The sequence below is a fragment of the Scyliorhinus torazame genome, chromosome 12 (genome assembly GCF_047496885.1).
Source record: "Scyliorhinus torazame isolate Kashiwa2021f chromosome 12, sScyTor2.1, whole genome shotgun sequence".
In the NCBI taxonomy this organism is placed as follows: domain Eukaryota; kingdom Metazoa; phylum Chordata; class Chondrichthyes; order Carcharhiniformes; family Scyliorhinidae; genus Scyliorhinus; species Scyliorhinus torazame.
The window spans coordinates 28,367,428-28,439,516 of NC_092718.1; the positions used below are offsets into that span (position 1 = coordinate 28,367,428).

General features: G+C 47.3%; 1 protein-coding gene across 2 annotated transcripts; it reads left to right on the forward strand.

The window, feature by feature from the left end:
* The first annotated feature begins 4,573 nt into the window (after positions 1 to 4,573).
* On the forward strand, positions 4,574 to 23,046 carry LOC140387464 (gonadotropin-releasing hormone II receptor-like). Of its 2 annotated transcripts, XM_072470582.1 has the most exons (6): positions 4,574 to 4,862; positions 6,572 to 6,760; positions 6,945 to 7,466; positions 7,649 to 7,850; positions 9,748 to 9,901; positions 22,184 to 23,046. In XM_072470582.1, the coding sequence occupies exons 3-6, from the start codon at positions 6,948 to 6,950 to the stop codon at positions 22,263 to 22,265; spliced, it is 957 nt and encodes a 318-aa protein (XP_072326683.1). In that variant the 5' UTR covers positions 4,574 to 4,862; positions 6,572 to 6,760; positions 6,945 to 6,947; the 3' UTR covers positions 22,266 to 23,046. The 2 variants fall into 2 exon arrangements, with proteins under 2 accessions (XP_072326683.1, XP_072326682.1); XM_072470581.1 differs by lacking the exon at positions 22,184 to 23,046 and having other exon boundaries at positions 4,575 to 4,862; positions 9,748 to 10,565.
* The last annotated feature ends 49,043 nt before the right edge of the window (positions 23,047 to 72,089 follow it).

Genomic DNA, 72,089 nt, shown 5'->3' on the forward strand with positions numbered 1-72,089 from the left:
ATTTCTGTTGTACCTCCCAAATAACTCCCAAAAAATCCTGCAATTGCTGTTCCACTGTCTTCCCCCTGCTAGGCTCCTTTTCGAATAAACTCTGGCCAGCTCCTCCCTCATATCTTTGTAGTTACCCTTATTTAATTGTAATACCGTTGCATTTGATTCCAGCTTCTCCCTCTCAAACTGCAGGGTAAATTCTAATATATTGTGGTCACTGCTCCCTAAGGGTTCCTTCAATTTAAGTTCCCTAATCAAGTCTGCCTTATTACACATCACCAAATCCAGAATTGCCTGTTTCCTAGTAGGCTCTGTCACAAGCTGCTCCAAAAAAAAATCTTAGACATTCCACAAATTCAATTTCTTGGGATCCACGACCAACCTGATTTTCCCAGTCCACCTGCATATTGAATACCCCCCATGATTATTGTAATATTGCCTGTTTTCCATGCTTTCTCAATCTCCTGATTTATTTTCTGCCCCACATCCTGCCTACTGCTAGGGGGCCTGTACATAACTCCCATCAGGGTCTTTTTACCTTTGCGATTCCTCAACTCTAACCACAGAGATTCTATGCCTTCTGATCCTATATTGCTCCTTTCTATTGAATGTCATGGGGCAATGGCTCAATTCTCTCTTTTAAAAAAATATTTTTATTCTCCTTTTCACGTTTTCTCCCAAATTTGCACCCACCAACAATAAACAATAAGCAGTAACAAATATAATGTCAATCCCTGTATCAACAACAATCCCACCTCCCACCAACCCCCAAACTATTGGCCACATGTTAACATAAACAAATAACAAAAAGGAATCAGGAATCACCCATAGTCACCATTAACACATACAGTCCCCTCCCCCAATCCTCCCAACCCCCCACCTCACTAATGTTCGATGTTATCCAATTCTTGAACGTGCATAATGAATAACACCCATGAATTGTAGAACCCCTCCATCCTTCCCCTCAGTTCAAACTTAACCTTCTTAAGAGTCAAGAATTCCAACAGGTCTCCCTGCCTCGCCAGGGCACAGGGTGGAGAGGTTGCTCTCCATCCCAACACAATCCACCTTCGGGCGATCAACGAGGTGAAGGCTAGAATATCTGCCTCCCCACCCGTTTCCAACCCCGTCTGGTCCAACACCCCAAATATGGGACGGGATTCTCCGACAGGTCGGAGAACCACCGGGGGGTGGCATGAATCCCACCCCAGCCGGCTGCCGAATTCTCCGGTGCCGGGGATTTGGCGGAGGCGGGATTTGCGCCGCGCCAGTCGGGGGCCGTTGGCAGCACCCCCCCAGCAATTCTCCGGCCCGCGATGGGCCGAGTGGCCACCCGTTTTCAGCCGGTCCCGCCGGCAAATGTTACGACAGGTACTTACCGGCGGGTCCGGGCTCCGCGGGCGGCCTCTAGGGCTGCCCCCATGGTGGCCTGGCCCACGATCGGAGCCCAGCGATCCGCGGGCGGGCCTGTGTCATGGGAGCACTCTATTCCTCCGTGTCGGCCGCTGTAACGGCCGGCGCGGAGATGAACCCCCCTGCGCATGCACTGGGATGACACCCTTCGGCGCCGGTTGGCATGGCGCCAAGCCCCTTCTGCGCCGGCCGGCGTGGCGCAAACCACTCCTGCGCCGGCCTAGCCCTTGAAGGTGCGGGTTTGATTCTCTCTTATTGGAAATGGCCATTGCCTGGCACTTGTGTGGCACAAATGCAACTTGCCACTTGTCAGCCGAAGCCTGGATATTGTCCAGCTCTTGCTGCATTTACATGTGGACTGCTTCAGTGTCTGAGGAGTCACGAATGGTGCTAAGCATTATGCAGTCATCAACAAACATGCCCACATCTGACCTTATGTTGGAAGGAAGTCATTGATGAAGCAGCTGAAGATGGTTGGGACTCGGACACTACCCTAAGGAACTCCTGCAGTGATGTCCCAGGACTGAGATAACTGAGCTCCAACCACCACAACCATCATCTTTTGTGCCAGATATGACTCCAACTAGTCGAGAGTTTTCTCTCAATTCCCATTGACTCCAATTTTGCTAGGGCTCCTTGCTGTCATACTCGGTCAAACGCTGCCTTGATGCCAAGGGCAGTCACTCTCACCTCATCTCCAAAGTTCTGCTCTCTTGTCCATGTTTGAACCAAGGCTGTAATGAATCAGGATCTTTGACCCTGATGGAACCCAAAATGAGCAACATTGAGCACGTTATTGCTGAGTAAGTGCCACTTGATAGCACTGCTATATCAAGTGAGGGCAACGGTTTTCCTTTCCGATGTCTGATTGATGGAGTTTTACTGAATGACAATCCAACAGGGCCATGGTCAGTGTCACTGATGCCAGAGGCTGAATAATACTGCACATTTTGATGGGCAGGACATGGACCCGGAATGAGGTGGACTGATGAATCCCGCCCACAACATCACTGGACGCTGTAATCAACATCATTTTCAAGAACGGTGACAAGCACGACTACAGTAACTACAGAGGAATTTTCCTGCTGTCGCCCACAAGGAAGATCTTCACATGAATCCTCCTTAATCACCTTCTCCTTGTGGCTGAAGAGCTCCTTCCAGAGTCGCAATGCACATTCCGCCCACTAAGGGGCACAATGATCTTCACCGTGCAGCAACTACAAGAGAAATGCAGTGAACAGCACCAACCCTTGTACATGGCCTTCTTTAACCTCACAAAGGCCTTTGACATTGTCAACCGTGAGAGATTATGGAATGTCCTCCGCCCTTTCGGCTGCTCCCAAAGTTTGTCACCACCTTTCCCTTGCTCCACGATATCAGTCAAGCCGAGATCCTGACCAATGGATCTACCACAGACACAAGGCTGTGTCATCGCACTGGTGCTCTTCTCGATTGTGCTTTCTGCAATTCTCCATCTCACCCTCAGCAAGCTCCCTGCTGGAGTGGAGCTAAACGACAGAACAAACGGGAATCTGTTCAACCTACAGGCCAGACCCAAGGCCGTCCTAGCCTCTGTCACTGAACTACAGGATGCAGACGATGCTTGCGTCTGCACACATTTGGAGGCCGAGCTACAAGTCATTTCATTATCTTCACCGAGGCATATGAGAGCATGGGACTAACACTAAACATCCGTAAAACAAAGGTCCTATACAAACCTGCCCCCACAGCACAACACTGCCCCCCCCTCCCCGCCCACCCCCCCCCCCCCCCCCCCCCCCCCCAATGTGGACCAAGTTCCATAATTTGGGAGTCGACTGTGAACAAGGGCAGTCCTGAATGACGAGGTTCAACATTACGTGGTTTCCTCCGGGTGCTCCGGTTTCCTCCCACAAGTCCCGAAAGATGTGCTTGTTAGGTGAATTGGACATTCTGAATTCTCCCTCTGTGTACCCGAACGGGCGCCGGAATGTGGCGACTGGAGGATTTTCACAGTGACTTCATTGCAGTGTTAATGTAAGCCTACTTGTGACAATAAAGATTATTAATTTGCCCTCAGTGTGCCAGCACAGTCTTCAGTCCCCTGAGGAAGACCAGGACCTTGGACCCAGAACCAAACTCATTGTCTACAGAACCTGCCCTCCTATATAGCTCAGGAATGTGAACATTGTACAGCAGGCCCCTCAAAATCCCAGAAAAGTATGATCAGTGCTGCCTCCACAAGGTCCTGCAGGACAGGCGCACCGGTGTCCATGTACTCGCTCAGGGCAACATCCCCAGCACCGAAGGATTGACGACAGTGGACCAGCTCTTCTGGGCAGGCCACAGCGTCCACATGCCTGACACGAGACTCCTGAAACAAGTGCTCTACTCGGTGTTTCGATTAGGCTAGTGAGCCCCAGGAGGACAGAGGAAATGCTTTGAGTACTCTCAAAGCCTCCTTGAAAAAGTACAACATCTCCACCGACATCTGGGAATCCCTGGCCCAGGATCACTCAAAGTGGAAAAGTATCCGGAAAGGAGCTGAACACCTTGGGTTTCTCGGGCAAGCTGAAGTAGAGCATCGACAGCGAAAGGAGCCGCGTAGCAACCCGGGCACCCCACCCACCCACCGGGCACCCCACCCAGCCACCCGGGCACCTCACCCACCCACTTCCCCAACCACCGTCTGCCCCACCTGTGACAGGGACCGTAGCTCACACATTGGACTCCTCAGTCAACTGACAACTCAGTTTCGCTGTGGAAGCAAAGTCACGATCGACTCCGAGGCACTGCCCATGAAGAAGGTGATACAGGTCAGCTTTCGCTGCATATTATTCAACCCCAAATTTTGTCCCAGATTTTTTGCTCTTGACCTTGGGTTCGGTACCACTGTGGCTGGGCCTCTAGTGGCTCTTAACCGTTTTTGTCATTCCTGCGTGCACACGTGTCCTTCTATCCTCTCTCCTGGAGAGTATGCTGTTGTTTTAGATTTCACTTGTTTGCATGCTTTACTCAGTCCTGCGCAGTGTTACAAGGCAAGATAAGCAAAAGAATAGGCACTCTGGGATTAAAACACCTTCGGACTTAATTTTCATAATAACGAGCATCCAACAAGCACATGAGTTCAAAAAAAAAACAGAACATTACTGTCAAACATCAGAAATGTCTTCCCAGCTTTTCATGTGTTAATTTATCCATAACAACAGCTTGTTCGTGGGAGAGGGAGGAGCGAGGCTGAACAGACAGCACACTGGCACGGAGAGACTTTTAGAGTTGATGTTTTCACTGATAAAAATAACTTTTCTTCGAATCTCCAGCCTGTAGACTTGTGCGATTGGCCCACAGGGCAGAGATGCTCAGCCACCTGAGTTCTGAGTTGTATGGTTTTGCAATGGCAATTAAATCAGGGCAGTGATGGGAAAACAGGGAAAAGATTCGATGCCTGAAATCTACCAGAAAGGATTCGTTCTTTCATTGTAAGTAATTGTGTTGACATTGCAATTTGTATTGTGATCTAGCATAGCATGTGTATAGTGACGGTCTATTGCTATATCTATGCATTGTGATAATCTTCCAACAATGTAATTATCAACTGTGATAATCTGATGGACCTATTCATTGCTACAATTATCAGTAGTGTAACTGGCAACGGGGCATAATTGTGACTATTCAATCCAACTAAATTGTATCCATTGTTGATCATTCTAACATTAACTTATCTAAATCTTAACAATTCCCTGTAGAAATCATCTAGTCATTTACTTTGTGGCTGCAATAATTTAATAATGTAATTTATTTGATTTGTGATTCAAGTTTGACAATTGTTTGATGTTGACTAATATCACAACTGATCATTGCAACAATCTAATAACTTAACTTGATTTTGCAAGTTTGCCAAATCATCCGGGAAAGGTATGATACCAGAAAGAAATTACTAGATAGATGTAAGTTAGTTGGAATCTTTGCCTTAATAAAGACCAGCTGATTGTTTTTCGCCATTCTGTCTAATTTAGTGTAGTGACAGTTAACAAGATAGTCAGATTGGGAGGGGTTATAGCTGCAATGAAATGATTTCGAGTCTGATTATCATGCCGCAGTTAATTTACTTCAGTTATTTCCCATTTGTCACTGGATGCGTACAATGAATGAAAAGGACAGCTTTCTCTCAGAGATCTGTTACTTTTCTCCACCAAAATAGTGCTCAATAAAAAGTTACTTGTTGCGGTGACTCACCCTAAAATTGTGTGTTTGGATTAGCAAGTGAAGAGCAATTAAACAGATGGTGTGGTTTAAGGTTTGCCAGACTGCATTCCATTGATAGTTACTTATTTCTAATTCGACTGAACGAGCCTATCTATAACCTTGCAGCCACTTTTTCTAATTTGTACAAAAGCCAGTTCGAAGACAGTTCATGAAACAAATAAAATAATAAGCAGTGGTGATGGTAAAAGAGATCTCAACACAGCTGAACCATATTTTACTTGTAGTTTACAATATATACATTTTTCAGTGCCCTTGATGGATGCAACATTGAAAAGTTGGCAACGGGCAAAGCGCCCACAGCGACGAGTAATGGCCACCAGGAAGCAAAGAGTGAGATATTCAGCATCCCTTTAAGATACTGATTGATTAAAGCTAACTATCACACTGTGGCATAGCTCCCAGTTCAATGTCAAACACTGGAGCTTGCAGACATGGCTAATGCTACAAGAGATCTAAAATTAGTTACACAAGTCGCGCATTGTCAAAGGAATCACAGGGCAGATTTCAATGGTTATATTGGATGAGATAAAAAGTAGTTACTCAGTTTTGTGAAGAATTTTCAGTCCCTCTATCATTGTGTACGTGCTAATAGTGCTAATTTCAATACAATTTTATGGAGGCAATATGAAATAAGTGAGATCTATTATATAACGATAATATCTGGTGCCACGTCTTTAAGTCAGCTGTCTTATATGGCCAGTAGGAAAGTGCTAACGTTCAACAGTCGAAGAGGGAGGACTATTTCAGTCTGACTCGAATGCCAGTGAGGTTGATATTTGACTCTGCAACCTGAGAAAAGGTTATTTTTCTCAATCTCTAAGAACAACATCCAAACAATTTGAAGGTACCATAGTCTATCTCAGGAATCACTAAAAAAATTTCAATAAACAAACGGCACTAACTTCTGTAATGCTATTGACAGGGAATAACAGGTTTTGTGAGTTAAAACCCTGAACAGCAAGGGTGCCTCGTGAGGCTGCAGATTCGGAGATGAGTTGACCTGTACTCCCAAAGACCTGACAGGCGGTCCTACTACACGTAGCTCTGGGTCAAAAGTACTAATTCATTAAATCAACCCCAACATACCTGAAGAAAGCAAAGGATCAATGAGGTTAGTTTGGAACAAAAGTAAAATATCGCGGATGCTGGAAATCGGAAATAAAGACAGATAATGCAAGCTATTTTTAACACAGGACAAATGTTTCTCTTTCGTCACCGTGTTGGAAAGCTTTTTGATCGAGGGGCCTATTGAAGAGAAATAGAAACATTACTTCTGGTGTCTTTTGCCCCCACAGGCAATGATGGAATCATTGGCACCTGCTAATCAACTGGAAGCAATTCATACTTTAGAATATGAATTCTTCGATGTAAGGCCCACTCCCCCGGAGCCTTGGATCGCTCCAGCCTTCACTGTGGCGGCCAGAGCCCGTGTAACAGTCACATTCTGTTTCTTTGCCGTGTCCATGTTCAGCAACACAGCCGTTCTGCTCAGCGTGATCAAGAAAAGGAGAAACTCACACATCAGGATTCTCATCTTGAGCCTCACCATTGCTGACCTAATGGTGACTACTCTGGTGATGCCACTGGACGCGGTCTGGAATATTACTGTCCAGTGGTACGCGGGTGACATGGCATGCAAAGCCCTGAACTTCCTGAAGCTGTTTGCCATGTATGCATCCGCACTCGTGCTGGTGGTGATCAGCCTGGATCGTCGTTCGGCTATCTTGAACCCGTTCAGCTTTATCAGTGCCAGTCACAGGAACAAGTTGATGCTTTCCGTGGCATGGGTTGCAAGCGTGCTCCTGGCAGCTCCTCAGGTATGCTATCTATCTTAGGGCATGCACGGCAGCGTAGCTTTTTAACCTTGCCACAGCCATATTCAAGCTGCATGCCCTTCCTCTGACATAAACACGTACCCACGTTATCGCTTGCGCCCACTCTGCACAGACCATACGTTCTTGTCAAGAGCAAAGATTAACGACCCCCTCCCATTTCTCAGCTCTTCATTTTTCAGGTGCGGCAAGTCCGTGGCGTGAACTTCACTCAGTGTGTAACGTACGGGAGCTTCAGTGAACATTGGCACGAAACCTTCTACAATATGTTCACCTTCATCACTCTGTATGTCACGCCTCTTACAGTCATGGTCATCTGTTACAGCAGGATTCTGTGGGAAATAAGTAAACAGATGAAAGGAAACAGAGGTGAGGCCTGATTATGTGCTCCACCGTTCTACAGCTATCTGCCTTCTTCACAAGTGTGATTTTGTAACTTTAGTGATGCAGAGTTGCATTCCAAGGGTGGGGAGCTGTCTTTCAGATGAGGCATTAAACCAAGCCCCCCCCCCTCCTCCCCCAGCGAATATAAAATAACCCACGGCGCTTATTTCCAAGAAGAGCTGTTATCCCTGTTGTCCTGGCCAACATTCGTCCCTCAATCAGTGTCACAAAAAAATGCTCATGATCCTGTTAGTATTTGTGGGAGCTTGTTGAGCACAAAATTATTATTTTTTCTTTATTCATTCATGGGATACGGTTGTTTCCGGCATAGCCAGCATTTGTTGCCCATCCCTAATTACCCCTTGAACTGAACATTTCAGAGGACAGTTAAGAATCGACCACAAGGCTATGGGTCTGGAGTCTCATGGAGGCCAGACCAGGAAAGGACACCAAATGGCCTTCCCTAAAGGACATGAATGAACCAAATGGGGTTTTTACGACAATCAGTGACAGTTTCATGGTGAACATTACTGACACTAGCTTTTATATTCCAGATTCGCTATTTAAATTTAAATTCCACCCGATACCTTGCGTATTATCCTGGGCCTCTGAAATACTAGTCCAGTGACATTACCACCGTGTCACCATCTCCATGACAACACCAATAAAAGTATTTTTGTTGAAATCCTGAGGTTGTGAAAAGTGCTATATAAATGCAAGGCTTTCTGTTTATATTATATGCTGTTTATCTTCTTGTCTGAAGCTGTTTTGCCTATAAAATGTGTCGGTGAATGCGGTCCTGGTCAAGAACCTTTAGCCCCACTGCTCCTCAGGTCTGTGCGTGCCCACACAAACCTGAAGAGCAGTGGGGCTAAAGGTGGCGGCACAGTGGCACAGTGTTAGCACTGTCGCTTCACAGCTCCAGGGTCCCAGGTTCGATTCCCGGCTTGGGTCACTGTGCAGAGTCGGCACGTTCTCCCCGTGCCTGCGCGGGTTTCCTTCGGGAGCTCCAGTTTCTTACCTCAGTCCAAAGACGTGCAGTTTAGGTGGATTGCCATGCTAAATTGCTTCAGTGTCCAAAGGGGTTGGGTGGGGTTGCTGGGTTACGGGTGTGGGGCGGAGGTGTGGGGTGAAGTGGGGTGCTCTTTCCACGGGCCGGTGCAGACTCGATGGGCTGAATGGCCTCCTTCTGCACTGCAAATTCTATGGCTAACACCCAAATGAGCTCATCTCATAGTAAGCTCATTTAAATATCTCCGTGGTGCTTCCAGCACATAGCAAGCTGGGAGCACCATAGGAGTCAGAGGCCTGTGGATTGTGTTCTCGAGACAGTGAAGCTGAATACTCTTGAAATGCCACTACTTTATTTTTAAAATTTTGACTACCCAATTCATTATTTCCAATTAAGGGGCAATTTAGCGTGGCCAATCTATCGAGCCTGCACATCTTTGGGTTGTGCGGGCGAAACCCACGCAAACACGGGGAGAATGTGCAAGCTCCACACGGACAGTAGTGACCCAGAGCCGGGATCGAACCTGGAACCTCGGCGCCGTGAGGCCACAGTGCTAACTCATACTGCGCCACTGTGCTGCCCGTGAAATGCCACTACTATCAGTTATTCTGATTCAATGAGAACACCCAGCACCCTTTCAGGAATTGGCTGTCTTGGGGACCAACTAGAAGAAGGGTCAGTGGGGAAAGGAGGGCCCTTTAACAACCAACTATAAAACTGTTCATACAGATTGGATGAAAGGCCAGTATTTAATGCACTGTAATCGCTCGGGAAATCAGTAGGTTAACATTGTAATTTTTGCGTCTGATCTCATTGCAACCTGTATCATTTTGTGTGACTCAGGCACTGATTGTGAGATTTATTTTGCAGCAAGAGCACAAAATGATTATATAATGAAGGCACGAATGAAAACTCTTCAAATGACCATCGTCATTGTTGTGTCATTCATCGTCTGCTGGACCCCATATTACCTCCTGGGACTGTGGTACTGGTTCAAGCCGGGCATACTGAAGGACGTGCCAGAGTACGTCAATCACATACTGTTTTTATTTGCCCTGCTGCACACCTGCTCAGATCCGATCATATATGGGTTCTACACCCCTTCCTTCAGAAAGGATGTCATGACATGTTGGAGGGCAGGGGCAGAGGTCACGAGGCGTGAAGCGAAGCGCGTTGGAAAGCCAGCCACTGTCACGTCTCTGCGCGGTGATGGAAATGGAAAGGTCCTTAATCACATCCAGATGGTGACTGTTGTCCCCAATAGAATGGCTCAGTCTGCCTTTTGAATGACGTTTCAACTAAGTTACATTATTCGGTTGTTGATTCAAGTTCCTCTCTGTGGGATTTGGGGCACGTCATTTGGGCCAACATCGTCCTGGTGCATTGTCGGAAACATTGCCCTTCAGATGCGGCTCCCTCCGCCTGTGCCAGTCATTCAGCGGGCACTGCGGATCCCTTGACACAATTCAAAAAAGAGAAAGGAGCTTTCTTGGTGCCCTCCCTCAGCCAACAGTACAAAACAAAGAGGCTGGTGATCTGTATGCTTGCTGTTTGTGGAATGGCTGCCATGTTTGTTTCCATAACAACAGTCGATGCACCCCTTCGTTTGTGAAACATTTTGGATTTTGAGAGAGAGCTGTGATTAAACACTGTATAAATGCAAGATTTTCATTAAACGATGACATGGCTACTGTTGAAGGCTTTGATTGCTTCCAGTACACAAACTCCACTAAGTCTGTGAAATCCACCCTTTTGGACACATTTATGCCTCGGCCTGTTGATATGAGACAGGCGGGGGTACTCTGGCAAAGTGCAGTCTGCCAAGTTGTGCTGTCAGAGCCAGATGGAGTGGGCTGAGATCGTGAGACTGGCTGAGTGTTCGGTCACAATTGTGCCTCCTTGAGGCCGGTGAGGGTTGTGCCTCCTTGTGGCCGGTGAGTGGATGGTGGGGGGTTGTGTGAATTTGGTTGTCTATGATGACAATGTTGGCAGAACATCAGTTCAGACAGCTCCCTGTGGACAAGCGAGTGGACATAGAATCTCTACAGAGCAGATGGGGGCAATTCGGCCCATCGAGTCTCCTCCGGAAGAGCACCATACCTAGGCCCACACGGCCACCCTTTACCCATAACCCCACCTAACCTTTTGGACACTGAGGGGCAATTTAGCATGGCTAATCCACCTAACCTGCACACCTTTGGACGGTGGGAGGAAACTGGAGCATCCGGAGGAAACCCCGCAGACACGGGGAGAATGCTGGGCCTCTTACCTCCATGTGCAAAGATGATGAGGCCCATTTCAAACAACAGCCCTGGAAGCATTTTTCTTGTGGATATTCAGCTCGTAATGAGCTTCTTCCCACCATGTTAGAGGGTCAGGCATTGATTTAGCATCAACAAAACAGCCTTCAAATCTTTATGCCAAAGTGCCTCTAATCTTCACTTCAGCCAAATATAGTTCAGTTGGTTTTATCCTTGTCGGTAAATATCTCAAATGAACAATGTCTTTGTTACTGACAGTATATTTAATTTATTCCTCACTGTAAGATGAAAAGATTAAACACATCAATGTAACAAAATGGTTATCGCACTGAGTGAGCAATTGGTGAAAATCTGTGTGATCATCGATAAACTCAAAGATATAAAACAAAAAAGAGTGGCTAAGGTAAATATTGGTCCTTTAGAGGATGAGACGGGAGATTTAATAATGGGAGATGAGGAAATGGCTGAGGAACTGAACAGTTTTTTGGGTCGGTCTTCAGAGTGGAAGACACAAATAACATGCCAGTGACTGATGGAAATGAGGCTATGACAGATGAGGACCTTGAGAGGATTGTTATCACCAAGGAGGTAGTGATGGGCAAACTAATGGGGCTAAAGGTAGACAAGTCTCCTGGCCCTGATGGAATGCATTCCAGAGTGCTAAAAGAGATGGCTAGGGAAATTGCAAATGCACTAGTGATAATTTACCAAAATTCACTCGACTCTGGGGTGGTCCCGGTGGATTGGAAATTAGAAAACATGACACCACTGTTTAAAAAAGGAGGTCGGCAGAAAGCGAGTAATTATAGGCCAGTTAGCTTAACTTTGGTAGTAGGGAAGGTGCTGGAATCTATCATCAAGGAAGAAATAGTGAGGCATCTGGTTGGAAATTGTCCCATTGGGCAGATGCAGCTTGGGTTCATAAAGGGCAGGTCGTGCCTAACTAATTTGGTGGAATTTTTTGAGGACATTACTAGCGCAGTAGATAACGGGGAGCCAATGGATGTGGTATATCTGGATTTCCAGAAAGTTTTTGACAAGGTGCCACACAAAAGGTTGCTGCATAAGATAAAGATGCATGGCATTAAGGGGAAAGTAGTAGCATGAATAGAGGATTGGTTAATTAATAGAAAGCAAAAAGTGGGGATTAATGGGTGTTTCTCTGGTTAGCAATCAGTAGCTAGTGGTGTCCCTCAGGGATCAGTGTTGGGCCCACAATTGTTCACAATTTACATAGATGATTTGGAGTTGGGGACCAAGTGCAATGTGTCCAAGTTTGCAGACGACACTAAGATGAGTGATAAAGCAAAAAGTGCAGAGGATACCGGATGTCTGCAGAGGGATTTAGATAGGTTACGTGAATGGGCTAGGGTCTGGCAGATGGAATACAATGTTGAAAAATGTGAGGTTACCCATTTTGGTAGGAATAACAGCAAAAGGGATTATTATTTCAATGATAAAATATTAAAACATGCTGCTGTGCAGAGAGACCTGGGTGTGCTAGTGCATGAGTCGCAAAACGTTGGTTTACAGGTGCAACAGGTGATTAAGAAGGAGAATGGAATTTTGTCCTTCATTGCTAGAGGGATGGAGTTTAAGACTAGGGAGGTTATGCTGCAATTGTATAAGGTGTTAGTGAGGCCACACTTGGAGTATTGTGTTCAGTTTTGGTCTCTTTACCTGAGAAAGGACGTGCTGGCACTGGAAGATGTGCAGAGGATATTCACTAGGTTAATCCCAGAGCTGAAGGGTTTGGATTACGAGGAGAGGTTGAGTAGACTGGGACTGTACTCATTGGAATTTAGAAGGATGCGGGGGGGGCTCTTATAGAAACATATAAAATTATGAAGGGAATAGATAGGATAGATGAGGGCAGGTTGTTTCCACTGGTGGGTGAAAGCAGAACTAGGGGGCATAGCCTCAAAATAAGGGGAAGTAGATTTAGGACTGAGTTTAGGAGGAACTTCTTCACCCAAAGGGTTGTGAATCTATGGAATTCCTTGCCCAGTGAAGCAGTAGAGGCTCCTTCATTAAATGTTTTTAAGATAAAGATAGATAGTTTTTTGAAGAATAAAGGGATTAAGGGTTATGGCGTTCAGGCCGGAAAGTGGAGCTGAGTCCACAAAAGATCAGCCATGATCTCATTGAATGGCGGAGCAGGCTCGAGGGGCCAGAAGGCCTCCTCCTGCTCCTAGTTCTTATCTTCTTATAACACTGAGATCCGCAGGATTGAATTATGGTGAAAGGCAGGTAGATGTGACACCATTTTAGCACTAATTTTTGATACTGACCTGTGCTTGAACCTCCCTCCTATTAGAAAACCAGCAGGTGTTAACCCCCTTAATACACAAACGGCTTTTGCAGTGATATGAATGCTGACTTGTCTATGCCAGATTTTACAGCCCTCTTCATGTTACTGCCGAAGGGTGCAACTCTGCATATCCTGCAGTGCCCTCATTATTGCTCTCCACGTCTGTATTGAGACTGCAAAACAAGGGTGGGATGTAACTGGCATCTGTGGTTGCTGCTCCCTCAGTGCAGAAGTAGGAAGTGAATTGTGTGGAGGCAAAAGGGATGATATGGGAAAGTATGATGGAACATGCAATGGGTGCATAGGAACACACTGCATACAAGAGTTAAGCATCAGAACGTCCTGGGAATTTCCAGGCCCGGTAATACACATACTGCCCCATTTCAATCACTGCAACTGGATGCTTCTATGCAGTATCAGCCCAGTCTGAAATCTTTAGCTGAAAGCATGAAATGAAAACAAGAAGTTGTTAGAGATTAGTGGCATCATAACTATCAGTATTGCAAGGGTTAATGTAGTGTCGAGAGTAGCCACTGGAGGGAGCTACAGTTCAACTATATAAGGCAGTGATGCTAGAACTTAGGGGAGGAGTGTGTGCAGGAGTTAGCTAGTGAAGGTCAGAAGAGCAGATAGTGTAAGTGAGTGCAGATCATAGTTTCAACCAATAGTGAGATTAGCTGTAGATGAGTGTAGTTTAGATGTTATTAATCAACTGTGTATTCGTAAGGACTACAAGTTGGTAGTGTTGAATCCAAGTTAGTAGTGTAAATAAATTTATAGTTTTGTTTAAGTTAAAGCTATTTTGTGGTCTTTGTGAACACTATGCCAACCATCCTGAAATAAGCAACACAAAGAACACCACAAGATACAAGAGGTGGACTATGACTGGAAAGAAAGACGATGGTTTAACATTTCACGTGTTGATGTTTCATCAGAACTTCTCTGACAAAGGTCTGGATTTTCCAGCTCTGCCGGGGCGGGGCTTGCTGCAGAGGATGTAGCGAGCCAGCCAAAAGCCCATTGACTTGGGTGGCACCAGTAAATCCTGCCAGTAGGTGGGAGCATAAGGTCCTGCAAGAAGAGTTTACACTTTGGTATTACCATGTGAGAAGGGGTAAAATTTGACTCCCTTAATTTACCACTCCAGGTCTGGCTGTAACGGATTTGATGTGAATTTAACGAGGATGTTCTTTGCCAATATTGTAGGAGTCCCACTACATACAATTTCAGATGATAAAGAATTAATACAGACAGGCTTTCTGAGTGTAAGTAAAAGAGTGAGATAAGCCACTGTCCGTGTGGAGTTTGCACATTATCCCCGTGTCTGCGTGGGTTTCACCCTCACAACCCAAAGATGTGCAGGGTAGGTGGATTGGCCATGCTGAATTGTCCCTTAATTGGAAAAAAATAATTGGATACTCTAAATTTATTTTAAGTTAAATAACGAGATTAGTTGACTGAATGTACACTCCAAATTTTTTTTAAAACTAGGTAAGTCATGGCTACCATTCCTAAACACACATTCCCTGCCCCCCCCCCCCCCCCCCCCCCACACACACACACACACACACACTCATACAGATGGTGGAATAAGAGAATAAACTTAAAGATATTTTAAAGTTTGTGAATAAAATAAACAATCAAAGGAATGCACGGTTAACTTTTCTTTGGCTAGCCTCCATGCGGTGACTTCACATTGTGGCCATTTTATTCAGTAGTTATATGGAGCAGATTTCCAAGTGTTATTCCCAATTCTTGGTTTGTCATAGATTTCGCTGCTCAGGATAGTTCTTTGCAAAACGGTGCAGCACTTTTGAGAGAGAGTGAGAGCGCAAGAGAGAAAGTGATGGAGAGCCATGCACTTGCAGCTTTTCTGTCGCTCCTTCTGATCTCTCCTCTGACTTGGTAAAAACAAAATTCTTAAAAAGCCTTGTCGGTTGTATATTTCAGAGGAATTTGATCACCATGTCTGCTGTAGTCATTGTGCTACAGAACAGGTAACTATAGATAGAGTCATAGAGTCATAGATGTTTACAGCATGGAAACAGGCTCTTCGGCTTAGCTTGTCTGTGCCGCCCAGTTTCTATCACTAAGCTAGACCCACCTGCCCGCATTTAGAACATAGAACATAGAAAAATACAGCACAGAACAGGCCCTTCGGCCCACGATATTGTGCCGAACTTTTGTCCTAGATTAATCATAGATTATCATAGCATTTACAGTGCAGAAGGAGGCCATTTGGCCCATTGAGTCTGCACCGGCTCTTGGAAAGAGCACCCTACCCAAGGTCAACACCTCCACCCAACACTAAGGGCAATTTTAGACACTGAGGGCAATTTATCATGGCCAATCCACCTAACCTGCACATCTTTGGACTGTGGGAGAAAACCGGAGCACCCGGAGGAAACCCACGCACACACGGGGAGGATGTGCAGACTCCGCACAGACAGTGGCCCAAGCCGGAATCGAAACTGGGACCCTGGAGCTGTGAAGCAATTGTGCTATCCACAATGCTACCGTGCTGCCCTCCCTCTATACCCACCCTGCCCATGTAACTGTCTAACTGTTTTTTAAAGGAAAAAATTGTACCCGTCTCTACTACTGTCTCTGGCAGCCCGTTCCAGATGGTCACCACCCTCTGTGTGAAAAAACGTCCCCCCTGGTCTCTTTTGTATCTCTCCCCTCTCACCTTAAATCTATGCCCTCTAGTTCTAGACTCCTCTACCTTTGGTAAAAGATGTTGACTATCTACATTATCTATGTTCCTCATTATTTTATAGACCTCTATAAGATCAGCCCTAAGCCTTAAATGCTCCAGGGAAAAAAGTCCTAGCCTATCCAACCTCTCCTTATAACTCAGACTATCAAGTCCTGGTAGCATCCTCGTCAATCTCTTCTGCACTCTTTCTAGTTTAACAATATCCTTCCTATAATAGGGTGACCAGAACTGAACACAATATTCCATGTGTGGTTTTACCAATGTCTTGTACAACTTCAACAAGGTGTCCCAACTCCTGTATTCAATATTCTGACCAATAAAACCTAGCATGCTGAATGCTTTCTTCACCACCCTGTCCACCTGCGACTCCACCTTCAAGAAGTTATGAACCTGTATTCCTAGATCTCTTTGTTCTGCAACTCTCCCCAACTCCCTACCATTAACTGAGTAGGTCCTGCCCTGATTTGATCTACCAAAATGTATCACCTCACATTTATCCAAATTAAACTCCATCTGCCATTCACTGGACCAATTGGTCAAGATCCTGTTGCAACCTTATGTAATTTTCTTCACTAACCACTATACCACCAATCTTGGTGTCATCTGCAAACTTACTCACCGTGCTTCCTACATTCTCATCCAAATCATTAATATATAAAACAAATAATAGTGGACCTAACAACAACCCCTGAGGCACACCGCTGGTCACAGGCTTCCAGTTAGAAAAACAACCCTCCATATTCACTTTTTGGCTTCGGTCGCCAAGCCAGTTTTGTATCCAATTGGCTACCTCACCCTGGATTCCGTGAAATTTAACCTTTTGCAACAACCTACCATGCGGTACCTTGTCAAAAGCCTTGCTAAAGTCCATGTAGACAATGTCGACTGCACTACCCTCATCTCCCTTCTTGGTTACCCCTTCAAAAAACTATGTTTTTGATGCCTCAGTTAAGAATGCATTGAAAAGTAATAGTGTGAATTTCAAAAGGACTTGGGGTCTTTAATGTTCCAAGTTGGGGAGGCGGGGGGGGGGGGGAGAGTCAGTTTGTTTAAATCCCACTTGGGGGTGGAATCAAATTTTTATATTTGGCTGACTCGCAGTCTTTCCATTGTCTTAATAGGATTACAGATCATTAACAATCCAACCAGAAAAAAGTTGCATTCAAAATTGTTTTGTTTTCTTTTTTTAAAAAGCACTCTCGTGACAACCTGAATTATTAAATTCATAATCATAGGTGTTCTGGGTCCGGGTTTACAGAACCCCAAAGTGTTTCATGGAGTTCAACCGACCCACAACGTTTAATAGATTGTGGTGTGGGAAGCACACGGCGTACTCCCCAGGTGTGATACAGCAGAAATGGACAAGCGGTTTATAAAACAAAACAATGTTTATTCTATGAACTCAAGTTAACCCTTTTAAAACAAACATTGAATATCTTAACACCCATTACTTCAAAGATAACCCCAAAAGACTACAACACTAAATAATCCTTCAAACTGTTCCTTTAAACATCCAAAAGACTTCAAACCTTCAAAAATAGGAGTACATTAGGTTACATTTAATATATTTATAGTCTTTGGATTGCAGAAATCAACAGACCAGCTCTGTGTTTCTTCCTGCAGCTCACAGCGAAACACACCGACACTCCCAGCTGCCTTCTCAAACTGAAACTCAAAAAGCAGAAGTGAGCTCAGCTCCCCCCACCCTCTGACATCACTTCAGTAATATGATCCGCTCCATTTCTTAAAGGTACATTGCTTAAACATCCATTTCTTAAAGGTACTCTCACATGACATAGGGTACTAATGGAGGAGGCCATTCAGCCCATCAGCTCCATGCCAGTTGTCTGTAGAGCCAATGCCCTGTTTTATCTCTGTAGTCCTACAAATGTATTTCCCTCAAATGCCCATCCAATTTCCTTTTGAAATCATTAATCATCTCTACTCCCAGTACCCTCATAGGCAGAGTGGTCATTGCCATCACTGCAACAATAACTTCTTCTTCGCTTAGATAACACACAGTGCAATTGTTTTCTGATTCAATTCTAAAATTCCCCAAATTTGCAGTTTTTGCAAAATGATTGCTGTGCAACTTTTGCATCCAAGTGTACTGACTTCAACTTCGATTTTTATTTGAACTGTAAGAAAAATAAGTCACAAGGGTTGCTAAATGTATTTGGTTATGGAATTGTTTTATGGCAGTACAATATCATACTGGGGCAATCCTCAGTAAAAACAGGATAGAACTCCCTTGCAAGGCTTCTAAAGCTCAGTAGTAAGTCGAACATCTGTAAATGTGTAATGCATTGGCACTTGAAGCAAAATTAACATCATTCTTTTATGCACTTGCTGTGAATTCCAGGATGGCATAAATGAAATAGTGCAATATAATTTCTCCATGTCACCCCTATTAGCTATTGAAAAATGGTACCACATTATTGGATTTCCCACTATCACACGCTCCAGTCAAATGTTCAGGGAAATGTAGTAAATAAGAGCAATTCATTAAGCCAATAAGTGTAAAAAGGTGCATGCTTCCGTTTACTCATCATGTCAGTTCTTCACTTTCGGATTTTATGAAGGACAAATTTACACCGACACAGGCTTTCAGGTCAACCACAAGCATTTTTATTAACAGAAGAATTCCTAATACAAGGGACGCGATTCTCCGCTCCCACACCGGTTGGGAGAATCGCCTGGGTCGCCAAATTTTCCCGCAATGCCGGTCCGATGCCCTCCCGCGATTCTCCCAAGCGGCGGGAACGGCCCCGTTGAGTTCCGCATGGCGCAGGCCGGAGAATCGCCCGAGACACCCAAAATGGCAATTCTCCGGCACCCCTGCTATTCTCAGGCCCGGATGGGCTGAGCGGCCAGCCCAAAATGGCGGGTTCCCACCAGCGCCGTCCACACCTGGTCGCTGCCGGTGGGAACAGCGCGGGAATGCTGGGGAGGGCGGCCTGCAAGTGGGGATCCTGCAACGGGGGGGGCCTCAAATGGGGTCTGGCCCGCGATCGGCGCCCACCGATCGTCGGGCCAGCCTCTCTGAAGGAGGACCTCCTTTCTTCCGCAGCCCCGCAAGATCCGTCTGACATCTTCTTGCGGGGCGGACTCGGAGAGGACGGCAACCACGCATGCGCGGGGACGCCAGTTATGCGGCGCAGGCCGCGTCATGTATGCGGCGCCGCCTTTACGTGGCGTCAAGGCCTGGCGCGTGTAAATGACGCGGCGCTGCTCCTAGCCCATTATCGGGCCCTGAATCGGTCGGGATAGGGGCCATTTCGCGCCGTCGTGAACCTCAACGGTGTTCACGACGGCGCGAACACTCTGCCTCCATTTCGGAGAATCCCGCCCAAGAGCTTTGAACTAGTGCAATGATGCCTCACAACACACAAAACAAAGACTTATTAATAAAAAGCCTCCAAGAAAACCCATGTTTCTGCCCAAACATCAATTCAAACCAATCCACCTACCCTGCACATCTTTTTGGGTTGTGGGGGTGAGACCCACGCAGACACGGGGAGAATGTGCAAGCTCCACAAGGAGAGGGACCTGGGGCCAGGATCGAACCCAGGTCCTCGGAGCAATGAGGCAGCAGTGCTAATCAATGCGCCACCGTGCTGCCCTCATCTCCCAGTTTCTTTAATTGGATTGTCGGCTGGCCGCTGTTTTGTCTTTGAGATGGTAATATCCAAATATCGGCCGCAACCGGCTTTCAAGAATGTCGGCCATCCCACGCCTGTGTGCCCCCTCAGCCGGATGTAGCAGTGTGCAGGCCCGGAGCCCAGCGGGACAGGCCGCCTCCTCCGTACATCAGCACGCTGTTCCAGGAGCACATTATTTTTTTAATCAATGGAGTCTTCCTGCCAGAAACGGCAGCAGTGAGCAGGTCACGCGCACTGTACACTGACGTCACATACTCTGGGCGTAAAATTATTGAGGAGAGCTTCCTCCGTTTTGTAGCTGCCAGCAAGCAAGCAACAGGCCTGCGTGAAGAACTGAAGGTTGATCTTTTTGGAATAAGGAAGAGAGGGCCAGAGACACAAACAGGCCAGGATCTCACATCAGAATCTGCTGGAAGGAGCTTCCCAGGAGAATCCGTGGTAGGACAAAGCGGTGCTGGCGTGAGCTCCTGGACCTCTGATGAACAACCCATATAGAAATGTAACATTGAATGACAAAGCTAGTGAGATCGTGAGGACCAAGCAGGCTCACCTGACGCATTAAAGGTAAGCGAAAATGATGGCTCGCGAAGTTCGGGCGGCGTGGGTTGCGATGTTCGGATGCCGTGGGTCGTGAAGATCAGCCAGCGTGGGTCCCGAAGATCAACCAGTTGGAAAAAATGGGTCCCCTGGATTTCTAGTTTGTACCAGAAGGGTAAACTTCAATCAAAGCTTCAAAGCTTACAGAAGCCTGGACCTCTGACCACTTTGTAAAGCTTGGAAATATTTCTGACCTGGCTTCGTGTTACATTCCAATCAGGGCGAAGGCTCAAGCTGGGCCTTTTGTTCTTGGTGCGTATCTTCCTCTGACACTGTGTTCATTGCAGTTTACTGAAGGTTTACGTCAGTTTTACAGGATGGCAAGAAGGGGATACATTATCCACGTTATTCCAGTGGTTGATTAGAAAGGTGACAAAGATGTCAGTGTTTGAGAGAGCTAAGAAGGATGTCTCAAAGCTGCAAGACATGCTACTGGTTAATTCTGATTTATAAGTGAACACACAGCGCAGAATTTGCTTAGAGCCTCACAACTTCACTGAAATTATCTTTAAATTGAAATGGGCCAATTATATAAAGTGCACTTACATTGAGTTATCAAAGGTGTAATGATATTGCTTGTTGTCATGGAAGTGCAAAAGGAGACAGCATCTGGTAGACTGTGAGAATGACCTTGTTAGACAGAGAAATAGGCAGTACTGCAGTGAAATATAGGAAGCAGCTAACAAATGCTGAACAGCAGCTAAAGAAGTAAAAACAGAAAATGGTCGGGCGGCACGGTGGCACAGTGGTTAGCACTGCTGCCTCACAGCACCGAGGATCTAGGATCAATCCCAACCCTGGTCACTGTCTGTGTGGAGCTTGCACATTCTCCCTGTATTTACATGGGTCTCATCCCCACAACTCAACAGGGTGTGCAGGGTAGGTGATTTGGCCATGCTAAATTACCCCTTAATTGGAAAAAAAGATTTGGGTACTCAAAATTAAATTAAAAATACAGAAAATGCTGGATAAACTCAACAGGTTTAACCGCTTCTGTGGAGAGAGAAACAGTTAATGTTTTGAGTCCATATGGTCTGTTTTTATTTTAAAATTTCCAGCATCTCAGTATTTTGCTTTTAGCTAAAACCCCTCCGCTAATCCTGCTCCTCTTCCCATCTACTTTTACAACAGTGCTTCCAGCCATCCAGGTGCAAAAGAGACGCACGCACACACACAATTCAACCTCCCAAAGAGGCTGACTATCACAGTCAGCCCCCGCGTCAATAAGGCTGAAATGTCTCTCTTGATTCTTGAAAGCAGTCAAGCTCAATTTAATAGGTTGTTTTTTGTGTAAACCGCAGGCAAAGGAATATCTCGTGAATGTTACCAATTACTAGTATAGCACAATATGATTTTTAATCCAGTCTTGGAATCTACACTGCTCAAGTCTAAAAAAATGCTTGACGCAAGATCCATTAACAGTCAAGCAGCGCAGGAATATTTTCCCTGAAGGAGTTGACAATCAATACCTTTTCTTGTAAACTCCAGATGCACTTCTGCCCAGCTCTTGTTTAAAGGAGGTAATTGACATACCACTAACCTTTGGAACAAATGGTACATCACTATTAATAGAAAATGTTCCCTTTCAAAGAATGAAAACTTGCTGTACTATCCAGTGGTAGATCAATGGAGAATTTCTTTTGAGAAGAGAGCTGCAGTTTTTATTTTAAGCCTGCCAATTCCCTTACCAACCTTGATTACATTTACACCTCACCCCATGTTCTTGAAGGGCTCTATTCTATTCTCCTATTTGCAGATGTACTGCAGGAACACACCAAGGCTCCTTACACAACACCTTCCAAATCCATGACGTCTACCTACTGGAAGGACAAGGGTAGCAGATGCTTAAGAACACTACCACCTGCAAGTTCTTCTCCAAGTCACTCACCAACCTGACTGGGAAATATGTCGCCGTTCTTTTACTGTCACTGGGTCAAAATTGTGGAACTCCCTCCCTGCGCCACATGGACTGCAGCGGTTCAAGAAGGTAACTCACTACCACCATCTCAAGGACAATTAGTTATGAGCACCAAATGCTGGCCTAGCCAGTAAAGGCCCCATACCTTGAATGAATAAAACTTTCTCCGTCACATTTGTTCAGCTGATGCCACTTTCCACTTCAGTGTTCCTGGTATGTCTTCAATTTTTTTCAACCAAGTTCTCCACCACATCATGATTGACAGGGCCCTCAGCCACATCATGGTGGCACAGTGGTTAGCACTGTTGCTTCACTGCGGCAGGGTCCCAGATTCGATTGAGTCACTGTCTGTGCGGAGTCTGCACATTCTCCCCGTGACGGCGTGGATTTCCTGCATGTGACATTATGAGAAATGTACAGAACTGTAAGGGTTAATGTTATGTCCGAATCAAACACTACAGGGAGCTAGATGCAGAATTATATAAAGCATCGATGCTAAACCTTCTGGGAGAGAGTTGAGGAGAAGGTGAGAAGACAGACTGGAGGAAAGATAATGTGAGTGAGAGCAGATCACAGTTATTGTATTAATGTAGAGATTAGTGATAGATGAGTGTCGATCGTATGATTATTGTCAATTGTTTATTGTATAGAAGTAAGAGTCGAATTCAATTAAGCAGTGTAAATAAACCATTAGCATTGTTTAATACAAAAGCTAGTTGTAGTCTTTGTGAACACAAAGCCAACCATCTGTGGATCTGAACCACAAAGAACACCACACTCCGGGTGTTCCGGTTTCATCACACAAGTCTCGAAAGATGCGCTTGTTAGATAATTTGGACATTCTGAATTCTCCTTCAGTGGACCCGTACAAGTGCCCGAGTGTGGCAACTAGGGGCTTTTCACACTAACTTCATTGCAGTGTTAATGTTAGCCTAATTGTGACATTAATAAAGATTATTATTATCCATCCTATCTTCCGCATTATTGCTCTCACCCGTTTTCCTCCCTTGTACAACCACAATACCTTTCTTCTTCTTCCACCTCACCAGCCTCAAAGTTCAATGAATCGGCCGCCATCATTTTCAGCAGAACATCACCACAAAACACCTCTTCCCCTCCCCTCTGCAAATTCCTGACCCACTCCTCTGTAAAACTCCACATTGCAGCCCCTTCCCTCAGCACAACCTCATGCAAGCATAGGAGATGTAAAAAATATACCTTCACCTCCTCTCTTCACACCATCCAGGACTCCAAACACTCCTTCCAGCTGAAACAGCGATTTATTTGTACTTTCAATGCAGCATGCTGTGTTCATTGCTGATGGTGCAATCGTCTTCCTATTGGGGAAACCAAAGCTATGACCTTGCTAAATACCTCTATTTAGTCTGCAAATATGACCCTGAAGATCCACGTGCACACCATTTCAATTCTCTGACTCATTCCCCCTCTCACACTTTGAGATCTCATACATTGTTCCAATGAAGTGGACTAGAAGCTCAGGGAACAGCACCTCCTCTTTCAGATAGACACCTTACCGCCTTTCAGACTCAACTTCACACTCAGTGATTTCAGATAACCACTGCTTTTTTTTTCAAGCAGCCGGTGCTGGCAGTCTTTTTGCTGCTGCCATTTACACCTCCTCTAGACTATCCTTAATTTCTTCACTTGTCCCATTACCACCCCCTTTTGCTTTGCTCCACCATCCATTGTGTCATTTAAATCCACCCAACCACATGGCTTCCTCTTTTTGTTCAACACTGGATTCGGGGCAGACACCGACCGGTTTGACGCTCTGCCCTCTCCAAGTCGCCATCATTGGGCCGCGCACCGCGCGTAGTTGCAACGCCTTTGGCTGGGCATTAGCCAGCCCACCGGCGATGCTCCGCCCCCAATGGGCCGAGTTCCCGGCGGCGCGGGCCACATGTGGTCCCAACGGGCGGGAACCCAGCATACCAGTTGCAGACAGTGGTCAGTGCCTCCGCACCCGTCCGGAATCCATCCTGCTGGCCGGGGAAGGGCCTTCTGCAAGGGCTGGGGGGAGTGGTGGAGATTGAACAGTGGGTGGGCTGTGGGGTTGGGGTGGATGGGTTAGGGTTAGGGTTCCAGCATGGCCGACGCCATTTTTCACAGCGCAACTGGTGCAGGCCGTCAGCCCTGCGCATGTGCCGCCAATTCTCCAGTCGTTTTCCGCGCGATCCGCGTGTTGTTCACGCGGCGCCTGTGCTTGCCCCTCACCGGTAGCGGAATCGGTGAGGGGTTCGCGACGATTTCCCCGTCGTGAACCACCCATGGATTCTCCGTCGGCACGAGCACTTAGCCGCTGGAACGGAGAATTCCACCCCTTGTGTCTGCACTTTACCGCAAAAATATTTATCGGTTTGAGCTGTAGGGACTGACTCGAAGAGAGCACCTGCTCTTGGGAGTTTTCCACTTTACCTGCAGCACCACTGACCAAAGCACAGATGCTGAAGGTTGAGGAACGACAGGTGTTGGGCTTCAGATTTCAACATTAGGAAGCTTGCGCTGCTGCCAGAAGACAGCAATGGTTTGGACTGTCAGCACCAAGAGTTCACGTAAATCAGGGGCCTTGCTTTTAGGGGTTGAGAGTTCTGTCAGGCCCTGGGGAAGGAGGACAAGCACTTGAGTCCTGCCAGCAACATGGTAGAATGGCCAAGGGTGGAAAATTGGAAGCAGATGGAACTTTCTCATTTAAAGAGCTGCTTTCAAAGAACAACAAAGAACAAAGAAATGTACAGCACAGGAACAGGCCCTTCGGCCCTCCAAGCCCGTGCCGACCATACTGCCCGACTAAACTACAATCTTCTACACTTCCTGGGTCCGTATCCTTCTATTCCCATCCTATTCATATATTTGTCAAGATGCCCCTTAAATGTCCCTATCGTCCCTGCTTCCACTACCTCCTCCGGTAGTGAGTTCCAGGCACCCACTACCCTCTGCGTAAAAAACTTGCCTCGTACATCTACTCTAAACCTTGCCCCTCTCACCTTAAACCTATGCCCCCTAGTAATTGACCCCTCTACCCTGGGGAAAAGCCTCTGACTATCCACTCTGTCTATGCCCCTCATAATTTTGTACACCTCTATCAGGTCGCCCCTCAACCTCCTTCGTTCCAGTGAGAACAAACCGAGTTTATTCAATCGCTCCTCATAGCTAATGCCCTCCATACCAGGCAACATTCTGGTAAATCTCTTCTGCACCCTCTCTAAAGCCTCCACATCCTTCTGGTAGTGTGGCGACCAGAATTGAACACTATACTCCAAGTGTGGCCTAACTAAGGTTCTATACAGCTGCAACATGACTTGCCAATTCTTATACTCAATGCCCCGGCCAATGAAGGCAAGCATGCCGTATGCCTTCTTGACTACCTTCTCCACCTGTGTTGCCCCTTTCAATGACCTGTGGACCTGTACTCCTAGATCTCTTTGACTTTCAATACTCTTGAGGGTTCTACCATTCACTGTATATTCCCTACCTGCATTAGCCCTTCCAAAATGCATTACCTCACATTTGTCCGGATTAAACTCCATCTGCCATCTCTCCGCCCAAGTCTCCAGACAATCTAAATCCTGCTGTATCCTCAGACAGTCCTCATCGCTATCCGCAATTCCACCAACCTTTGTGTCGTCTGCAAACTTACTAATCAGACCAGTTACATTTTCCTCCAAATCATTTATATATACTACAAAGAGCAAAGGTCCCAGCACTGATCCCTGTGGAACACCACTGGTCACAGCCCTCCAATTAGAAAAGCATCCCTCCATTGCTACCCTCTGCCTTCTATGGCCTAGCCAGTTCTGTATCCACCTTGCCAGTTCACCCCTGATCCCGTGTGACTTCACCTTTTGTACTAGTCTACCATGAGGGACCTTGTCAAAGGCCTTACTTTCATTTGAAGGGATCAAAGGGAGCAAAGTGAGGACATGGAGAAGAAGAAAGAAGAACTTTGACTTTTCTTTGGTTGACGGAGAAGCCCTGCTACCAAAGATTAGCGAAAGAAGCGCTGTATTGGCTGAAATAACTGTGAAGAAAGCATAAAATTTAGCAATCTGGATTTTATTCACGGTATTGACCTCATTATAACCCCTTGCAGTGTCAGGAAAAAGTTAATAGCCCCTGACGATCAAGAGATGTAAGTCAATTGACATATGACTGACAAAAAGATATACTGTAACAGAGAAACCACTGGATACTCACTCCCCAATATCCAAGCTTTACTTGTTGCTTACCTCAACTGCATGGTGCACAAGGCAGAGCAAAGGAATGAGCAGAGAGATCTTGAGGAGTGTTGGGATGGCCTAAGTAAGTGGTGAGTGGGCTCAACCAGAGAAACATCATGGTATGGTTTTTGATGCAGACACTCTTTGGCACACAATTGTGACATTATACAAATGTACAGCATGTAAAGAGTTAATGATATATTAAAACCAGCCAGCAGAGGGAGCTAAGGGACAGCGCTATAAATTGCACTGACTCTTGGATTTCTGGGAGAGTGAGCTGGAGAGGGTAGGAGACTGGAGTAGAGTGCATTGTAGAGCTCGTAAGATAGAATATAATTGTAGTTAGAATATAGAGATAGTGTTAGTGAGAGTAGTTTAATAATATATTTGTTTACCAAAGGAATAAGTGTCGAACTCTAAATCAAGTAGTGTGAATAAAATTAGTTTAGTTCATGAAAAGAACTTCAAGTGTCTTTGTGATCACTACACTTTCCACCCTGAAGTCAACCTCACAAAGATCACCACAACAATGTTACAAAGTTTAAGCGAGTCACTTCGCTACCATCTCTCCATTTGTATGGAGCAAACAAATCATTGCAAATCAGGGGGGGAAAAGTGATGAAACTGAGAAATCCTCGCAATATCACAAAGTAAAACTTCACACCAAACACATGGGAGGAGTTAGGAACGTCCCAGAGTTTTGTGCAAAGTCAGTCAGAGGAAACATTAAGCTGAGGAAATCTAAAAGATCACATTTACCATGTTGCTACACATGACAACTATTGAAATACTTGGAACCAGGCCACATATGTCTCATTGAGAGTAAAATAAAACCAGTTTTAATACACTATAACCTTAAGAATTGCTAAATACTTTCACAGTTTAATCACTTCAGTCTTTAGATATAAAAGGGCACCATATTTAGATTTGTACCAGAACCCATGGCTTGTTGATTAAAATGACCTTATTAGTGTGCCCATGGTTTTCTAATAAATATGTTCATGGCAGTGAAAATTATTACATTAATTTTTTATTTTTTTTAAATGTTATTGAAATTTGTGTTGACTGGAGGCAAGTAACGTTGAGACTCAGAACAGGACTCATTCCGAATCCAGGTACCTTGCAAGTGCCACCATGATGTCGACTGGCTACAGCAACTTGGCAACGGGAGGCAACACCAAAAACAACAAGCCCCAACGACACCCGATCACCACTTCACATGCAACACCTGTGCCAGAACCTGCATCATGTGGAATGGTCTCTTCAGCCGTCAGCAAAAATGCACCATGTCAAGCTACCCCTTTACCAAGCAATTTGATTTGCTGCATGTCCATCATCTCACGCGGGTGGAAGAATGCCGATGACGCCACTCCCGGATCAGGTTTGGCAAAGGCTAACTCCCTCCCGGTTCTTCACACTAAGCTGAGAAGATGCATCCAGTTCTGAACCCTCTCCAACGCTAAATATTCCGAGTGCAGCCTTAACCAATAATTCCTTTTGGGTTGTAATCAAATAACTTGAGATGCTTTATTCCAAAACTCAAGACATTTTATGACATTAAAGATGCAATGAGGCGCTGGAGTGTGGCGACTAGGGGCTTTTTACAGTAACTTCATTGCAATGTAAGCCTAGTTGTGACAATAAAGATTATTATTATATAAATGGTTTGATGAGCATTTGTCTGTTGTCATGTTCTACATCAATGTGTACACAACATATAACAACACACATATCATAGTTCCCCACATTAAGATTTACTTCCTTAAGTCCATCTGATAACATTGTCCAAATTCCTTTGAATGCACTCTTTCCTCCACATTGTCCACATATATTAGCATCATTATTAACTTTGATATCATTCATCATTTTATATTGTCCAAGGTGATACAGTGGCATTGTTACTGGGTTACTAAACCAGAGACCAGGTTAATGTGCTGGACTTTGGGCTCTGGGTTCAAATCCACCGCAGCAGATGGTGAAATTTGAATTCAATATAAAAACTCTGGAATTATAAGTCAAACAAAAACGATGAAACCATTGTTGAATGTCATAAAAACCCATCTGGTTCACTATTGTTCTTAAGGAAAGGAAATCTGCTGCCCTTACCCTGTCGGGCCTACATGTGACTCCACAGCAATGTGGTTGACTCTTAAATGCCCTGTGAAATGGCCTAGCAATTAGGGATGGGCAATAAATGCTGGCCCAACTAGTGACAACCGCATCCCAGAATGAACAAAAAAAATCACTTTTGAACAACAGATATTACACAGGACTCGGAAAATGCCCCCTGGCTAATGTTTATTCATTCGTGATCTGTGCATTACAATTGCTAATCTAGTTTTATTCCAAGTAGCTAAAATAAGAAGCAAAAATAATTTGAAGTTAGTTCGCCAAGATTGAAGGAAGTTCAAACACAAATCACAATTTGATGAGTCACACACGACTGATTGCTGAAATTAATCAGTAAAATGAATTGCACTGTCTAGTAATTTGAGTCTAATTAGATAATATTCAACACAGAAGTCCAAAAGTTCAATATCAGCGAGTAATACGGTGAGTGTACTCCCCCACCCCCCCCCCCCCCCTACCACCACCGAGTGAGGAACAGTCAGCTCACATAAATTGTTTTGATAAGCAGTAGTAGAAAGAAGGATTTGCATTAATATAGCAGCTTGAACAAACACCGGGGACTGGATTCTCCGCCGGCGGGATTCTCCGTTGCACCGGCAGCGCATGCACGCCCGCGGGTTTCCCGGCAGCATTGGGTGGCCACAAATGGAAAATCCCATTGGAAGGTGGTGGGAACGGAGAATCCCGCTGCCGGCAAGGACACGCGCGCAGGAAAACGTGGCTGGCGGACTGGAGAATTCCGCCGAGGATGTCCCAAAACACTTTGCAACCAACAAAATATTTTGGCAGCGTCGTCACTCTGAACATAAGAACCTCAGCAACTAATTTTCGAACAGCAAGTGCCCTCAAACAGCAAAGTGACAAGGACCTGATAATCTGTTTTGATGATGGTGATTGAGGGATAAATGCTGACCAGGGCACTGGGGAAAAGCTCCCCGTCTCTTCTTTGATATAGTGCCACAAGATCATAACATTGTGAGTATTAGGAGCAGGAGTAGGCCATTCGGCCCATCAAACCTGCTCTGCCATTCAAGAAGATCGTGGTTGATGGGGTTGTGGTCTCAGTCCCTCACCCTCCTCCATAACCGTTGACTCTCTTGTCGATCAAAAACCTGGGATATATTCAATGACGCAACCTCCACTGTCTGCGAAAGGGAATTCCAAAGACCAATGAGCCTCAGAGAGGAAATCAGTGCGCCCTTCACAAACACAAAGGCTGCAGATCCAGGGATGATTTTGAATCCTTTGCAATCTTTGTTGTGGGAGCTCAGCCTGAAAACCACTGCAAAGCCCACTGGAATTAACACATTTTAGTGCAATATCCTGAAACAGATCCTGAAACAGCTGAGACTGCAAAGAGTGAAGAGCCTGATATGTACCCAGATGATTAGGAATTTGGAGTGGTTCCCAGCAAGAGCAGGGTTTCAGATTGTATCAATAAACAGAAGATGCTGGAAATCCAGAACTAACCCTTCAGCATATGAAGAAAAGATCGATTAGTGCTTCGGGGAAAACCCTGGTCCAACTTTGAATGAAATGTTTTTTTTAATTAAGGGGCAGTTTAGCGTGGCCAGTCCACCTACCCTGCACATCTTTGGGTTATGGGGATGAGACCCACGCAGACACGGGGAGAATGTGTAAACTCTACACAGACAGTAATCCGGGGCCGGGATCGAACCTGGTCCTCGGCACTGTGAGGCAGCAGTGCTAACCACTACTTATGAAATATTTCTGACCAAATTGGGAGAAGGATTGAATACTAAAGTAAGGAGTCAATGTTTCAGTTATAAAAGGCACTGGTGTCACGATATCTAGAGTACTGTGTACAGTATTGGTCACCTGATTTAAGGAAGAATGTAGCTTCTTTAGAAACAGTTCAGGGAAGGTTTACCAGACTAGTATCAGGAATAAGCAGGAAAAGATTGGACAGGCTCGGCTTGTATCCACTGGAGTTTAGAAGAGTAAGAGGCAAATTGATTGAAATATGTAAGATCTTGAGGGGTATTGACAGGGTGGATGTGGAGAGGATGCTTCCTCTTCTAAAAGAATCTAGAACTAGGGGCCACGTTTAAAAATAAGGGATCACCCATTTAAGACAGAGATGAGGAGAATTTTCCCTCTCAGAGGGTTGAGAGTCTGAGGAACTCTCTTCCTTAAAAGTCAGTGGAAGTCTTCCAATATCTTTAAGGAAGAGGAAGATAGATTCTTAATCTTGGTCAGGGGTAGGCAGGAATGTGGAGTTGAGGTTAGAATTAGATCAGACAAGTTCGAGGATATGGAAAGGGATAGTGCGGGGTGGGGGAGATAGAGCATAGGGTATGCCATCTTCTGGCGAACGCGCTGCTGTTGCATTCTGTGTAGTACCGGAGCATGGTTGGTTGTGGGTACCAGAATAGATGGCATAGTGGTCCTGAGGGCGCGACCCATCAACAGCTGGGCTGGTGAGAGGCCAGTGGCTAGTGGGGCCGAGCGATAGGCCATCAGGGCTAGGCAGAAATCCGATCCGGCAGCGGCAGCCTTGCAGAGGAGCCGCTTGACGATGTGAATGCCCTTCTCCGCCTTTCCATTGGACTGGGGATGCAGAGGGCTGGACGTCACGTGTGTGAAGCCATACGAAGCAGCAAACGATGACCATTCCTGGCTGGCAAAACAGGGCCCATTGTCCGACATGACAGTAATCGGAATGCCGTGGCGAGCGAAGGTGTCTTTGCAGGCCCTTATGACAGCGGACGGTGTCAAATCGTGCAGGCGTATGACCTCTGGATAGTTTGAAAAGTAATCAATGACGATTACATAGTCCCTGCCGAGCGCGTGAAAAAGGTCCACACCCACCTTCGCCCAGGGGAACGTCATCAGCTCATGGGGCTGAAGCGTCTCAGGAGGTTGCGCCGGTTGAAACCTTTGGCAGGTGGGGCAGTTGAGCACCATATTGGCAATGTCATCACTGATGCCCGGCCAGTATACCGCCTCTCGGGCCCTCCGTCTGCACTTCTCGACCCCCAGGTGGCCTTTGTGTAGTTGGTCGAGGACCAGCTTGTGCATGCTGTGCGGAATCACAATCCGGTCCAGCTTTAGGAGGACACCATCAATGACGGCCAAGTCGTCTCGGACATTGTAGAACTGCGGGCACTGTCCTTTGAGCCACCCTCCCGTCATGTGGCGCGTCACCCATTGTAGAAGGGGGTCAGCCGCAGTCTCCCGGCGAATACAGGTCAGACTGGAGTCGTCAGCTGGCAGATTGGTCGATGTGAAGGCCACCTGCGCTTCGACCTGACAGACGAACCCCTCCGAATCAGGCGGTGTGCTCACTTCTCTAGATAGGGCATCAGCAATGATAAGGTCCTTTCCCGGGGTGTAGACCAGTTGGAAGTCATACTTCCTGAGTTTAAGTAGGATGCGCTGGAGACAAGGGGTCATTTCGTTCAGGTCCTTATGTATGATGCTGACCAGGGGGCGATGGTCAGTCTCAACGGTAAGCAAGGGGAGACCATACACATAGTCATGGAACTTGTCTATTCCGGTTAGCAAACCCAGGCACTCCTTTTCGATCTGCGCCTAGCGCTGTTCTGTGGGGGTCATGGCCCGCGAGGCATCGGCGACCGGGGCCCATGATGCAGTGTCATCCCGCTGTAGGAGTAGCGCCCAATGCCGGACTGGCTGGCATCAGTCGAAATTTTAGTGTCACGAGATGTGTCGAAAAACGCCAATACCGGGGCTGTGGTGAGCTTAATTTTGAGCTCCCCATTCCTTCTGGTGTGCGGGCAGCCACTGGAACTCCGTGGACTTCTTGACTAGGTGGCGCAGAGCCGTCGTGTGGGAGGCAAGGTTGGGAATGAACTTCCCCAGGAAGTTGACCATGCCTAGGAAGCGTAGTACTGCTTTCTTGTCTGCCGGCTGCGGCATGGCTGTAATGGCGCTCACCTTGCCTGCATCCGGACGGACCCCTGACCGGGATATGTGGTCCCGAAAGAACACTTGGCTCGGTTGAGGCGCAGGCCGTTTTCCCGTATGCGCGCAAAGACACGCTGGAGACGATTGATGTGCTCCTGTGGTGTGGTGGACCAGATGATGACGTCATACACGTAGACGTGCACCACTTCGATGCCCTCCATCATCTGTTCCATGATCCTGTGAAAGACCTCGGATACCTAGATGATGCCAAATGGCATTCTGTTATAGCAGAACCTACCGAAAAGGGTGTTGAAGGTGCACAGCTTTCGGCTGGACAGATCCAGTTGGATCTGCCAAAAACCCTTCGATGCATCCAGTTTTGTGAAGATTTTAGCCTGGGCCATTTCGCTCGTGATCTCTTCCCGTTTGGGTATGCGGTAGTGTTCCCTCATTATGTTGTTGTTGAGCTCTTTTGGATCAATGCAGATCCGGAGCTCGCGGGAGGGCTTCTTAACACACACCATGGAGCTGACCCATGGCGTGGGCTCCGTGACCCGGGATAGCACCCCTTGGTTCTGGAGATCCTGCAGCTGCTGCTTGAGGCGGTCTTTGAGTGGTGCTGGGACCCTGCGAGTTGCGTGAATGACCAGGGTGGCGTCCGGTTTGAGCCGTATTCTGTAGGTGTAGGGCAGTGTTCCCATGCCCTCGAATGCCTCCTGGTTGTGGGCGAGGAGCGATTGGAGCTGTGCCCTGAATTCTGCATCCAGGAAGTCAGATGTGCCTTCTGGAGACAAAGTGTGGACCCGTTGCACGAGGTGGAGAACCTTGCACGCCTGTGCACCTAGCAGGGAGTCCTTTGATGACCCGACTATTTTGAATGAGAGTGCGGCCGTGTGTGTGTTGTGTGTCACCTGGAGCTGGCAGGATCCCATAGCCGGGATAACGTTTCCATTGTAGTCGACCATCTTGCAACGGGATGGCCGAATTGGTGGTCTGACCTTCATGGCGTAGAAGGCTGACCATGCTATGAGGTTGGCGGAGGCGCCAGTGTCCAGACGGAATGTTATCGTTGATCGGTTGACCGTTAGGGTGGCACACCATTCATCACCCGGATTGACAGTGTTCACTTGCAACGGCTGGTGGGTCCTGGCTGGAGACATCCGGTTCCCATCAATGACCGCAACACGGAAGGCGTCCTGGTCGTCTGTGTCACTGGTCTGGATATCGTCTGGGCACGACTCGTAGTAAGGAGGCTGAATGGTCCGCACGTCGCTGCGAGGTTGTCGGAATTGGGGAATATTGGCAGGTTGAGCTGCTCGACAGCAGGCAGCGTAGTGGCCCATCTTGCCACAGCGGAGACATTGTCGGTTTCTTGCCGGACATTGCCGCTTTAAATGTGCGGCTCCGCAGTTGCCGCACGTTGTGACGTCCTGGCGTTCGTTGCGCTATCGCGCATGTGCAGTTCGGTCTTGCGTCGAGCGCGCCTGCGCATCATGTCCCACTGTGTCGACGTCTTTTTTGGCGTGCACAAACGCGGGAGGCCTCGGAAAGCGCGCAAAATGGCCCCCCTCGTCGGGGCCACGGGCCGGGAGGAACTCGATCGCCTGGACTCGTTCGGTCTCGTAGGACACCTGCCTCGCCGATCCGGCCGCGTTGGACCCCTGCCGCGCCGATTTGGCCACTTGAAATTGGGAGTAGCGGCTAGTCGCGTTTTCATGCAGGACACAGGCTTCGATTGCGGAGGCTAGGGTGAGGCCTTTTATTTTTGGGAGCTGCTGGCGTAGGGTGCCCGAGGTAACCCCAAAAACAATCTGGTCCCGAATCATTGGATCGGAGGTGGTGTTGTAACCGCAGGACTGCGCGAGGATACGGAGGTGTGTAAGGAAGGATTGAAAGGGCTCATCCTTACCCTGCAGGCGCTGCTGGAAGAGATACCTCTCGAAACTCTCGTTGACCTCGACGTTGAAGTGTTGGTCGAGTTTGAGAAGGACCGTCTTGTACTTGGTCTTGTCCTCACCTTCTGCGAACACCAGGGAGTTGTAGGCATGGATGGCATGTTGACCTGCCGTGGAGAGGAGGATGGCGATCTTTCTGGTGTCCGAAGCGCTCTCCTTCTCGTTGGCTTCCAGGAAGAGCTGGAAGCGCTGTTTGAACAGGTTCCAATTGAATGAAAGAACGCTATCTGTTTCCAGCGACTTGTAGCGGCTGCGGTGTGCTGACGGTGTCCATGGCGCAGGATGGCAGATTCCTGAGGATTCGTAGGTAGGTCCCACAGTTACCGGGTTCCAATCCTGGTACTATGATGTGTTGGATGCTCTGCTACACAGACGAACCAACACGGTTGTGAATGGTACAACTCAGTTTTATTACAAACATATATTTACAGTGGTAAACCGGTTACTGAGGTTCGATCATAACCCTTGAATCTGTGGACCTATTCCTAACACTATCTTGGAGTGGCACTCAGCACATGGTGGATATCTGAGTGGCTTGCTGTGAGCTCTGTGCCCTGAGCTGTCTCCTGCTGGAATCAACGGGAAGTGTCGTGTTCCCTGTTTTGTAGTGTGTATGCTCTTGCCTGTGATTGGCTGTGGTGTTGTGTGTGTGTTGATTGGTCCGTTGATCTGTCCATCAGTATGTATGTCTGTTTGCACCATGATGTTTACCTAAATATCATGACAGTGCCTACGTAAAATAATACTTTGTCATTATCTCATCGCTGTCTGAGGGAGCTTGCTGTGTGTAAATTAGCTGCCATGTTCCCTACATGCAATAGTGTCTAAAACTCTAATGAGTCCTGGGACATCGAGGTTGTGAAAGATGATTTTATGAATTAAAATATTTAGTTTCTTTTCTGAAAGAGCTGCTTTGAATTTCAAACATTTTATTTTTTTTAGTTTGGACTTCCATCACTTGAAGTTTTTAAAAAAGTATTTTTCGCCCTGTTAAGAAGACGGTATAATCATTACGCAGAACTTTCTGGAAATCAGCATCAAGGAAATGGCACCAGTCTCATAAAGGGACATTAATAATACATTCACTTCAAAGGCTGGATCCAACTCTACCGCACTGAGTGTCATTGAGCCTAACCTTGAGAGGGTCTCTCACTGTAAGCAGCAGCAGACACTGATGGAAACAGTGACGATGGTATTAAACAGATAGCGTTCTTTCATTCAAAGATTCCAGAAGACTCGCAAGGTCAGACACAGAGGCTGCAATCTCTTCCGCTTTTAAAGCACAACAGCTTAACAGCTTAATTCACAAGTCAGACAAATGGAATGAAAATATTATAAGCAATTGGCAAGTCTGTTTTGGTGAGCTTCAGATCTGTACAGTGAGATTATGAAACAACTTACATAATAATGGGACGGAAGGTTAGTTCGCACTCCAGTTTTATAGAGGATACATATTCAAATAATCTTTCTTTTCTTACAAAGCATGTTACACAGGGCTGTGTAACCATAAAATTGGATTTAGACACTGCAATAGTGCACAAAGTTAACGGGCGGACCACGTCATCAGGCAAAGCAAAGGGTGGAGGGGTGTGCCTCCTCATCAACTCCTCCTGGTGCTGGGATGTGGCGACCCTGGCCACCTATTGCTCCCTGGACCTGGAATACCTGACCGTGAAGTGCCGCCTGTGGTGAATGTATAATTATTGATAATTCACCAGTGCACTGTGTTATGTTATTAACCCTGTGGGCTCTACCTATGGGCCATTGTGTGGCTTCACCCACAGGGGATATGTTGGGGCATGTACGGGCTCCGCCCATGGCTCCACCCCCTTTACAGGAAGTATAAGAGCTGCTGACCTGCGGGGCCGCCTTCAATGTTGTACCGGTCACAGGCAGGCTCAGTTCTAAGCTGATTAAAACCACGGTTTACTTCTCCACGTGTCTTCGACTGAATTGATGGTCGCATCACCGCCCATACTATCTTCCACGTGAGTTCACTTCAGCTATTATCACAGCAGTCTACGTCCCACTCCAGGCAGAAGTGAGGAAGGTGCTAAACGAACTGTACACAGTTATAAACAACTACGAAACAGAATATCCGGAGGCCTTCTTCATCATGGCTGGAGACTTCAACAAGGCCAACCTCAAGAGTGTACTGCCAAAATTCCACCAGCACATCTCCTGTCCCACCAGGGGTGACAACACTCTTGACCACTGCTACTCAAAAATCAAGGGCGCCTACCGTTCCATCCCCCGACCGCACTTTGGGAAATCCGACCATAAGACGGTGCTCCTTCTCCCGGCATACAAGCAGAAACTCAAGCAGAAGAATCCAGATAAGAAGGTCGTGCAGTGCTGGTCCGAGGAAACAGAAGAGCTCTTACATGCTTAGAGGCAGTGGACTGGTCCATATTTAAGAACTCAGCGACCAACTTATATGAGTATGCCACCACCGTCACAGACTTCGTCAGCAAATGTGTGGATGACTGAGTGCCAAAGAAAGCGGTGTGTACGTTCGCCAACCGGAAACCATGGCTCAATCGTGAGATTGACTCTCTACTGAAGGACAGATCTAAGGCGTTCAAGTCAGACGACCCTGACCTCTACAAGAAATCCAGGTACAACCTCCGCAAAGCCATCCAAGATGCCAAGAGAGAATATCAAACCAAGCTGGAGTCACAGATAGACTTTCGGCGGTTGTTGCAAGGACTAAACAACATAACGGGCTACAAAGCAAAGCCGAGCAGTATCTCCAGCAGCAGCGCACCCCTCCCCGATGAACTCAATACATTCTATGCTCGGTTCGAGCAGGTACCCAACAATCCGCTGTCGGGTGCCCCAGCAGCCCATAATTCACCCATACCCACCAGCACAGCTTCCGAAGTCAGATCGGCCTTCCTGAAAGTGAACCCTCGGAAGGCGACGGGCCCGGACGGGATCCCTGGTTGTGCACTCAGAGCCTGCGCGGACCAGCTGGCAGAGGTGTTCACGGACATCTTTAATCTGTCCCTACTCTACTCCGAGGTCCCCACCTGCTTCAAGAAGACCACCATCATAGAATCATAGAATCATAGAATTTACAGTGCAGAAGGAGGCCATTCGACCCATCGAGTCTGCACCGGCTCTTGGAAAGAGCACCCTACCCAAGTCCACACCTCCACCCTATCCCCATAGCCCAGTAACCCCACCCAGCACTAAGGGCAATTTTGGACACTGAGGGCAATTTATCATGGCCAATCCACCTAACCTGCACATACCGGTGCCAAAGAAGAACACGCCACGTGCCTCAATGACTACCGTCCGGTGGCCCTGACTTCTGTCGCAATCAACCTTCAAGAGGTTGATCATGAAGCGCATCACCTCCATACTCACAGAACGCCTTGATCCACTGCAATTCGCAGCCGATCCACAGCAGACACCATTTCCCTGGCCCTACGCTCATCCCTAGAGCATCTCGACAACAAGGACTCCTACATCAGACTCCTATTTATTGACTACAGCTCTGCCTTCAACACCATAATCCCAGACAAGCTCATATCAAAGCTCCAAAATCTAGGACTTGGCTCCCCACTCTGCAACTGGATCCTCGATTTTCTGACCAACAGACCACAATCAGTAAGAATGAACAACAACACCTCCTCCACAATAGTCCTCAACACCGGCGCCCCACAAGGCTGTGTACTTAGCCCCCTACTCTACTCCCTGTACACACACGACTGCGTGGCAAAACTTGGTTCCAACTCCATCTCGAAGATTGCTGACGATATGACCATAGTGGGCCGGAGCGCGAATAATGACGAGTCAGAATACAGGAGGGAGATAGAGAACCAAGTGGAATGGTGCAGCGACAACAATCTCTCCCTTAATGCCAGCAAAACTAAAGAGCTGGTCATTGACTTCAGGAAGCAAAGTACTGTACACACCCCTGTCAGCATCAATGGGGCCGTGGTGGAGATGGTTAGCAGTTTCAAATTCCTAGGGATGCACATCTCCAAAAACCTGTCCTGGTCTACCCACGTTGATGCTACCACCAAGAAAGCACAACAGCGCCTATACTTCCTCAGAAAACTAAGGAAATTCGGCATGTCAACATTAACTCTGACCAACCTTTACAGATGCACCATAGAAAGCATCCTATCAGGCTGCATCACAGCCTGGTATGGCAACTGCTCGGCCCAGGACCGCAAGAAACTTCAGAGAGTCGTGAACACCGCCCAGTCCATCACATGAATCTGCCTCCCATCAATTGAGTCCATCTACTTCTCCCGCTGCCTGGGGAAAGCGGGCAGCATAATCAAAGACCCCTCCCACCCGGCTTACTCACTCTTCCAACTTCTTCCATCGGGCAGGAGATACAAAAGTCTGAGAACACACACGAACAGACTCAAAAACAGCTTCTTCCCCGCTGTTACCAGACTCCAAAATTACCCTCTTATGGACTGACCTCATTCACACTACACCCTGTATGTTTCATCCGATGCTGGTGTTTATGTAGTTACATTGTGTACCTTGTGTTGCCCTATTATGTATTTTCTTTTACTCCCTTTTCTTCCCACATACGTAATGATCTGTTGAGCTGCTCGCAGAAAAATACTTTGCACTGTACCTCGGTACAAGTGACAATAAAAAAATCCAATCCAATCCAATCCAAAGCTCTGACAATTACTAATAATTGCCTACTGCATTTTCTATATTCCAACAGTGGCTATGTTTCAGACAGTACTTCATTCGCTGTAAAGTACGTTGAGATGTCTTGAGGTCATGAAAGGCAGGATATAAATGTTTTAATATAGAAATATGATATAATATATAAATATTAAGACATAAATGATATATAACTATAAACCATCTGGGGCTGGTTTAACACAGCGGGCTAAACAGCTGGCTTGTAATGCAGAACAAGGCCAGCAGCACAGGTTCAATTCCTGTACCGGCCTCCCCGAACAGGTGCCGGGATGTGGCCACTAGGGGCTTTTCACAGTAACTTCATTGAAGCCTACTTGTGACAATAAGTGATTATTATTATTTTTCATTTTTGAAATGAAACATTTCTTTCATACAAATGTATGTATGCGGCACGGTAGCACAGTGGTTAGCACTGTTGCTTCACAGCGCCAGGGAGGCGGGTTCGATTCCTGGCTTGGGTAGCACTGTCTGTGTGGAGTCTGCACATTCTCCCCGTGTCTGCGTGGGTTTCCTCCGGGTGCTCCAGTTTCATCCCACAAGTCCCGAAAGACGTGCTGTTAGGTGAAATAGACATTCTGAATTCTCCCTCGGTGTACCCGAACAGGCGCCGGAGTGTGGCGACTGGGGGATTTTCACAGTAACTTTATTACAGTGTTAATGTAAGCCTACTTGTGATGCTAATAAAAACTAAATAAAAATTAAAATGTAGGTAGAATATGGCAGCATAGTCGTTCATTTACTGGACTTGTAATTCGGAGACCAAAGAGAAAATGCTGGAAAATCTCAGCAGGTCTGGCAGCATCTGTAGGGAGAGAAAAGAGCTAACGTTTCGAGTCCAATGACGTTTTGTCAAAACAGTCAACTGAACGGTCATTGAAACGTTAGCTCTTTTCTCTCCCTACAGATGCTGCCAGAGATTTTCCAGCATTTTCTCTTTGGTTTCAGATTCCAGCATCCGCAGTAATTTGCTTTTATCCAGTAATTCAGAGGCCTGGACTGAAACTCTGGTTCCATGGTAACAGTCGCCAGGAAACTACTGGGACCAGACTCACTGACGCCCTTTAGGGAAGGAAATACACCATCCTCACCCAGTCAGGTTTGTAGGTGACTCCAAACCCAGAGCAACGCGTTCAATTCTTAACTGCCCTCTGAAACAGCCGAGCAAACACCCCAGTTGCATTCAAGCAGTTGGCATCATAATCTGCTTGAGGGAAATTAGGGATGGATAATAAATACCTGACTTTCCAATGACATCCTCATCCCATCAATCAATAAAAAGAGATTTTGGAAATTTGCACTGTCGCTCGTTTTACCAAATAGCAACAGTTGAATATTGGATCTAAACAATTGAACTGGCTTTTTTTTTTCAAATTGATGAAGGGTCACCAACCTGAAAGGTCAGCTCTGTATTCTACCTTCACAGATACTGCTGACCTGTTGAGAGTTTTCAGAATTTACTCTTTTTATTTCGCATTTCCAGCAGCTGCACTATTTTGCTTCTCTATCGGATCATCTACCAACAGCATGTACAGCCGTAAAATTTACACAGAAACATAGAAAATAGGAGGAGTAGGCCATTCGGCCCATCAAGCCTCTTCCTCCAATCAATATAATCATGGCTGCTCCTCTATTTCAGTCACCATACTCCCACGCTCTCAACATACATTTTGAAACCTTTAGAGTCTAGAAATCTATCTACTTCCTTCTCAAATATATTCAGTGATGTGGCCTCCATGGCCTTCTGCGTTAGAGAATTCCATAAGCTCACCGCCCCCTGAGTGAAGACTTTTCTCCTCATGTCAGTCCTAAATATCTGACTCTGTATCCTGAGACTCCCTGTTCTAGATCCTCCAGTCACAGCAAACAACATCCCTGCAGCCAATCTGCCCAGCCATGTCAGGATTGTATACGTTTCAATTGGATCCCCTCTCATTCTTCTAAATTTCAGTGAATATAAATCCAATTGACCGAATTGCTCCTCATACGACAATCCTGCTATCTCAGGAATCAGTCTAGCATACCTTCGATACACTCCCTCTATGGTAAGTGTATCCTTTCTTGGATGAGGAGACCAAAACTGCATACCGAACTCCAGGTGTGGTCTCACCAAGGCCCTGTACAGCTGCAGTAAGACATCCTTGCTCCTGTATGCAAGTCCTCTTGCAGTGAAGGCTAACATACCATTTGCCTTCCTAATCACTTGCTGTACCTGCATGCTTGCTTTCAGTGACTGCAGTACTCGCACACCTAGGTCCCTTTGTACATCAGCATTTCCCAACCTATCACCATTTAAATAGCACTCTGCCATTCTGTTTCCCCATCCGAAGTGCATAACTTAACACTGGCCCACATTATACTTCATCTGCCGTGCATTTGCCCACTCACTCAACTTGTCTACATCACCTTGAAGCCTCTTAATATCCTCTTCACCACTCACAAACCCACCAGGTTTTGTGTCATCGTCAAACTTGGAAATATTACTTTTGGTTCCCGCATCCAAATCATTGATCTATATTGTGAATAGCTGGGGCCCAAGCACTGATCCCTGAAGGACCCCACTAGTCACCACCTGCTCCTTCAAAAATACCCCTTTATTCTTACTCTATGCTCCCTGTTGGCTCACCAATTTTCAATCTATGTCAACACATTACCCCCAATCCCATGAACTTTAAATTTGCACACTAACCTCTTCTGTGGGACTTATCAAACATTCTCTGAAAATCCAAACACACCACATCCACTGGTCCACCCCTACCTATCCTACTAGTTATATCCTCAAAAAACTCCAGTAGGTTGCTAAACATGATTTCCCTTTCATAAATCCAGGTTGACTTTTTTCTAATTCTATTGATATTTTGTAAGTGCCCTGTTATCACATTCTTTACAAGAGACTCTAACATCTTTCCTGCTACTATGTTGGGCAAATCGGTCCGTAATTCCCTATTTTCTCCCTCCCTCCTTTTTTAAATAGCAAGGTCACATTTGCCATCCTACAATCTGCCAGGAATGTTCCAGAATCTACAGAATTTTGGAAGGTGACAACCAACAAATCCACTATTTCCACGACCACCTCCTTAAGTATCAGATTCTGGGGATTTATCAGTTTTCAGTCCCATTATATTTCTCCAGCACTATTTTTCGAGTGATACTAATTTCTTTCAATTTCTCCTTCTCACTAGACCCTTTGTCCCTTTGCATTTCTGGGAAGTTACTTGGGTCTTTCTCTGTGAAGACCGACCAAAGTAGTTGTTTTATTGCTCTGCCATTTCTTTGTTCTCTATTATAAATTCTCCTGTTTCAGACTATAAGGGACCGACATTTGTCTTCACTAATCCATTTGTTTTTATATACTTATAGAAGCTTTTACAGTCTGCTTTTATGTGACTTGCAAGGTTACCCTTGCACTCTATTTTTCCCCTCTTAACCTTTGAACTCCTTTGCTGTATCCTGAACTGCTGCAAATCGTCAGACTCGCTACTTTTTCCAGCAATTATATTTGACCCTTCTTTGGATCTAGTACTAGCCTTAATTTCTTTGTAAGCCATGGTCCAGCCGCTTGTCTTGCTGTGTTTTTTGCACCAGAAAGGAATGTACAACTGTTGCAACGCATACATTTGTTCCTCAAATCTTAGCCATTGCCCATCCATCACCATGCCATTTTTTTTAACAAACATCTTTTTGAGGTACTTTTTTGGTTTGACAACAACAAAATAAACAATGTACATGAATCTATAAACATAGTGCAAAAGCCGTCTTCCTCCCTTACAGGTCCCAACTTTATTAACCCCCTATTCTAAACTAAACTGACCCCCCCCGCCCCCTTTCTGCTGACGGTTAATTTTCCGCAAAGAAGACGACGAACGGTTGCCACCCCCGGGCGAACCCTAACATTGACCCTCTCAAGGCGAACTTGATTTTCTCCAGAGAAAGCTAGTCATGTCAGATAGCCAGGTCTCCGACTTCAGGGGCTTTGAGTCCCTCCAAGCTAATAGTGCCCGTCTCCGGGCTACCAGGGAAGCAAAGGCCAGAACGCCAGCCTCTTTCTCCTCCTGGATTCCCGGGTCTTCCGACACCCCGAAAATCGCCACCTCTGGACTCGAAAAGCTCCCCTCTTTAAACATATCCCCCATCCTCTCAATCCCTGCTCTCTGCGATCTCCGGAACCCCCCCGTCCATACTTCTCAGGGAAAACCGGTGATTATTACAGATTGGAGACCAAACCAATGCTCCCTCTACTCCCAAATGTACATCACCCAAATGATGGGCAAGCTAGTGGGAAAGGAGGTATGCCCAAACCCACCAGAAATAGACCGGGCGCACAGGTCGCTCCGACCCAAGCCCAAAGCCAGGGACCAGCCCAGAGCAATTATTGCGAAGTTGCACCGGTTCCAAGACCGGGGGCGAATCCTAAAGTGGGCCCGGCAAACGAAACAGAGCTCGGTGAAAGGGAAGACCATAAGGGTGTCTCAGGATATTGGGGTGGACCCGGCCAAAAAAATAGGGCTTAGTTCAACAAGGCGAAATCAGCACTGCACAAAAGCAAGGTAAAATTTGGGGTGTTATTCCCGGCCAAACTCTGGGTAACATTTGAGGGGAAAGGCCTGTATTTTAACACCCCAGCAGCGGCTGATGAGTTTGTTATAGCGAACAAGCTGGGGGAGGAGCACACGCAACCGCAATGAAAGACATGGGGACGGAAAAGGAAGGGGAAACCAGAACCAAGAGCGGAGGACAGACCGCAAACAAGGACAATGGACTCATGAACTGTGCACATGTGTGTTACGGTTTGCGCGGGACTGCGCTGTTTTGTCTCAGAGCTTGTCTCCTCTCTCAATGCAATGGGGGGGGGGGAGTGGAGCGAGGGAAATGAGGGTGAGGAAAGCAAACAGGAGGGCGAGACAAGGGCCAGTAGGAGAAAGGTTAAACAGGGCCAGAACTGGGCGAATACTGGGAGGAGAGCCACCGTACTAGCGAGGAGGGCCAGCACAGGAGGGTAAGAAGAAAGGAGGGCCGCGGCGCCTCTCTCAGGGGAGGGGGAGCGTCTGGCACAAGGAGGGGAGGGGGGGGGCCAGAAGAGGGGGGGAGAACGCAGGGGCAACAAAGGGACAGGGGCTAGGGGGGAGAGGAGTCTGGGGGAGAACGCAGACCAAAAGAGAAGCAAAGAGAAGGGTGAGATAGTGAAGCAGTACAGTCATAGGTCTCGGTGGGCAAGGAGCAGGGCGAGGAACCAAGAGGGCACTGCAAACAGCCACTCGAGAGGGCGTCAGGGCGGAGAGAGACCCCGGGGTGCAGGGGCGCACCCGTGTGGCGTACACACAGCTGGTGGCCACATTGGGTGCCCCCTGGGCAAAGGGAAACCCCGGAGTGCAGGGGCGCGTCCACCAGGTAAGTATGGGTGATCCCACAGGACCGGGGGGGATCAGAAACCCCCCACCAGGATTGTTACCTGGAATGTAAGGAGACTCAACGGCCCAGTGAAAAGATCCAGAGTGTTCGCCCACCTCAGAAGCCTGAAAGCAGACATAATCTTCCTACAAGAGACGCACCTGAGGGAGAAGGACCGACGGCTGGTAAGGAAGGGTTGGGTGGGACAGACATACCATTCATGCTACGGGACGAGGGCGAGGGGAGTAGCAATATAATTAGCAAAAGGACGAGGTTTACAGGAACCAAAACAGTTACGGACCCAGGGGGACGGTACGTCATGGTCAGCGGTGTCCTGGAAGGGGCACCGGTCGTACTGGTAAATGTGTACGCTCCCAACTGGGCGACACAGAATTCATAAAGAAGACCATGGCGGAAATCCCTGACCTTGACACACACCGACTGATTAGGGGGGGCGACTTTAACTGTGTACAGGACCCACTGACCGACCGATCAAACCCCAGGACGGGGAAAACGTCTGGCATGGCTAGGGAGCTAGGGGCCTTCATGGAACAGATGGGGGCGGTGGACCCATGGAGGTTCCTGCACCCGGGAGAAAAGGAGTTCGCGTTCTTTTCGCAGGTGCACAAGGTACACACCCGTATCGACTTCTTTGCAGTGGGGAAATCGGTGCTTCCAGGGATCACGGGAACGGACTACTCCGCGATCATTATCTCCGACCACGCTCCACATTATATGGATGTGAGGTTGGAGACAGGCCGGGCCCAGCGCCCCACATGGAGGCTGGACACAGACCTCCTGGCCAACAAGGCTTTCTGCCAAAACATGTCGCAGGCCATAGGCGATTGCGTTAGTAACAATCAAAACGGGACGGTCTCACCCTCCACGTTTTGGGAGGCACTGAAGGCCGTGATCAGAGGAGAGATCATAGCCTACAAGGCAAGCAGAGATACGGAAGAGAGGGTGGCCAGGCAACAGCTCGTGGACTCCATTCTGGAAGTCGATAGAAAGTACTCCGAGGCTCCGACCGTAGAGCTGCTGGCGGAGAGGAAATAGCTGCAAATGGACTTTAACCTGCTATCCACTAGAAAGCAGTGTATCAACTCCGCCAGACACGGGGGACCTTCTACAGTTCCTAGATAGACTGGAACTACCAGTGGTGGGGGAAGACAGACGGGGCGGGGGGAGCTGGGAGCACCAATAGACCTGGGAGAAATCATGGAGAGCATCAGCTCCATGCAGGCAGGGAAGGCACCAGGACCCGACGGGTTCCCGGCGGACTTCTACAAAAGATTCGCACCAGTTCTGGCCCCACACCCAAGGGACATGTTAGCGGACACACTGGCAGAGGGCAGGCACCCTGCCCCCAACGCTAGCGCAGGCCACAATCTCACTAATACCCAAAAAAAGATAAAGACCTGACGAAATGTGGATCATACAGATCCATTTCACTGCTGAACGTGGATGTGAAAATACTCGCAAACGTCCTGGCCAAAAGGCTGGAGCGCTGCATACCAGAGATGGTCACAGAGGACCAAACGGGCTTTGTCAAGGGTAGGCAGCTCACAGTGAACATCAGGCGGCTGCTGAAAGTAATAATGGCCCCCTCTGGGGCAAGAACACCAGAGGTGATCGTCTCCCTGGACGCAGAAAAGGCCTTCGACAGAGTCGAATGGAGCTACCTCCTCGAGGTACTGGAACGGTTTGGGCTAGGAGCGGGATTCACCGCCTGGGTGAGGCTCCTGTACAATGCTCCCAAAGCGAGCGTCCAAACTAACACCACCAGCTCTGAATACTTCCAGCTACAGAGAGGAACAAGACAGGGCTGCCCCCTATCCTCACTCTTGTTCACGCTAACGATCGAGCCCCTGGTGATAGTCCTGCAGGATGCAAAAAGCTGGAAGGGAATCCGGAGAGGAGACAGAGAGCACAGAGTCTGACTCTATGAAGATGACCTGATCCTCTATGTCTCGAAGCCACAGAAGGGACTGAAGGCAATACTGCAAATACTGAAAGCGTTTGGAACCTTCTCGGGCTACAAACTTAACCTGGGCAAAAGCGAGACATTCCCAGTGAACCCAAACGGGGGAGGGAGAGAGCTGAAGGGGCTCCCGTTCAAAACTGCCCAGAACAGATTCCGCTACCTGGGGATCCAGATAGCCAGAGACGGGACACAGATCCACAAGTGGAGCCTGACCAGCCTGGTGGAGGAAGTAAGAAAAGACCTTCAACGGTGGGGCTCACTCCCACTCTCCCTGGCGGGGAGAGTGCAGACGATCAAAATGAACGTACTGCCAAGGTTCCTCTTCCTATTTAGATCCATTCTGATCTTCATCCCCAAGGCCTTTTTCCAAAACATAGACAGGCTAATCATGGCATTTGTGTGTGGGGGCAAGAACTCGAGAATTCCCAAACCGATACTGCAGAGGGAATGTCAGAGCGGGCCTGGCTCTACCGAACCTACAATACTACCACTGGGCAGCAACGGCAGTAAGAGTGAGGGGATGGGTACAAGAACCCGACACAGATTGGGTACAAATGGAGGAGGCATCCTGTAAAGGAACAACCCTCCGGGCCCTGGCCACAGCAGCACTCCCATCCCCCTCAACAAGGTACACAACGAGCCCAGTGGTAGTGGACACGCTGAGAACGTGGACCCAGTTGAGACAGCACTTCGGGACAACCAAAATGTCCCTTATGGCCCCCATCTGCTGCAATCACAGATTCCCCCCCCAGCCATGCTAGATTCCACCTTCAAAAGATGGAGGCGGGACGGGGGCACACTAACGGTCGGGGGTACCCGAGGTAGTAGGGTACCCCGGGGCTCCAGAAAGCACACTACTAGTGGACCTGATAGGCACAAGCAGCGAAAAGGAGGGGCTATGTGGGAAAATATACGGATAGCTACTGGACAAGGCTCGAACACCACTGGGCGGGACCAGACAGAAATGGGAGGACGAACTGGGGACAGAGGTAGGATGGGGACTCTGGAGTGAAGCACTGAGCAGGGTGAGCTCCACCTCCTCCTGCGCAAGGCTCAGCCTAATGCAGCTCAAAGTGGTGCACAAAGCGCACCTGACCAGAACCCGAATGAGTAGGTTCTTCCCGGAGGTGGAGGCTAAATGTGAACGGTGCCAGAGGGGCCCGGCCAACCACACCCACATGTTTTAGGCTTGCCCCAAGCTTGCTGGGTTCTGGACAGCCTTCTCCGAGGCAATGTCCAAGGTTGTGGGGGTGAGGGTGAAGCCATGCCCAATAGTGGCAATCTTCGGGGTATCGGAGCAGCCAGAGCTACACATGGGGAAGGGGGCCAACGCCCTTGCTTTCGCTTCCCTAATCGCACGCTGGAGAATCCTGCTCGGCTGGCGATTGGCAGCACCACCTAAAGCTGTAGGCTGGCTCGCTGACCTCTCGGAATTTCTCCACCTGGAGAAGATTAAGTACGCCACCCGAGGGTCATTAGCGCGGGCAAGTAAAATGTAATGTATATAAGTAACAACTGTTTATAAATATGAGAAAAGCCAATAAAAAGATTTTTTTTTAAAATATGAACGTTGCAGCAAAGTTCAAAAGTTCTCAGTCCGCCACCAGTCCTTTCCTTTTCGCGAAGTCCAGCGCTTCCTCAGGCGACTCGAAATGAAAATGTCGCTCTTCATACGTAACCCAGAGATGGGCCGGATACAACAGCCCGAACTTCACCTTTTTCTTAAAAAGGGTCGACCTGATCTGGTTAAACCCCGCTCTTCTCCTGGCCACCTCTGCACTCAGGTCCTGATAGATCCGCAGGATACTGTTGCCCCATTTGCAGCTCCGTGTCTGCTTGGTCCACTGTAAAATACGCTCCTTATTCGAGAACCTGTGGACTCTCACCACCATTGCTCTCGGGGGGGTTTCCCATTTGCGGCTTCCTCGCAACTGCTCTGTGAGCCCTGTCCGCTTCCAAGTGTCGGGAGAATGCCCCATCCCCCAGCAGCTTCTCAAACATGCCCGCTATGTATGCCCCAGAGTCCGCTCCTTCGGACCCTCTGGGAGCCCAATGATCCTCAAGTTCTGCCGGCGGGACGTATTCTCCAGGTCCTCCACCTTCTCCAGGAGCCTTTTCTGCTGGTCTCTCAGCATCCTCACCTCCAACTCCACCGCAGTTTAATGTTCCTCCTGGTCGGCCAGCGCCTTCTCTATTTTATGGATCGCCCGATCTTCGCCATCCAATCTAAGCTCCAAGCGTGCAATTGACTCTTTAATCGGGTCCAAGCAGTCCCGCTTCTGCTTGGCGAAGCCCTCCTGGATAACTTGCATCAGCTACTCCGTTGACCGCTGGGTCGACAAGCCAGAGGTCCGCTCATCCGCCATGCTTTCTCCCACTGCAGTTTCAGCCCAAGCCTTCTCTGTGGAGCTGAGTCCACAAAAGATCAGCCATGATCTCACTGAATGGCGGAGCAGGCTCGTAGGGCAAGATGGCCGACTCCTGTTCCTAGTTCTTATGTTCTTATAACTCACACCTCACACCTTTTCAGTTGCCTTGTTTTAGATTTGACACCCTATTTCAGATTCGATTTCTTCACGTACCATCCTAACGTCTATCTTCATAACCGTGGCCATTCCATCCTCGGTAACAATAGTGAAACCATGTGGCAGTCTCAATTACCCGGCCAATGAAGGCAAGCATGCCGTATGCCTTCTTGACTACCTTCTCCACCTGTGTTGCCCCTTTCAGTGACCTGTGGACCTGTACACCCAGATCTCTCTGACTTTCAATACTCTTGAGGGTTCTACCATTCACTGTATATTCCCTACCTGCATTAGACCTTCCAAAATGCATTACCTAAATGCCCAACCATCTTCAGCTGCTTCAATTACCTTCCCCCCAGTGTGTCTTTAACCCATATGCGGTGAACAAATGACTTTGCATCGACTTAGTTTTAAATCAATAGTCTTTATTCACACACACACAATGTTAGCATCAATCAATCACACTTATCAGTTTTAGTTATACTACAGAATGCTAAAGTGCAATACAAAACCTTGACTTAACTTTGAGTGACTGATAAGTATCCAAACAGATATCGGCCTTTAACCGTGATCTGGTTTCTGTTGCCCTCGATGTTTGGTCCTTGGTCTGGTCTGATACTCTGGCTCTGGCCTTCCTTCTACTTGTGGTGTGATGGTCCTCCTCGTGGTGGCCGGTGAAGATCACAGGTGTTGTGTTTCTGTTGCTGACTGCTGCAGAGAGAGATTTTAAGGTGGTGCGGCACCTTTTAACCTTCCTGGATTTTGCGCGTTTTTGGGTGGTCTCTGGATCATTGCCAATTAATTGATCAAGGTTTGGTCACCCTGATCGATCAAGTCCAATCAGGAACTGCCACATCGATTTTGCGGTGTGCACTCACCGGACATGTCTGTTGGTGTTAGGGGCACCTAGGCCCTTCCAAATAAGGAATATAGGTGCCGTTGTGTCTGACGGACATTCGTGATTGACGGTGTATTTCTATTATCCCTGGTAAGGCCTGGAGATGGCCTTTTCCTGTGTATTATGATGTCCTGCAGGAAACTGCAGGCTGCAGCCTGCTCATCAATATTCATTCAGACTGCAGCCTGTTTGTTCTGTACTTGGCTAAATTTCCCAGCATCCTTTGCAGGATGCCATCTTCGGTGCCCATTCAGCCACAGTGAGAAGTGGGAATGGTCGCTCTGGCTAGAAGAGCAGGTCAGAGGCTGGGAATTTAGTAGCAACTAATTCATTCCGACTCCCCAAGCTTGTCCACCATTTACAAGACACAAGTCAGGATTGTGATGGAATACTCTGCACTTGCCTGGATGAGTGCAGCCCCAACAACACTCAAGAAGCTCAATATCATCCAAGACAAAACAGTCCATTTGATTGGCACCTTCTCCACCACATTAAACATTAATTTCCTCAACTCACCAAAACTCTGAAGACAGCATCTTCCAAACCTGCGTCCTCTACCACATAGAAGGACAAGGGCAGCAGATACATGGAAACATCAACAAACCAAGTTCCCCTCCAAGCCACACAATATCCTGACTTGGAAATATGTTGGCCGTTCATTCACTTTTGCTGGGCAAAATCCTGAAATTTCCTTCCTAACAGCAGAATCGGTGTACCTACACCAGAGGAACTGCAGTGGTTCAAGGTGGCAGCTCACCACCATCTTCTCAAGGGCAATTAGGAAGGAATGGACAATAAATGATGGCCTAGCCACCAAAGCCCACATCCCTTAAGAAAACAAACTGATCAATAAGCACAGAACAATCTTTGGATACAGATGGGAACATATTTGAAAACTGCAATTTTTGGAAATGCAAAATAAAATGCTGGAATGCCAGTTAATGTCTAGAAAGAAAGACAAGGTAGCATTTCAGATAGAGAATCTTCATCAAAATTGAAATATGGGAGATAATGAATAGAATCTCAAAAAGGAGGGGGATAAAAAGACTCCAATATGAAGAGAAATTAAGTGGAAGATGTATTACACTCAGTACAAGCATCAGGACATTGGATACTATGTTCTGTAAGATCATACTTTGTGAAAGTGGCCATAAATCTGTGAAGATGGCTGCAGCTTAATCTGTGTCTATAGGCATTTAAACTATGGACAGTATTCAATTCTGTGCCCAATATTTAGTTAAACATCGAACTGATTAAGGGCACGATGTGGCCACATGTGAATTTACAGGAATCAGAGGAACACGGGATCTCTAGACTGCTGGTCTCTATTGTCTTGTTGAACAAAGACCATTTGAGTTCAAGTTGCAGCAGAAATAAGAGTGAGTTGTCAAGTACGGCCGCAAGGACTCCAGCAGTGTGAATCCTGCAGTCATGTGACTGAAACTAACTTTCAGGAACTGCAATTTAAAGTATCCTCAATAAAGCAAATTCAGCAGAGGTCATCTGAAACAGCAGAAACGTTTGAAACAGCACCTTGCTAAAAGTCTTTGAATGCTGAGAAAATTCTGTACCTGTTCTAGCTTCCATGTCCCCCTGAGAACCAATCCCTTGACTATTCATCCACAAGAGGCTTTGCAAATCCGTGAAAATCCTATATTTCGAAAAGGCCTTCACTCCGACAGAAGTATCAACCTAACTAAGATAATACCAGGCCTGCATCGAAAGAGGCAGTTTTAAATTCAAATCTTTCCTAATTATGGTGTTAACTTCAGAACAAAGAACAAAGAACAGTGCAGCACAGGAACAGGCCCTTCAGCACTCCAAGCCTGCGCCAATCACGGGTCCTATCTAGACAAACCGCCTATATCCTTCTGTACCCCATCTGTTCATGTGTCTATTTAGATAAGTCGTAAAGGTCGCTAAAGTATCTGCCTCAGCCATCGCACTTGGCAGTGCATTCCAGGCCACCACCACCCTCTGTGTAAAAAACTTCCCCCGCACATCTCTGCTGAACCTTTCCCCTCACCTTGAACTTGTGCCCCCTTGTAATTGTCATTTCCACCCTGGGGAAAAGCCTCCAACTACCTATGCCTCTCATAATTTTATAAACTTCTATCAGGTCGCCCCTCAACCTTCATCTTTCTAGGGAGAACAAACCCAGTTTATTCAATCTCTCCTCATAGCTAATACCCTCCATACCAGGCAAATCCTGGTGAACCTTTTCTGTACTCTCTCCAAAGCCTCCACGTCCTTCTGGTAGTGCAGTGACCAGAATTGAACACAGTATTCCAAATGTGACCTAACCAATGTTCTATATAACTGTAACATAATTTACGCAACTTTTATACTCGATGCCCTGTCCAATGAAGGCAACGATGCCATATGCTCTCTTTACCACCATTTCCACCTGTGCTGTCACTTTTAAGGATCTGTGGACCAGCACGCCCAGATCTCTCTGTGTCTCTATGCTCTATGTTTATGTTAGTGTGAGTGAGATCAGTGATTGAGACATTGTGATTTAAGCATTCGGAGCAAGTGTGTGATAATACATAACCCAGTGTTTTTCAAACCTTTTCGCCCGGTGCCCATTTTTACCAACTGGCCATCCTTCGGGACCCACGCCAGCCGACCGTCACTACCCACACCAGCTGACGTTCCTGACCCACGCTGTCCAAACTTTGCTTACCGTTAATATGATGGGTGAGCCTGCTTGGTCCTCACGATCGTGTTTGCTTTGTCATTTAATGTTACATTTTTGCTAAGGACTTCAGCTGACTTCTCACTGCATCCTTTGAAAAAAAATCAAGAAGTTTGTTGTCCTTCAACTCGCCATGCTTAGTCCTCAAATGCCTTTGAAGTTTGAGAGTTTTAATCGTTCATTTGCCAGTACTTTCCTGCATATATCCCATGTGAGCTTTGAATTCTGATTTGCATTGGCACAATTAACAAACCCATACAAAAATATATCATCTTTCTGCTGCTTTGTTCCTGATTTCAGCTTCTTCTTAACGGGTTGTTCGCCAGAGGCCCTGGAGCTCACACCAGCATGGCTAGCAGCTACAAAATGGAGCAATCTCTCTCGCGCCCTGAGCACGTGGCATCAGTGTATGGAGCACGTGATCTGTGCTCTGCTGCCCCCTTTGGAGGGAAGACTTCATCAATTTTTTTAAAGAATCTAGTCCTGGGCCAGCGCGCTGACATCAGGAGGAGGCGGTCTGCCTCGCTAGGCTCTGGGCCTGCACATTGCTGAGGGGGTACGCATGCGCAGGACAGCCGGCATTTTGAAAGCCGGTCATGGCTGGCATTTTTGAAAGTCGGTAGTGGCCATTGGGTACTTCTTCTCGAGATTGTGAATGGTGCGACCGATGGCCCCGTGACCCTCCTGACGCCCGGCCCCGGGTCACGACCCTGAGTTTGAAAATGACTGACATAACATTTATTTTTAAAATCCCCAAAAAGCCTGTTGCTGAATTTATGCGAGGGCGAGGAAATACACACACCTTACATACAAATATCCTGATTACAGGTGGGAATGGACCATGCAAATTCTGTCTGTACAGATGGATCAGAGAAATGAGCAGGAAAAGAGAGAGGAGTCGCATCCAAAAGTTCAAAAATGTATGTTTACATTAGAGTGGAGCAGTTTTCCAAAATGGAGGGGTGAAAAAACATTGGATATTTTACAAAGATCCTCTTAATAAGATAATAGAAAAGTATTGAAAAGGCAAAACTGGAGTGAAAACAAGGATATAGTTCAGCCTGTCAGAGATCGAAGGGCGCATTAAGGCAGGTGCCGCAAGAAAAATGGATAATGGGGATCCTGTAGATGTAGTATATCTGGACTTCCGGAAGGTGTTTGATAAGGTGCCGCAGAGAAGGATGATTTACTAGGTGAGATCACCTGGGATTAGGGGTGACTTATTAGCTCGGACAGAAGACTGGCGGACGGACAGAAGACAGAGAGTCGGGATAAATGGGTCTTTTTCTGGATGGCAAGATGTAACTAGTGGGGTGCCACAGGGTTCGCTCCTTGAGCCCCAGCTATTTACAATCTATATTAATGACTTGGATACAGGGATAGGAGGATCTATAGTCAAATTTGCAGATGACACAAAAATAGGTGGGACAGTAAGTTGCAATGCGGATATAAGAACCTTACAAATGGATATAAAAAGGTTAGGACAGTGGGCCAAAATGTGGCAGATGGAGTTTAACGGTCGAAAAAATGGAAAGGCAACTTATTATCTAAACGGGAAAGACTTCAGGGTGCTCCGATGCAGCGGGATCTGGGTGTCCTTGTGCATGAGTCACAGAAAACGAGCATGCAGGTGCAGCAGATAATAAGGAAAGCAAATGAAATGTTGGCATTTATAGCAAAAGGAATTGAGTATAAAGGTAAGGAAGTGTTGGTGCAATTATACAAGGCACTGATAAGACCACACCTGGAGTATTGTGCACAGTTTTGGTCCCCTTATTTGAGGAATGATGTAGTGGCATTGGAGGCGGTTCAGAGGAGGTTCATTAGATTGATTCTAGAGATGAGAGGTTTGTCGTATGAGGAGAGATTGAACAGTTTAGACCTGTACTCTCTAGAGTTTAGAAGAATGAGGGGAGATCTAATTGAGATATACAAGATGCTAAAGGGTCTGGATAAAGTAGACGTGGAGCTGATGCTTCCCCTTGTGGGGCATTCTAAAACGAGAGATCATAAACTTAAAACAACAGGTAGCAAATTTAAAACAGATTTGAGGAAATATCTCAAAGGGTTTTAAATCTGTGGAATTTGCTACCCCAGAGTGCGGTGGATGCTGGGACAGTGAGTAAATTTAAGGAGGAGGTAGATTTTTAATTAGTAATAGGTTAAAGGCTTATGGAAAACAGGCAGGACGGTGGAGTTGAGATCAGGATGGGATCAGCCATGATCACATTCAGGGTGTTAGGCTCGGGAGGCTAAATTGCCTACTCCCGTTCCTCGGCTTTGTGTTCCAGGGAGGAGATGCTCTGGCTGATTTCGCAATCCATCTCTTGGCCTGTAACATTGTAGGTAGCAGATGAGGAACATATCAGCCATGATAGAATGGCGGAGCAGGCCTCATGGGCCGAATGGCCTAATTCTGCTCCTATATCTTATGAACGTATGAACTAGGAGGAGGAAAGAGGTGTTCCATTGGAGACCGAGTTGAAGCAATGGACAAGTTTTGTGGAGGGCCTGCCCGTCCAGCATTGCACCCAGTGATTATTCAGGCTGTGAGGGCTTAGAGTGAGTGGGTCTACAGCAAGGGACCCCACCCCTCCCAGGTTCATCCCAGGCATTACTCATGTTTTATCAAATGAAGAAATCACACGCACAAGCTGAGTAGCCGCAGACAGCAAAAGCTACCAAAGCTGCTTTTTTTACAAAGGAGATCCAATTAAACCTGAATGATTTGCTAGGAATGAAAGACAGATAAATAATTGGAGAGAACTTTTAGATAGTAAAGTGCCTCTTGTACAGCATAAGGTACAAAAGTTCCTTTGAAATCAAAGCCTTTAGGAGACAGTGATGAACATCCACAAGGAAGGTCCAATTCCACTATCTCTTTTAAACAATCTACTTTGGTGTGATTAACGTGCACCTTTGTCACATCCTTATGCATTCAAATGCATAATAAAAGCACCCTACATTAAGGCAACTGCTCATTTAAAATCACAAGATCATAATTCATGACTCCTATTTACAGGAATAGAAAAAGGTAACAACAGGTCTATTATCAAGCTTGCCTATAATGATATCAACCAGGTTCTTTAAAGCCTCTGCGTCATTATTTCTAAATAGTTCTTACAATGCAATGTCGACTGAGACACTAATAGGCTTCAGGTTTTATTTTGTTTTATAGATTTGCTAGTTTGATTGGGCCATCTATGCCTCAGTTGTGCTCTCCTTTGGAGGGAGGAATTGTAATACGAACAAGAGCAGGAATAGGCCATTCAGCCCCTCGAGCCTGCTCCACCATTTATTAAGATTATGGCTTATCTGGTAGCAACCTCAAATTTGCATCCCACCTATCCCCGATAAGCTATCATTTATATCTTATCATGGCTCTATCTACCCCGTCTTCAAAATAATAAAGAACTCTGCTTGGACGGCACAGTGGTTAGCACTGCTACCTCACAGCGCCAGGGACCCGGGTTCAATTCCGGTCTGGAATTTGTACATTCTCCCAGTGTCTGCGTGGGTTTCCTTCGGGTGCTCCAGTTTCCTCCCACAGCCAAAGATGTGCAGGTTAGATGGGGTTGCAGGAATAGGGCGGGGGAGTGGACCGAGGTAGGGTGCTCATTCGGAGGGTCGGTGCACACTCAATGGGCCAAATGGCCTCTTTCTGCACTGTAGGGATTCTATGCTTCCACTGTCTTTTCAGGATGAGAGTTCCAGAGACTCACAACCCTCAAGAGAAAGAATTCCACCTCATTCAGTTTTAAATTGTTAACTCCTGATGTTTAAGCAGTGACCCCTAGTTCTAGATTCTCCCACAAAGGGAAACATCCTCTCCACATTCACTCTGGCAAGACCCCTCAGGATCTTAAAGGTTTCAATGATGTTGCCTCCTACTCTTCTAAATTCCAGCAGACATGAGCGTAGCCTGTCCAATCTTTCCTTGTAAGACAACCTGCCCATTCCAGGTACTAGGCTGGTAAACTTTCTCGGAGTTGCTTCCAACACATTTACAACCTTCCCTAAATAAATTGACTAATCCTGTACACAATACTCCAGGTGTGGTCTCACTAGTTCTCTGCATAACTGAAGCACATCTCCCTACTTTTGTATTCAATTCTCTTTGCAATAAATTATAACGTTCTATCAGTTTTCCTAATTATTTGCTGTACCTGCTTACTGGCCTGTTAACGATTCATGGTGGCTCTATCGTGATGGCACTGGGTATCTTATGCCACCCCATTTTTTCCCCCAAATTAAATTAGTCCTAAGACATTACTTTGGACTGGTTCTGATTGCATTAATATAAATTATTAACAGATTTTACCAATCAGAACATATGCAGTAACCCAGGATCATTTTATATATTAATCAACTTGTCAGGATATTTAGATCAGCATATCATGGTGCAATCACACACACACTGATGGACATGCAGTAGGACCAACCAGCACACACACAACATCGCAACCAATCACCAGTGAGAGCACAGGCACTATAAAAACAGGGGACACTACAGTTCCCCCTGATTCTAACAGCAGCCAACTCAGAGTACCGAGCTCAGAGCCTGCCACTCAGACATTCACCATGTGCTGAGTGCCTCACCCAGATAGTGATAGGCCAGGGTCCACAGATTAGCTGGTAATGCACGTACCCAAGTTAGTAGTGTGTTGTTACAGTTGAGTAGTTAATAAAATTAAGTTCCACCATCTCCAGCCGTGTTGGATCGTTTGTACATCAGAACACCCAACACAACATGATACCAGAAGTGGACGCAAACCAGCGCCCGTGAGACCTACCTGCAACGTATCAGCAATCCGCCATCCTGCACCATGGAGAACATCAACCCGCCGCCGCCGCTCCGAATCGCTGGCAATCTCGGGGTCAATTGGAAACTGTTCAAGCAGCGCTTCCAGCTCTCCCTCGAGGCCACCGACAGGGAGAATGCATCGGACACCAGGAAGATTGCACTTCTCTCCATGGCGGGGCAACACGCCATCCACATCTTTAACTCCCTTAGATTTGCGGACGGCGAGAACAAAACCAAATACAAGACGGTGCTCCTGAAATTCGACGAACACTTCAGCGTTGAAGTAAACGAAAGCTTCGAAAGGGACCTGTCCCAGCAGCGCCTGCAGGGTAAGGACGAACCTTTCCAGTCTTATTTAACGCACCTCCGCATCCTCGCGCAGTCCTGCGGCTATGGGACCACCTCTGACTCCATGATACGCAACCTGATAGTTTTCGCGGTCATGTCGGACACCCTGCGCCAGCAGCTCCTTCGGGTCAAGCAACTCACCCTGGCGGCTGCCATCGAGACCTGCGTCCTGCACGAGAACGCCACCAGCCGGTACTCACACATCCAGGTGGCCGAAACAGCGCGGCACGGGCCCCACGAGGCGGAGCGGGTCCAGACAATCGAGTACCTCCTGCACCGCGGCCTGGAGGAGGCCGGCCATTTGTATGCACCAAAAGAGGGGACACTGACGCAGAGGAACGCGATGCGCAGGCGCGCACTATGCATGACCGCACCGCACATGCGCGGTGGCGCAACGAACGCACTGATGTCATGACGTGCGGCAACTGTGGCTCCGCCCATTTAAAGCGGCAATGTCCTGCCAAAGCGCGACAATGCCTACCCTGTGGCAGGTTGGGCCACTATGCTGCCTGCTGTCGAGCAGCTCAGCCTGCCAACTCGTGCCCGTTTAACCAGCCTCGCAGAAACGTTCGGGCAATTCAACCCACGTTCACCGAGTCCGATCCCGACATCATACAGACCAGTGACACTGAGGACAGGGAGCCCTTCTGCGTTGCTGTCATCAACAAGAACACGCTGTCCCCGAGTTGAAAGCACCAGCCGCTGTCAGTGCACAGCATTGATCCGGACGACGAGTGGTGTGCCACCCTGACGGTCAACCGATCCCAGATCAGATTCCGCCTGGACACTGGTGCCTCTGCCAATCTCCTCGCATGGTCAGCATTCCAGACCCTGAAGGTTAAACCACCTATTCTGCCATCCAACTGTCAACTTGTTGACTATAATGGCAACGTCATCCCCGCCACAGGGTCGTGCCAGCACGAAGTGACACACAACTCACGTAAAACCATACTACCATTCGAAATTGTGGGCTCCTCAAAGGACTCTCTGCTAGGCGCACAGGCGTGCAAAATCCTCCACCTCGTTCGGCATGTACACTCTCTCTCTCCAGAAGGCACGTTCGATTTCCCAGATGCAGACTTTAGGGCGCAGCTCAACTCAACGCACAACCAGGATGTTTTCGAGGGCATGGGCACACTGCCCGACACGTACAAAATCCGGCTTAAACAGGATGCCACCCCAGTAATTCATGCACCTCACAGGATCCCAGCACCCCTCAAGGACCGCCTAAAGCAGCAGCTGCAGGACCTTCAGGACCAAGGAGTGTTTTCCCGGGTAACAGAGCCGACTCCATGCGTCAGCTCCATGGTGTGCGACAAGAAGCCTTCCGGCGAGCTCCGGATCTGTATAGACCCGAAAGACTTAAATCGCAACATAATGAGGGAACACTACCCCGTACCCAAACATGAGGAGATCACGAGCGAAATGGCTCGGGCAAAAATATTCACCAAGCTTGATGCCTCAAAGGGCTTCTGGCAGATTCAATTGGATCAGTCCAGCAGGAAGCTGTGCACTTTCAACACTCCATTTGGCAGATACTGCTACAATAGGATGCCATTTGGCATCATATCGGCCTCTGAAGTATTCCATCGCATCATAGAACAGATGATGGAGGGCATCGAAGGGGTGCGCATCTATGTAGACGACACCACACCGCAGGAGCACAGCAGTCGCCTCCAGCACGTCTTTAAACGGATACGGGACCAGGGCCTGCGTCTTAACCGAGACAAATGCTCTTTTGGACAAACCGAGCTGAAGTTCCTGGGGGACCACATCTCCCGGTTGGGGGTGCGGCCGGATGCTGACAAGGTGGCAGCCATCACGGCCATGCAGAAGCCGACAGACAAGAAGGCGATGCTACGCTTTCTCGGAATGGTCAACTTCCTGGGGAAGTTGCTTCCCACACGGCACCTTGTCAGGAAGACAACTGAATTCCAGTGGCTTCCCACCCACCAGCGTGAATGGGAGGAGCTCAAGGTCAAGCTGACCACCGTCCCGGTACTGGCGTTTTTCGATCCTGCAAGGGAGACGAAAATCTCGACTGACGCCAGCCAGTCCGGCATTGGGGCGGTCCTCCTGCAACGGGAAGACGCCTCATCATGGGCCCCAGTCGCCTATGCATCACGGGCCATGACCCCCACAGAGCAGCGCTATGCACAGATTGAGAAGGAGTGCTTAGGCCTGTTGACTGGCGTTGACAAGTCCCACGACTATGTGTATGGCCTTCCCCAGTTCACTGTGGAGACTGACCATCGCCCGCTGGTTGGCATCATTCAAAAGGACCTCAACGATATGGCCCCTCGCCTCCAGCGCATTCTGCTCAAACTCCGGAGGTACGACTTTCAACCTGTCTACACCCCGGGTAAGGACCTCATCATAGCAGACGCTCTGTCCAGGGCAGTCAACACACCGTCCGACCCTGAGGGGTTCGTTTGCCAAGTCGACGCACATGCAGCCTTCACTTCTGCCAATCTGCCGACCACTGATGCACGCCTGGCCCACATTCGACGTGAGACTGCGGCCAACCCCCTTCTGCAACGTGTGATGCGCCACATGACGGAAGGGTGGCTGAAGGGACAATGCCCACAGTTTTACAACGTTCGGGATGACTTGGCAGTCGTTGATGATGTCCTCCTGAAGCTGGACCGCATCGTGATCCCACACAGCATGCACCGGCTTGTCTTAGAACAACGGCACGAAGGCCATCTCGGCGTTGAGAAGTGCCGGCGGAGGGCCCGAGAGGCTGTGTACTGGCCGAGAATAAGTGAGGACATTGCCAACACTGTGCTGAATTGCCCCACCTGGCAGCGGTTTCAGCCGGCACAACCCCCGAGACCCTTCAGCCCCATGAGTTGGTCACGCCCCCCTGGCCGAAGGTGGGCGTTGGCCTATTCCATGCGCTCGGCAGGGACTACATCATCATCATCGACTACTTTTCCAGCTATCCAGAGGTCATACGCCTGCACGACACCACGTCATCGGCTGTCATCCGGGCCTGCAAAGAGACCTTTGCTCGCCACGGCATTCCGCTCACCGTGATGTCAGACAATGGCCCCTGCTTTGTGAGTCAGGAATGGTCTTCCTTTGCCAGCTCATACAACTTCACACACGTGACGTCCAGTCCTCTGCATCCTCAGTCAAATGGCAAAGCAGAAAAGGGCATCCACATCGTTAAAAGGCTCCTCTGCAAGGCTGCTGTTGCAGGATCTGACCTCTGCCTCGCCTTGCTGGCCTATTGCTCGGCCCCACTGTCCACGGGCCTATCGCCGGCCCAGCTGCTTATGGGTCGCACCCTCAGGACTACTGTACCATCCATTCACGTCCCAGACCTCGACCATGCTCCGGTACTTCAGCGGATGCAACAATAGCGTGAGCAACAAAAGGCGACACATGATGCTCGGGCGACTGATCTTCCTGCCCTGGCGCCTGGAGATAATGTCCGCATACACCTTCCGGAGGGTGGCTGGTCGGCAACCGCTGAGGTTCTCCGACAGATAGCTCCCCGCTCGTTCCTGGTTCGTCTGCCTGATGGCTCTATTCGCCGCCGCAATCGGCATGCCCTTCGTCTGGTTCCGCGCTCGCTACGTGATCCTGCACTGGTGCCGCGCCCTCCTGTTGTCCCTGCAATGGACTCTGTTGACCTTCCGGACACCCTGCATCCTCCTCACTCGACCGTGGCCCGGCCCGTTCCTCAGCCGGTGGATCCTGACCCACCCTTGAGGAGGTCAACCCGAATTCGTCGCCCACCCGAGAGACTTAATTTATGAACCTTTTCATATTGGACTCACTGACTTGTTCTGACATACTGTTTCAGACGTTTTGCCGTACTGTTTAAGATTTTGTTATTGTTTGTTAATAACATTTGTTTAGTTCTTGGCGTAACATAGTTAGTTTCTGCACCTGGCACCTTCCTGTGTATATAGTGTAGCCACATGTACATATTGTTGTAAATATTGCACACACATGATTAGATGCATTCACTACACTTCTTTATTTATTTATTTCTTTGCGAAAAGGGGGGATGTCATGATATTTAGATCAGCATATCATGGTGCAATTACACACAAACTGCTGGACATGCAGTAGGACCAACCAGCACACACACAACATCGCAGCCAATCACCAGTGAGAGCACACGCACTATAAAATCAGGGAACACTACAGTTCCCGCTGATTCTAGCAGCAGCCAACTCAGGGCACCGAGCTCAGAGCCTGCCACTCAGACATTCACCATGTGCTGAGTGCATCACCCAGATAGTGATAGGCCAGGGTCCACAGGTTAGCTGGTAATGCACGTACCCAAGTTAGCAGTGTGTTGTTACAGTTGAGTAGTTAATAAAATTGAGTTCCACCATCTCCAGCCGTGTTGGATCGTTTGTACATCAGAACACCCAACACGACACAACTATTCCAATTTATTGTAGCAGGCCAACAAAGAAATAAGTTGCATTTATATAGCACCTTCTATGTCCTTGGGACATCACCGGGCACTTTCCCACTAATGAAGTACTTTTCAAAGGTCATCGCTGTTGTATTGTAGGCAGCCAGGCTCTGGTTGACAAATAATATTAGATTCTAGATTACGTTTGATTACAAAGATTTTTTTTACCACAAGAACTTATAGTAAAAAACCAAAGCTAAAAAGGAATCTAAGTAACACCAGTAGGCTTTTATTTTCTGCTAACTAACTTTTCCTATTTTTTCAAAAATGTTTCTGCTTTTTTTTTCATGGAATGGGAGCATCGCTGACATCAGTGTTGTCCATCCGTAATTATTACCCTTGAGCTGGTGGTGGAGAGTCACCTTCTTGAACTGTCGCCGTCTATGTTCTGTAGATAAACCCAGAGTGCCGTTAGGGAGGATGCTCCAGATTTTTCACTCCTCTAGTGAAGGAATGGCAATATTGTTCCAAGCCGGGATGATGTGTGCCTTGGAAGGGGAACTTGCAAGTGGTGGTGTCCCCACGTGTCTGCTTCCCTGGTCCCAAGTGGTAACGGTTGCAGGTTTTGGAAGGTGCTGTCAAAGAAACCTTGTCAAGTTGCTGCAGTGCAGCAGGTGGCGCACACAACATCCACTCTACGCCAGTGGTGAAGGGAGAGAATGTTTGAAGGGAGTGAATGTTTCAGGTTTTCTTATGAGGAAAGGTTAGATTTGTATCCACTAGAGTTTGGGAGAGTGAGAGACGACGTGATCAAAACCATTAAGATCCTGGCAGTGGAGAAGATGTTTCCTCCTGTCGGACAATTTACAACTAAGGGGGGGTCAATGTTTAAAAATAAGGGGTCGCTTATTTAAGACAGAGAAGAGAAGAAATTTCTTCTCTCAGAGGGCCGTGAGTTTTTGGAACTCTCTTCCTCAAAAGCCAGTGGAAGCAGAATCTTATTTTTAAGGCAAGGCTAGATAGATTCTTGATTAACAAGGGGTGAAAGGATAGCAAGGGTAGGCAGGAATGTGGGGTTCAAGTTACAACCAGATCAGTCGTGATCTTCTTGAATGGCGGAGCAGGTTCGAGGGGCAAGGTGGCCTACTCCTGCTCCCAATTCGTATGTTTGTAAGCAGCCTGCTTGATCCTGGATGATATTGAGCTTCAAGTGCTCTTCAAACTGCACTCATTCAGGCAACTGGACAGCTTTCCAACACACTCCTGATTTGTGCTTTGCAGAAGGAGGTCAGGAGGCGAGCACAGTTTTATCTGCACCACGTCTAGTGCGATGGTGTAAAGAAAAAAAATCCTGTAATCTTTCTGATTACATCTATGAAAGGACAAATCATAGGTGATTTAATCTATATCGTCACAAGTCGGCTTACATTATAACAAGTATTCTGTATATCCTTGGGTTATGTTGCGTGATCAAACTGGATAGAAATCATTGAGCACCTGAAAGAAAGATCGCTAAACATATTAAATCTTAAAATTAAAATATTAAACATTTTCAGGCGGAACGTGTTTCATATTTCCCGACGGAGTATTCTTAAGTACCTTTCAGTGGCTTTTACTCAGCCCATTAAAAGTAACTTGAAGCATCGCCGCCTTCTCATCACTCATCCCAATTATTTTTTTCCAATTAAGGGGCAGTTTTAGCATAGCCAATCCACCTAATGCACATCTTTGGGTTGTTATATCACTCTTTGGTAATATATCGTTACTCTTTGCTTCGTAATCCAGAATGGTCTGATGGTGTGATTATAAAGAAACCACCAATCTCTAACTTCAAGCAAAACTGATTAAGTAATATTGAGTTCGCACACTCCACAGAACTATATCTATTAATAAAGTAATCTATGTTTAAGTAATAACTAATTGAACTACACGTGCTACTTCTATCTAGTCTTTTTTTTAAATGTTTTTATTCTCCATTTTCACATTTTCCTTCAAACTTTACACCCACCCACAAACAGTAAACAGTAACAAATACAAAATCAATCCCCTTAACAATACCAACGATCCCATCCTCCCACCACCCCAAACACCGGCCCACCTGTCAATATATGCATCCAATAAAACAAACCCTCCCATGGTGGAAACAAAAATCAAAGGAGAAAAAGAAAAAGGAGTCCGGGACCGCCCATGGTCACCATTGACCTATAGAGTCCACTCCCCCTCTCCCCTACACTCAACGCCATCCAACCTCTGAAAGAGTACCGTATATGATACCCAAGTGTTGGAACCAACCCCCCTTCTCCCCTCTCCAACTCCTCCCGTCCACTGCCTCTTGTAAAACTCCTCCCCCCAACCTCGGTTCCTTCCCCCCAACTTTTCACCCCGGCTAGACCACTCGGACCCTGTTCTGCCAGGCTCCGATGGCCGCAGCCCCTCCCCCCACCTCACTCCCGTTCACTGGCCGGTTTAAACCGGCCAGCGTGGAGGCCCCTGCCCAGGTCCCTTTCCCCCTTGCCCGGCCCTAGGAAAGCCCAGAAATCCCCTTTTAGCACACAAACCCCGCATATCCACCTACACCCCAAAGAGCCCTCATTCGAGTGAAAGTTCCATCACTTCCCTTGTCCAAATATATACAACATTGGCTCCTTTAGCCCATACACCCGCACGCAGTGAAACAAAAAAGTAGAAAATACAGGCATGAGGTTACATCGGCACATGGCCATTTCTCAATTTCTCAGTTCTGCCACAGTCCTTCTGCCTTCACAAACTCCTCCGCTGCTTCCGCCGTTCCAAAATAAAAGTCCTTGAACTTGTAGGTCACACTCAGCTTCGCTGGATATACAATGCCGCACTGCACCTTGCTAATGTACAGTGCCCTCTTCACCCGGTTGAAGGCAGCCCGCCTCCTCGCCAGCTCCACCATAAAGTCCTGGTATACACGCATACCAGCTCCAGCCCACTGCGCCACCCGCTTCTGCTTGGCCCAGCACAGGACCTTCTCCTTCATACTGTACCTACGGAAGCACAGAGTCACTACCCTTGGCGGCTCACTCGCCTTTGGTACAGGCCTCCACGACCGATGAGCCCGATCCAGTTCATATCGGGAGGGATCCTCCCCCTCCCCCAATAGTTTTGCTAGCATCGCGGCAAAATACTCAGTCGGCCTCGGTCCTTCAACTCCCTCGGGCAGCCCCACAATCCTCAAATTCTGTCGCCTGGATCTGTTTTCCAGGTCTTCCCTTTTTCCTCGCAGATCCTTGTTAATCTTGTTGCTAACAATCTCCTTGGTTCAATTGCTCTGTTTTATTACCTTTGCTCTTGAGTCGCCAGGTATCTTTATGATACCGCCACGAGGTTCAAGTCCGAGTAATGATCAATAACCCAATACACCGATTAGTAAGATTCAAATCAAAGCACATTTATTATACACAGTAATCGCTACTCATGCACAAATTCTACGTCTAAGCTACTTCTATAACTAACAGGCCTATACTTAACTTCGGACTGGCCCACCAGGTCAGGGGAACAAATGGCCTTTCGTTCGGGTTCTGAGTCTGCGGGATTCGAAGTTGGTACGGAATGGTAGCTAGGAGCGCCTATCTCGTAGCGAGCATTGAATTAAGACTTACTTTGTCGGGGTCACTGCACCGGTCACGGTCAATGTTGGTTCGTGTCGCTGGGTGACCCGGGCAGGACACAGAGGTGAAGAGAGCGATTTGAACTTGGGGCTTAACTCTTATAGTCCCCAGGGGCTTCCCGCCTTTCGGGGCGGACCCTGTACCTGGTCCCAAATGATTGGACTTGGTCCCAATCACTTGGTTCGATTTCTCCAATACTGGAGCGGTTCCCTGATCGATGGGCGGTCTTGAGGTGCTCGTTCACCTCCTTTGTGTTGACTCCTGCTGGCGCCGAGGAGTCTGGCTTTGCTTTGTGTGTCCAAAATGTTACTTATTGTTCCCGGGGATTGCTCATCAGTATGCAGATGGCTGCTACTTTGTTATACTGATGGTCACTGGTATCAATGTTGTCTGGCCTTTTCAGAGGTAAATACACAGCAAACCTGCAGCTGCTGGTTTCTGTCTATGTTGGCTGGCTTTCCCATCAGCCTTTGCCGTTCGCCATTTTAAATCGGGAATTGGCCAATTTAGGTGGCTACAATCTCCATCACCTTCCGCATCTCCTTCCCCATCGAGGTAAGTTGATCACCGTGCTGCAATAATGTCTCCTCCACTTCCTTCAGTGCCTCACCTTGTTCTTGCAGCTCCGCTACTGCGCTCGCCACCGCCGTCGTCACCGGGGAAATCGCCTCCTCCACCAGCACACTTAAAACCTCCCTCATCTCCTTCCTCATTGTCTCCATGTATTTTGTAAACTGCCTTTCGAATTCCGCAGCCATCACCTTAGTTATTTCTTCAGCCGTAAGCAATGCGGCCTCCCCTGGTGCTCCAGCCTCCATTTTCCTTGGTGACCCTGCGCTGACCTTTCCACTTCCCGACGGACCTTCAGCTGTTTTTTTTACGGCCGTTTTTTTGCTCACCCTTGACATTTTCTTTACTGTGCCTTCACTGTGCCTCCTCTGTGCCTTCTCCCTGCTTTTACTGCCTCCGTGGACCCTGGAACCGGGCTTAAAGCCCCGAAAATGCCGTTCCCGAACGGGAGCCCTCCATTGTGCGGCTGCCTCCCGCCCACCGTCACCGGAAGCCACTTCTACCTAGTTTTAACTATGCTGTGATCGTGATCTATCTCTCTCTGCTGCTAACACTCAACTGACTAGTACCCAAGGTTCCCTAAGTTCTTATATTTATACTGGGAACTGGTGCCCTCTAGTGTTTGTATTACACTGAGATGTAATAATTAACCCTTTACTTGTCTACATATTTGCATATCATTACCGGTTGTGGGGGCGAGACCCATGCAGACATGGGGGAATGTGCAAACTCCACACAGACAGCGACCCGGGGCCGGGATCGAACCCGGGTCCTCGGTGCCGTGAAGCAGCAGTGCTAACCACTGTGCCACCGTGCTGCCCCACTCATCCCAGTTTTGACCTTGTCATTCCTGCCCTTACTATTGTCTCTCAGGCATTTTAATTCTCATGAGCTTTTTACAATGGCCCTAATTTTGTATCGCCTGGGAAAGTCAATAGGCAGATGTCATTGCAGTGGGCAATCTCCAGTTGACATCTCTGCTCTGCCCTCAATTCTGTTTGGTGTTCACAACTGTGCCTAACTACATTCTTTGAAGAACCTAGCATAATCAAAAATGAAACTGCAATCATGGAAATTTGAACACTGAAGAAAACCATTTGGTCTGACCATTTCATGTTTTACATTTACTGTAATTTACTAACATTTCTCTCCACTAAAATGCCATTGACGTTCCTCAATGTGTCAGCTTGGCTTAACCGGAAACACTTGTGGCTAGTGGTCCACACCAGCTTCATAAGCAAACTTACAAAACCAGTGCTGATGGAATGCTGCACTATTATAAAAACAACCTTTAAAAATATCTACCGCTTATCCAAGAACAAGCAAAGGCTTATCCAATGTGTCTAAATAATCTGATCCATTCCAAGTAGCTGGGGGAATCCTGAAGACAGCTTTCGGTGAAGTGAACATGAAACCCTTAGGATTGGATTGCATAAATAAAACATGACTGTGAATTAACTTCTACTAAGTGAGATTGGCTGAATGATGGATTCAATGGCCATCCTATGCATTCTTCACTAAACAATGTACCACGATAAGGATTGATTGTTCTACCATGAGTATGGAGGTTAATTTGACAGACGGGAGATACCTTTCAGTATGGAATCCATAATCAAGCCATTTTCAAGGGAAAATGTAGCTAAGATGCACCAGAAGTGTAATTGTGACCTATACCATTCTTTATCAATATCATAGAATCACAGAACACCTACAGTACAGAAGCAGGCCATTTGGCCCAGCGAGTCCGCACCAGCCCTCTGTTACAGCATCCTACCTTGACCCAAACCCCATACGATTCCTGTAACCCCACTTAGGGCCAATTTAGCATAGCCAATCCACCTAGCATGCATATCTTTGGACTGTGGGAGGAAACCGGAGCACCCGGAGGAAACCCACGCAGACACGGGGAGAACGTGCAAACTCCACACAGTCACCCGAGGTCGGAATTGAACCCGGGTCCCTGGAGCTGTGAGGCAACAAAGCTAACCACTGTGCCACCATGGCGAGCCTACAAAGCTTCTAAAATAAGCCTTTGCAGAAATACATTAATCCCATGATTTAGACTGGTCCACCGATAGAATGAAATGAAAAATATTGTTCAATTACTGTTGTATTAAAAAAATGTAAAAATCGATACAATTATTTTCACAAGATGGTCTCATAACTGAAGCCTCCACGCTTTCTCAGCAATAATTTGAAAGTAGGTATTTTAACTCTTCCAACAAGTTGTGGAAATGATCATATCTGGGGTTTCAATGTTGTGCAGCACTTTGGGACATTGAGATGGTGAAGCCTGCCATATAAATGCAAGTCTTTCTTGGTGATAAAACATGGCGCTTGTAACACTTCCTGTGGTCATCACATGGGATGGATTTCTACGTAGAATAAAAAAGGTAAAAACCCTGGAATCGTTGAAGGAATAATTGAACACTGAGATAGAACAAATCTAAAATATTTCAAGTTGAATTTAGCATCTGACTTCAAACAATGGAGTATTAGTGCTCGTGTTTGATGCTACCCACAGCTCAGTGCTTTGAGTTAACTGGCATTCATTTATGAACAAATATAAAGTCCTTGAATATTAAGTCATGTAGGCGATAAACATATATACTCACAACACAAAAAACAGTTCAACTGTGATGCTTTCCGTAAAAAGAAAAATGCGGGGGTGGCACAGAGGCACCGTGATTAGCGCTGCTGCCTCACGGGGCCGAGGACCCGGGTTCGATCCCAGCCCCAGATCGCCGTCCGTGTGGAGTTTGCACATTCTCACCGTGTTTGCGTGGGTCTCACCCCCCCACAACCCAAAGATGTGCAGGGTAGGTGGATGAATTGCCCCATTATTGGGGGGAAAAAAGATTTGGGCACTTTAAATTTTAAAAAATAAGAATGTTTATACAGGTTGCAGTTTGGTCTCTATAGAGCCCTGCACTCATTTCAGATGAATTAGTCAGTAGGAGAGGGAGCAAGTTGAAAACAGAAAAGTGCGGAGTTTGATAGTCAGCCGTGAAATAGAAGGGCAGGGATAGGGCACCTAAATATCACCCACACTGCATTGAAAGCCAGAAAGATTGTTGAAATAAAGTACAATCAGTGACAGTAACAGGAAAACGGACAGATAAGTAGCGGTGACAATCATATTGGCACAAGCAAGCAATAATTAGTAATGACAGTTTCAAACAGTAGTGACAGCTCAAGCCAATTGGGCAGCACGGTAGCACAAGTGGGTAGCACTGTGGCTTCACAGCGCCAGGGTCCCAGGTTTGATTCCCCACTGGGTCACTGTTTGTGCGGAGTTTGCACATTCTCCCCGTACCTGTGTGGGTTTCCTCCGGGTGCTCCGGTTTCCTCCCACAGTCCAAAGACGTGCAGGTTAGGTAGATTGACCATGATAAATTGCCCTGAGTGACCAAAAAAAAAGATTAGGAGGGGATATTGGGATACTGGAATAGGGTGGAAGTGAGGGCTTAAATGGGTCGGTGCAGACTCGATGGGCCGAATGGCCTCCTTCTGCACTGTATGTTCTATGTTCTATTGCAAATGTAGCAACTATGACTAATCGAGACAACAAACCTGCGACTGCCTCAACTTATGTAATGGTGAAATCACTTAGAACACACCAAATGCCAGAAAATCAGTCACAGGCAATTAGAAATTAAACATAGGCCACGATAAAATAAAAATCAATATTTTCTAACATGTACAAGATTCATGTTGTCATAACAAAACATTTTGTGTGCAAAATACAGGAGAAGGATCTCCTAGATCGGGACATAGCAACAGGGGCGGCCGTTCAGCCCATTGAAACCTGCTCTGCCATTCAATACAATCATGGCTAATCGGACACTTCAATGTCTTTTACACCCATTATCCCCTATCCCTTTACGTTATTGTGAATCTGTCAATCTCGGCTTTAAACTTCCACAATGACTGAGCTTTCACAGCCCTCTGAGGTAGAGAATTCCAAAGATTCACAACTCTCTGTGTAAAGACATTTCTCCTCATCCCGGTCCCAAGTGGCATGTCCCTTATTTTGAAATTGTGGCCCCTGGTTCGAGACTCCCCAACCAAGGGAAGACATCTTACCCACACCTTCCCTGTCCATTCCTTTATGTGTTTTGTAGGTTTCAATTAGATGACCTCTCATTCTTCAAAACTCTAGAGAATACTGGCCCAGTTTGCTCCATCTCCCTTCATAAGACAGTCCCGCCATCCCCAGAACAAGTCTAGTGAACCTTCATTGCACTCCCTCTATGGCAATAATATCCTTTCTGAGGTAGTCTAACTAAGCTCCTATTTAATTGAAACAAGACCTTATCACTCCTGTATTTAACGTGCATCTAATGGGCAACATTTTATAATTAATGGTGTACCTTGTAGTTTGACTTAACTTCTGACTTTAGTTGATGAACAATTAGTGTTGACTCCTCTCAAAAGTACAGAGCTTCCATCAGATCAGCCAGAACTCTTCAGGGGGGAGGGGGGGCCGACGCCATAGCCTCTGCCTCCCTGATTGCCCACCGGAGAATCCTGCTCGGCTGACAATCGGCAGCACCACCACCCAAGGCTTCAGACTGGATGTCCGACTTGGCGGAATTTCTCAAGCTGGAGAAAATAAAATTCGCCATCCGTGGGTCAGGAGAAGGCTTCCGCAGGATGTGGAAACCGTTCACCAATTTGTTTCAAGGCCTGTTCGTAGTCAGCAACCAGTAGAGTAAGGGGGTGGGGGTGGGGGAGTGATGTGCCATCAATGAACACGAGACGAGCAGTGAACGTAACTGAGGCTTTAATAAAGAACAAAACAAAGAACAAAGAAATGTACAGCACAGGGACAGGCACTTCGGCCCTCCAAGCCCGTGCCGACCATGCTGCCCGACTAAACTACAATCTTCTACACTTCCTGGGTCCATATCCCTCTATTCCCATCCTATTCATGTATTTGTCAAGATGCCCCTTAAATGTCACTATCGCCCCTGCTTCCACCACCTCCTCCGGTAGCGAGTTCCAGGCACCCACTACCCTCTGCGTAAAAAACTTGCCTCGTACATCTACTCTAAACCTTGCCCCTCTCACCTTAAACCTATGCCCCCTAGTAATTGACCCCTCTACCCTGGGGAAAAGCCTCTGACTATCCACTCTGTCTATGCCCCTCATAATTTTGTAGACCTCTATCAGGTCTCCCCTCAACCTCCTTCGTTCCAGTGAGAACAAACCGAGTTTATTCAACTGCTCCTCATAGCTAATGCCCTCCATACCAGGCAACATTCTGGTAAATCTCTTCTGCACCCTCCCTAAAGCCTCCACATGCTTCTGGTAGTGTGGCGACCAGAATTGAACACTATACTCCAAGTGTGGCCTAACTAAGGTTCTATACAGCTGCAACATGACTTGCCAATTCTTATACTCAATGCCCCGGCCAATGAAGGCAAGCATGCCGTATGCCTTCTTGACTACCTTCTCCACCTGTGTTGCCCCTTTCAATGACCTGTGGACCTGTACTCCTAGATCTCTTTGACTTTCAATACTCTTGAGGGTTCTACTATTCACTGTATATTCCCTACCTGCATTAGACCTTCCAAAATGCATTACCTCACATTTGTCCGGATTAAACTC

Excerpts from the sequence above, each read along its gene's own strand:
- LOC140387464 (XM_072470581.1), top strand. The coding sequence starts at position 6,948 with ATGATGGAATCATTGGCACCTGCTAATCAACTGGAAGCAATTCATACT. Across the intron at positions 7,467-7,648 it reads TGCTCCTGGCAGCTCCTCAG|CTCTTCATTTTTCAGGTGCG; the intron begins GTATGCTATCTA and ends CCCATTTCTCAG. Across the intron at positions 7,851-9,747 it reads ACAGATGAAAGGAAACAGAG|CAAGAGCACAAAATGATTAT; the intron begins GTGAGGCCTGAT and ends TTTATTTTGCAG.